Here is a 64,361-nt window from a genome sequence, read left to right as displayed (position 1 = left end):
CTACGCCAAGTACTACACGATGCACACACTGTCACCATTACACCGTGCAGGAGGAATAAACTACTTTAATAACATCACTAGAGTAGCACACAGATATATTGTGATACAAAACACATTGCAATCATAAAGAGATATAAATAAGCACTTCACTATGCCATTCATAACAGTGAATAAGTATTCCGTGAAATATAGCCTAAGAGACCCACACGGTGCACACACTGTCACCTTTACACACGTGGGACAAGGAGTCTCCGGAGATCACATAAGTAAAATCCACTTGACTAGCACAATGACATCTAGATTACAAGCATCATCATATGAATCTCAATCATGTAAGGCAACTCATGAGATTATTGTATTGAAGCACATAGGAGAGAGATTAACCACATAGCTACCGGTGCAGCCCCGAGCCTCGATGGAGAACTACTCCCTCCTCATGGGAGACAAGCAGCGTTGATGAAGATGGCGGTGGTGTCGATGGAGGAGCCTTCCGGGGGCACTTCCCCGTCCCGGCGGCGTGCCGGAACAGAGACTCCTGTCCCCAGATCTTGGCTTCGCGATGGCGGCGGCTCTGGAAGGTTTTCTCTGGTTTCGTCGAACGTGATAGGGTTTTCGCGACGGAGGCTTTTAAGTAGGCGGAAGGGCAGCCTCGGAGGGGGTCTGGGGCCACCAGACACTAGGGCGGCGCGCCCCCCTCCTGGGCCGCGCCGCCACCATGTGTGGGCCCCCTGTGGCCCCTCTCTGGCGGCTCTCGGGTGTTCTGGAAGCTCCCGGAGATTCTAAGATGCTCGGGCGTTGATTTCGTCCAATTCCGAGAATATTTCCTTACTAGGATTTACGAAACCAAAAAGAGCGGAAAACAGAACCGACACTTCGGCATCTCGTCAATAGGTTAGTTCCGGAAAACGCATAAATATGACATAAAGTATGCATAAAACATGTAGATATCATCAATAATGTGGCATGGAACATAAGAAATTATCGATACGTCGGAGACGTATCGAGCATCCCCAAGCTTAGTTCCTGCTCGTCCCGAGCAGGTGAACGATAACAATGATAATTTCCGGAGTGACATGCCATCATAACCTTGATCATACTATTGTAAGCATATGTAATGAATGCAGCGATCAAAACAATGTAAATGACATGAGTAAACAAATGAATCATATAGCAAAGACTTTTCATGAATAGTACCTCAAAACAAGCATCAATAAGTCTTGCATAAGAGTTAACTCATAAAGCAATAAATCAAAGTAAACGTATTGAAGCAACACAAAGGAAGATTGAAGTTTCAGCGGTTGCTTTCAACTTATAACATGTATATCTCATGGATATTGTCAATGTAAAGTAATATAACAAGTGCAATATGCAAGTATGTAGGAATTAATGCACAGTTCACACAAGTGTTTGCTTCTTGAGGTAGAGAGAGATAGGTGAACTGACTCAACATAAAAGTAAAAGAAAGGCCCTTCGCGAGAGGAGGCATTGATTGCTATATTTGTGCTAGAGCTTTGGTTTTGAAAACAAGAAACAATTTTGTCAACGGTAATAATAAAGCATATGTATCATGTAAATTATATCTTACAAGTTGCAAGCCTCATGCATAGTATACTAATAGTGCCCGCACCTTGTCCTAATTAGCTTGGATTACCGGGATTGTCATCGCAATACACATGTTTTAACCAAGTGTCACAAAGGGGTACCTCTATGCCGCTCGTACAAAGGTCTAAGGAGAAAGCTCGCATTGGATTTCTCGCTTTTGATTATTCTCAACTTAGACATCCATACCGGGACAACATAGACAACGGATAATGGACTCCTCTTTAATGCATAAGCATGTAGCAACAATTAATGTTCTCATATGAGATTGAGGATATATGTCCAAAACTGAAACTTCCACCATGGATCATGGCTTTAGTTAGCGGCCCAATGTTCTTCTCTAACATTATGCATGCTCTAACCATTAAATGAGTGGTAAATCTCCCTTACTTCGGACAAGACGGACATGCATAGCAACTCACATGATATTCAACAAAGAGTAGTTGATGGCGTCCCCGAGGAACATGGTTATCGCACAACAAGCAACTTAATAAGAGATAAAGTGCATAAGTACATATTCAATACCACAATAGTTTTTAAGCTATTTGTCCCATGAGCTATATATTGCAAAGGTAAAGGATAGAAATTTTAAAGGTAACACTCAAGCAATTTACTTTGGAATGGCGGAGAAATACCATGTAGTAGGTAGGTATGGTGGACACAAATGGCATAGTGGTTGGCTCAAGGATTTTGGATGCATGAGAAGTATTCCCTCTCGATACAAGGTTTAGGCTAGCAAGGTTATTTGAAACAAACACAAGGATGAACCGGTGCAGCAAAAATCACATATGAACATATTTTAAATATTACAAGACTCTACACCGTCTTCCTTGTTGTTCAAACTCTTTACTAGAAATTATCTAGACCTTAGAGAGACCAATTATGCAAACCAAATTTTAGCAAGCTCTATGTATTTCTTCATTAATAGGTGCAAAGTATATGATGCAAGAGCTTAAACATGAGCACAACAATTGCCAAGTATCACATTATCCAAGACATTTTACCAATTACTACATGTAGCACTTTCCGTTTCCAACCATATAACAATGAACGAAGCAGTTTCAACCTTCGCCATGAACATTAAAAGCTAAGAACACATGTGTTCATACGAACCAGCGGAGCGTGTCTTTCTCCCACACAAGCATTTATTCAAACAAAAACACAAACAAAAGCACACATACGCTCCAAGTAAAGTACATAAGATGTGACCGAATAAAAATATAGTTTCAAGAGAAGGAACCTGATAATTTGTCGATGAAGAAGGGGATGCCTTGGGCATCCCCAAGCTTAGATGCTTGAGTCTTCTTGAAATATGCAGGGATGAACCACGGGGGCATCCCCAAGCTTAGACTTTTCACTCTTCTTGATCATATTGTATCATCCTCCTCTCTTGACCCTTGAAAACTTCCTCCACACCAAACTCAAAACAAACTCATTAGAGGGTTAGTGCATAATCAAAAATTCACATGTTCAGAGGTGACACAATCATTCTTAACACTTCGGACATTGCCCAAAGCTACTGGAAATTAATGGAACAAAGAAATCCATCAAACACAGCAAAAGAGGCAATGCGAAATAAAAGGCAGAATCTGTCAAAACAGAACAGTCCGTAAAGAAGAATTTTGAAGAGGAACCAGACTTGCTCAGATGAAAATGCTCAAATTGAATGAAAGTTTCATACATATCTGAGGATCACTCACGTAAATTGGCATAATTTTCTGAGTTACCTACAGAGAATTAGGCCCAGATTCGTGACGACAAGAAATGCAGTTTACTGCGCAGTAATCCAAATCTAGTATGAACCTTACTATCAAAGACTTTACTTGGCACAACAATGCAACAAAATTAAGATAAGGTGAGGTTGCTACAGTAGTAACAACCTCCAAGACACAAATACAAAATAAAAGTACTGTAACAAAATAAACGCATAGGTTATCTCCCAAGAAGTTCTTTCTTTATAGCCATTAAGATGGGCTCAGCAGTTTTAATGATGCACTCGCAAGAAATAGTAGTTGAAGCAAAAGAGAGCATCAAGAGGCAAATTCAAAACAAATTTAAGTCTAACATGCTTCCTATGCATAGGAGTCTTGTAAATAAACAAGTTCATGAAGAGCAAAGTAACAAGCATTGGAAGATAGAACAAGTGTAGCTTCAAAAATTTCAGCACATAGAGAGGCATTTTTAACATGAAAATTTCTACCACCATATTTTCCTCTCTCATAATAACTTTCAGTAGCAACATGAGCAAACTCAACAATATAACTATCACATAAAGCATTCTTATCATGAGTCTCATGCATAAAATTATTACTCTCCACATAAGCATAATCAATTTTATTAGTTGTAGTGGGAGCAAATTCAACAAAGTAGCTATCATTATTATTCTCATCATCAAATATAGGAGGCATATTGTAATCATAATCAAATTTATCCTCCATAACAGGCGGTACTAAAAGACTACTATCATTATAATCATCATAAATAGAAGGCAAAGTATCATCAAAGTAAATTTTCTCCTCAATGCTTGGGGGACTAAAAAGATCATGCTCATCAAAGCCAGCTTCCCCAAGCTTAGAATTTTCCATATCATTAGCAACAATGGTGTTCAAAGCGTTCATACTAATATGTTCCATAGGTTTTTTAATTTTCGCATCAAACCATCCATGTCTTAGAAATAGAATAAGAAGCTCATTGTTGTCCATTATGCCTAACTAGTGTAAACAAGAAACAAAAAGATGCAATTGCAGGATCTAAAGGAAATAGCTTCGAACACTCACACAATGGCGCCAGAAAAGTACTTTTACCTGGGACCGGAGTATGAGAGCCTTTTACCTTTCCTCCCCGGCAACGGCGCTAGAAAAGTGCTTGATGTCTACGGGAGCTTCTATTCTTGTAGACAGTGTTGGGCCTCCAAGACCAGAGGTTTGTAGAACAGCAGCAAGTTTCCCTTAAGTGGATCATCCAAGGTTTATCGAACTCAGGGAGGAAGAGGTCAAAGATATCCCTCTCATGCAACCCTGCAACCACAAAGCAAGAAGTCTCTTGTGTCCCCAACACACCTAATATGTGCACTAGTTCGTCGAAGAGATAGTGAAATACGGGTGGTATGAATAAATGCGAGCGGTAGCAACGACACCGAGAAAAGTGCTTTGCTGTCCGGGACTGGTGTGTGGTTGATGGTGGTAATATTGCAGGAAGTATAGATGCGAGTAAAACGAGTAAACAAACAGCGATAGCGATATTTAGGAACAAGGCCTAGGGATCATACTTTCACTAGTGGACACTCTCAACATTGATCACATAACGGAATAAATAGATAGATGCTAGACTCTACACCCTCTTGTTGGATGATGAACACCACTAACCGTGTAGGATTACGCGAACCCTCAATGCCGGAGTTAACAAGCTCCACAATATTCAATGTTCATGTTTAAATAACCTTAGAGTGCATAACGGATCAACATAACCAAACCAAGTACTAACATAGCATGCACACTCGTCACCATCACACTATGAAGGAGGCATAGATCACATCAATACTATCATAGTAATAATTAACTCCATAACCTACAAGAGATTATTATCATAGACTACGCCAAGTACTACACGATGCACACACTGTCACCATTACACCGTGCAGGAGGAATAAACTACTTTAATAACATCACTAGAGTAGCACACAGATATATTGTGATACAAAACACATTGCAATCATAAAGAGATATAAATAAGCACTTCACTATGTCATTCATAACGGTGAATAAGTATTATGTGAAATATAGCCTAAGAGACCCACACGGTGCACACACTCGTCACCTTTACACACGTGGGACAAGGAGTCTCCGAGAGATCACATAAGTAAAATCCACTTGACTAGCACAATGACATCTAGATTACAAGCATCATCATATGAATCTCAATCATGTAAGGCAGCTCATGAGATTATTGTATTGAAGCACATAGGAGAGAGATTAACCACATAGCTACCGGTACAGCCCCGAGCCTCGATGGAGAACTACTCCCTCCTCATGGGAGACAGCAGCGTTGATGAAGATGGCGGTGGTGTCGATGGAGGAGCCTTCCGGGGGCACTTCCCCGTCCCGGCGGCGTGCCGGAACAGGGACTCCTGTCCCCCAGATCTTGGCTTCGCGATGGCGGCGGCTCTGGAAGGTTTTCTCTGGTTTCGTCGAACGTGATAGGGTTTTCGCGACGGAGGATTTAAGTAGGCGGAAGGGCAGCCTCGGAGAGGGTCTGGGGCCACCAAACACTAGGGCGGCGCGCCCCCCTCCTGGGCCGCGCCGCCACCATGTGTGGGCCCCCTGTGGCCCCTCTCTGGCGGCTCTCGGGTGTTCTGGAAGCTCCCGGAGATTCTAAAATGCTGGGCGTTGATTTCGTCCAATTCCGAGAATATTTCCTTACTAGGATTTCTGAAACCAAAAAGAGCAGAAAACAGGAACTGGCACTTCGGCATCTCGTCAATAGGTTAGTTCCGGAAAACGCATAAATATGACATAAAGTATGCATAAAACATGTAGATATCATCAATAATGTGGCATGGAACATAAGAAATTATCGATACGTTGGAGACGTATCAGAGGAGAACAAGAAGAGAAGGAGGGATGAAGATGGGAGGAAGAAGGGGGAAGAGAGGAGGAGGAGGAGGAGGAGGAGGAGGAGGAGGAGGAGGAGGAAGGAGAAGTGAAAGAGAGAAGGAGAAGTGCAAGGGAGGAGGAGGAGAAGTGAGCCGACTGATTTGAGCATATATAGCCTAGCTAGGTTACCGCCGGCGCATAAAATATGGTGGTGCGCCGGCGAACAATTTTCTATTTTTTTCATCAAAATCTAAAACCTGGAAAAACTCCTGTTTCCATTTTGAATTTGGCGAATCAAAAAAACTGTCTAAACGCCCAGAGGGGGTTGAAATCGGATGTAAAAGTTTCCGTAGATATATTTTGATATAAAAAAAATTCATTGGAGAATGTATGCAACCATAAAAGCTGTTTTACACCAACATGATACCATTTTGCAAAAAAAAGTCAAAATTCATGTTTGTTAATTTTCAGTAAAACTAAATGACATAACATATGAGCATCTCGAAGGATTTTTTAAATTTTCTATCTTGCAAAATAGGAGCATACCTTACAGCCGGCGCACCACCATGTTGGTGCACCGGTGGTAATTTGCCTGGCCGACCCTTATCCCCTGCTCACAAATTCTTCATTGCGTCGGCGGTATTTAGGCACCACCAGCGGTATTTGCAACATGTATATTTCGTTCCATATTATGATACTTATTCCAGATTGTATCATTCTTTTTTGAAAACTAACTTTAGTTCCTACTTGATTAATATGCCAGTATGATAGATTTTAGAAGCAAACTAGCAGTCATTTTGGTGGATTCACATTTGAATGATGATAATATAAGGAATCGAGACTTAGAAGATGATGAAGACCACACATTTGATCCCACGGATTATGTCATTATGGATGGACCCTCTAAAAACATCAAAACATCAAAACTATCATCATAAATTAGATTCATCTCGCAATCATTGCTTCTCTCAACATCTGCCAATCCAAGGATTTAATAGATGAACTTTGCCTATACATCAGCACACTTGGCGATGTTCCTTCAGTAGGGTAAGCAACATTGTGATTAGGCATGAATCACATTTGAAGTGGCTCTTTAAGAAAACTCACTGAACAATACGATTCGAAACAAAATTATTTTACTATAGATTAGAATACGTGCGTGGCATTTGATATTCTCCGGTACAGTCATAACAAATCCATCACATACACGCATCATTTTTTTTTGACATGATAAGAGGCAATTACGCAGAGGCTCAAGGTGCATGGCTGAAGAAATCATTGTTTCGAAATAAAATTTTGTTGAGAGAAAACCATACCTCCGCTTTCTCCGACAATAACATCAACATTTGCATGGTTACTGGTGGGAGCATGTTCTGCTCCTCCGTTACCCTTGCATTCGTCTCAGATGCTTCCTCCGGCAGCTCATGGACCCCAGGGCTCATCTCTGAGCCGTGTCGATCTTTCACCATGGTCATTGTCTAGCTCGGAATAGTGTGCAAAAGGGGTTAGAGTTAAGATTGTGATAGAGAGGGAGAGGGATGGTGGCTCATGCTATGAGGTGGGGCCAGACAGGGTCATTTTAAGCATATAACATCCTCTACCTATATATGGACACAGATCAGGTGACATGCACCTTTTGCATGTCACCGTGTAACATGCGGCCTAAATCCAAATTTAAACATTGCGAAAAAATCTGAAAAAAATCATGCATGTTCACATCACATATTAAGATAACCCCTAAAAAAAATTAGCGAGGCAGGCTAGATCCTCTCCACGTCTCCGGCTAGATAAACCTCCAGAATTTCTTAAGCCTCATCTTGTAAAGGACCTTCCTATTGTCTGATTAATAAAGGTTACTTTGGCTGTAAAAAGAAATCCTCCCACACTTTCTTAAGGACTCCCAGCTTAAATAAAGTCTATGAAAATATAAACTTAGTACAATACTTTTTTGAGAGAGGAGAAAACACCTTTACTTAAGTTGATCCCCTGCATGGTCTAGTAAAAATTTAGGTTGATCTCGCCTAGAAAAGCTTACTTAAATTGACATATTAAAAAAACTTTCCCTTTTATCCGTAATAAGTGGTGAGAACTTAGTATAAAAATTGTACTTACTTAGTACTAAATCTCCGACACTTATTATGAATCAGAGCAAATAGTACAAAGTACTTCAGTTGATTGAGATGCAAGAGGGGTCAGCCAAACGTCCAAAACATACTGCCCCTGAAAGAATGCTCCTGTTTTGTTTTTATAATCTCGTTATGAAAGGTTGTCCTATATATTTTTCGCGGTGTATATTAAGAACAATCGTGTTCATGAGTGTCCAGCTCTGTTGGTTTTCTATTCTTCGACTTCTTCTCAAGCTATCAAACTACGGAGTGTCAGGTTTTCCCTATTATAGCACATAGTTTGTGTAGATTTTACAAATATCTTACGGCATGCACAAATATCAACAAGATTCTCTTGAAAAACTAGACACTAGATTAACAAGCCGTAATGCTTCGTTGTACATACGAATTACTTGTTTTACGGACAAGAAAAAGGGGGAAATAGACTAGTATAACAGATGCTAATTATGAATGAGATTCCCTCATGCAGAAATGGGATTGGGGTTTGCATCGTACGGCGCTTTCAAATTATGAGCGCTACATCACCAAGCATCCATATAAAAACAACTTATGTGTTTTATTGTTTCGACTAGTATTCATAGGTAGGAGTACATGCTTTCAAATGCATTAAGAACACTGCATGCCTTCATGAAGCGGGGGTGCGAGTCTGGGCATGGTACTCCGCTGTTGCTAACCAACACGGGGAGTTCGCACAACGCAATTGGATCTACCGACTATGAGCCTAACACGTCTTGAGCAGTAGCACATGGTTAACAACTGTCTCTCTGAAACCACTTCAAAATAGATATCTGGCTTGCCTTTCCGGATGATTCGCTTGGCCTTATTCGCCTTGAGACCAACAACCCCTGGCCACGAACACCCACGGTATTTGAACATGTCATCAGGTTCTCGGACCCATGCTCTTACCTCTGCAGCGCCTTCTTGATCCTAGACATTGGCATACATTAGTTAAATAAAACAAAGGAGTGACATACACGATAATGATTTATTTTGTGACTCATAAACAAATGCTTGATATGGCATACATCTTCTTCTTCATCATGTTCTTTTTCATAATCCTCTTCCTCTTCCTCTTCCTCTTCCTCTTCCCCTTCCTCGTTTTCTTCTTCTTCTAGATGTTTCTGATACATCTTTCTTGTAACATTTGTATTCGGCTCCTTCACTGGAGGAGTTCCAGCAAGATCTGAGAAGGGACAAACGAGTTGAGCAGAGCTGCAGGGAGGATTAATCTAGAGTATTATATGTTATAGACATACGCGAAAATAGTACTCTAAAGCAAGTGCTAACCAGAAGGACCGCCGAGGACACCTGTAGGAGGATCCACTGCTCCAGTTGGTCCTGATGAAGCTCCATGAGCTGGCTCTCCCATTTTGATTTGTCACACTACCTTTATAATTTACCTACCTAGCTACAATGTATAGGAAAATTGTTCATATATGATACATATACCACAAGATAGAAACTGTATAGTACCACTAAAAATAAGCATTAATAGGTAGTTACGACAGCAAGAAGAAAATACTTCTTCTTTTATTTCAAATAATGCCCTTCGATGTTAAAAACCAAGATTAAAAAAAAAAAACCATGGCCTCATAAACATACGAGGGAGTACATAAAGTTGAAGTCTTAAACTGGACACACAACCCGGTTGTGTTTTTTTCATTAATCCGTGAATTGTGATGTCACGGCTGCCGCTTAATTGTGTTTTACTACTTTTCAGATATACTAGTTTGTCTTGTGGAAGTTCAGTTATCTTCTGGAATCATAGAACATGGCTGGTACCAGTACTCCTAGTGCTTCTTTACAACAGTTTCGGCTCAATAATAGATAGAACAGGCAATTAGGACGGAAAAGGGAAAATCGAAGAAGAGAGAAGGGAGATTAACTAGCGTATCGTCGTAGGTACCTGGATAATTAGCAGAGAAGCACGGCGGCGGCTGAGTGGAGGTGGAAACGGATGGCCGTGGGCGTGTATTTATAGTGTGGGTCACCTTCTAATACTAGTTAGGGTAGATGAATTTTGTTCGGGCTGTGATCGGATCCGATCGATCCAGCCGTTTTATCCGGGCCGCCCGGGTGACCTCCTATACTACCATCGCATACCCCGTCGGTCCCACGTGACAGACTTTTGCCATGGATGGAAAAAGCATATATCTCCACGGCCAGGTACAAGGGCTTCGGTTCATAAGAAAGCTTTTTTTGTGAAACACCGGACAAACGTCATACGTACATGTACTTACTCGTATAAACGTATGCATGTATATCCTACCTCTATGAGCACCTTCAGGAGACTAAGTATAACAAACTGATTCGGTGGATCTTGAGATTGACGAAATCACCTCGAACGCCCTCGCTCGATGAAAACGTCGCCTCCACTAAAAAATATTTCGCCTTTAATAAGACATCAAAGTATCAAACCTATGATTTAAACTCTAGTGCCCTTCTAACCATTCAATCACATGTTGATTCTCTCGATAAGAGAGCTTTGACTGAACCCACGCATAGCCCGCCCGCCCGCGTTCCAGCGTTTGTGCTCGTATTCGTGGTGTTGTGCACACAATTACCTCTATCAATAACAACGATGTTTCTTGTTTCTTTCCGGTATGGCCACTCATTTTTTATAAGAGAGCTTTGAGATTAGTGCTACAAGGTGAAATGTCGAAATCCAAAGTGGGGGCCTAGGAGGGACCTCGTGTGGCCCAGTCCCAGAGATTTTTCCCCCTCCGCCATACATTCTTCAGTTGGCGGCGGTGCATCAGTGTCGACAACCAGTGTGCTAGATACGGGAGGTGATGGCCCACGGCGTGATGCTGAGGGTGTAAGATGGTATGGTATAGTGTTGTTGGGCTAACTCCTAATTTTACCACTAGCACACTTTGCAAATCTACTAGTACTAGGATTAAATCGTTGGTTGTGTTCGTTGGTATGGTTTCAAATATGGTTTTAACGATCTATGGTCTCATCTTTGACGATGATACTACCGATTAAGCTGAAGAAACAAGAACATTTTTTGGGATCTCTCAACCACAAGTAGGATGCTGTGGAGGTGCATCTGGGTAAGTGAACTTGATTACTCCAAGCAATCCTTACTAAACGCTCTCTTGATAGTACATATTTCCTCACGCTCAACACGAGAAAAAAGCTGGAAAATACCATCTCCACGTTCTAACTATTTGAGGGGCGACAAACCGTCTTGTGCCACTATAAAATGTAACTTCGCACTTAGCACATGATCCACTAATAGCATTATCATCAACACAAAAACACTTAGGGAGGAAAATGCCTTTTGAACCCTGAACGTACACAAGTGAAATTATATTTCTTGAACCTTGGGCACATATCTAACATTCTTGTGCAGCATGTTACCACATCTTCAGTCTTGATCATAATATATCCAATGCCCTAATGCGCAAAGGCACACCGTTACATTGATAGACATATCTAAAATCACAAGACTTGCAAGTAGAGAAGAAATTATACATATTTGTTGCATGTTGAGATGCATGATGCTAATTCAAGGACAACTGCAAGCAACATTGGATTTTTTAGTTGAATCCAGAAATACATAAGACATACATAGGCATGAAAGCAATATCAACAAGTAAATACCGATGGTTCGACTACATGTCTTTCTTATATATTTCATTTGCTCTAGAGTTTTCTATTTATTATGTTGATTAGTACCCCTTCTATTTAATTAACTACAATAAAAATGGGCACTGTGTCGACATCAGAACTCGCTACTATATATTAAGCCTACTAAAATAGACATAAACTTGTGTATATAAAAAGACATAAAAAAAATATATTCTTTCCATTCATTTGGATGGCACAAGCTCCCTTTTTTAAATCCGATCTAAGATAATTTTATTACATAAAAAATTGATATGCAATGTCTCTAAACGAAAAGAACTAACACAACTTTCTTTGCAATACGTGCTTTATACTTGTGGATTTGATAATACAATAGCTGAATTTTCCATCACTAAGATCAAAATTATGCACTAACAATATATTATTCTAATAGTGTTGTATTATAATATGGTGAACTTTCATTATATAATAACTAAATTATTTTGTAAAGATTGTATATCCTGAGAGAGAGACAATTATAAACAAATAAAAAAATTCAATGTAAATATGGGAGAATCACGTTTTTGTATAAAACGCGAAGTAATTGGTAATATCTTGTTACAAATTACTTCGCGTTAATTGGTAACAAGGCTTATGTATGTCTTGTGCAATCTGAGCAGCGTACGATGACCTGTAAGGACGGTCTGGTGATAAAGATCTTCTTCGGTGCAGGTCTTGCGCATCTTCTCTTCAGATCCCACCTCAGAATCGGAGCTGCCTGTCTTTACGTGAGAAGTCACCTGTTTGGTATAGGACAGATTGAGCTCCGCGGTGCCGCTTCGGCAAGTATCCCTTGGTGGTTGTTTCTTCGGTGAAGTCAGAGTCGCCGAAGGATGATGATGATGACACTGATGGACAACCTCAACGACGACCATCTCTTTGATGGTGTGCATGCTGCTTGTGTGGGTAGCCAGGGTGGCTGTGGTTTTTTCCATATTTCCCACTAATAAAGTGGCCAATATATGTACTTCTGCTTTATTAATTATGGTTAGTCTTTTGACTTGTTTCAAAAAAAATCATCTACCAAGTTGTTTAGCAAGTACCTTGTTAGCATCTCCACCGACGCGCCCCAAATAGTCACCGACTCTTCTGTATGGAAGACGCCGGCAGTGCATCCCCTATTTGGGAACGCTGTTCCCACACCGGCGCCTCCCATATGACGGTGCTCAAAACTTTTTTACTTTTTATAATATTTTGAAACAACATATCAATCATAGTTTATTCATACTATATTCAATTATTCATATAATCACACAAATAGTACTTAAATTATTCAAACAATCAAACAAATGGAAATTAAATTATTCTTACAATCAAACAAATAGAAATTAAAAATTTCATACAATCCAACAAATAGAAATTAAATCATGCATTGTTGGCGGCTCCTCTCCTCGCCCACAATGCGCAGCTAGATTCACCTGAAGTTGAGCATGAAGACCTGCATCTCGAATTTCTTGGGGTACATGCAGCTAGATTATGCATGTGAAGAAAATCGGTAAATTCTTGGGGTACATGCTCCACCTCACTAAGAGGCCCTTGATAATCAAATGGTTGATCATCATGCACAGGTTTGTCGCAATCGCTCTCAATGATCATGTTGTGCATGATCACACAGTCGTTCATCACCTCCCGCATCTGAGACTCGGACAAAGTGAGAGCAGGGTATCTGACAACGGCGAAATGCTGCTGAATCACCCCAAAAGCACGCTCAACATCCATGTGTGCTGCTTCCTGGCATGTTGCACATAAACGTCCATCTCCGAAGATGGAGGCGTGATTGTCTTCACAAATGTAGCATACGTCGGGTAGATACCATCAGCTAGATAATACCCCTTGTTGTATGCGTGGACATTTACCTCAAAGTTCACGGCAGGAGCTTGACCCTCAGCTAGCCTGGAAAACACCGGAGAGCGTTGCAGCACGTTGATATCATTGTCTGTTTCTGCCATGCCAAAAAATGCATGTCAAATCCAAAGGTCATGGTCTGCCACCACCTCAAAAATGACGTTGCACTCACCAGTATGTTGTTTGTAGATCCCCTGCCAAGCAAAAGGGCAATTCTTCCAGCCCAATGCATATAGTCAATGGTTCCGAGCATCCGAGGAAACCCTCTTGCTGCATTTTTTTTCCAGGATCCGAGTTGTATCATCTTCCCTTGGTGCTCTCAAATAGTCTTTAGCAAACACCACTATGACGGCTCGGCAAAGCCTGTAGAGAGTCTCTGACTCTCTGTACATGTCGACTTCGCCATCTGTAGGTAGTCATTGGTGTATCTGGAGGAGCTCCGTATGCAAGACAGCGCATTGCAGCAGTGTAGTTCTGAATTGAGGTGAAGCCCCACAAACCTATGCAATCTTGATTGGCCATGAAGTAGTCGTCGTACTCCCTAACGACGTAGATAATCTTCAAGAACAGATCCTTGTTCATCCTAAACCGGGCTGAAATTCCTTCAGCAAATGAGTCGCGTCATCGTTGAAGTAGTCGGCGTCAAGCAGCATTGCGTCGGCTTGAAGATATCGGTTGATGTTCCTCCTCTTGCCTGGCTTTGAGCCGTCGTGCCGAGGAATGGCGAAGAAAGGCTGGCGAACGCGCGGGAAGCTCGTCAGAATCAGCAGCTGCTGTTGCCGCCAGACAACCTCCGCGTTCTGCTCCTCCGTGAATAGTTGCACCATCATCTTCTTGTCATTGTCCATCGCGGCAATCCAACAAACACCTTGTAGGCGGGGGTTTGTGCGGCTGTGGCGGCGAGCTCTGTTCCGGGCGAAAAAGCGGCCACCGGTCGAGGGGTGGAGGTCGTGTCGATGGACGACGATTCCTCGACAGTCGGTGGTGTCTGTTGGAAGTAGGGGCGCGACGGTGACGGTGATGGTGGCGATCTAGAGAGGTGGGAGTCGGCTCGGGCGTGGGTAGGAGGTGGAGAAAGCGGTGCGTCTGGTTGCCAGGCGGAGCCCACGCTCATTTTCTGTCGTGCCGGGAGGTGCCAGCGCGCCCGATCCACGCCCTATACGAAGGGGCCGCCATGGATTGCCGGCGATTATATTGAGCTCGAAAACTAGTCGGTATCTTTTGGACGTACCGGTGCAAGCCCAAAATCCACACCGGTCACCGGCCCCCAAAACGCTATCGCTGTGTGCCGGTGAAGATGCTCTTGGCAAGCAACTATTGTTAACAGTTAATAATACAGTAAGAAAAAAGCTACACCGCTAGGATCCGTTCTCTCACTAGATTGACAATGAAAGTCATTACCGATCTCAGAAACAAATGTCATTATTCAACAGTTACATCAGATAGGCACTCGGGACATTGGCATCAACTTGCCGTCTCAATCCGAACGCCGGCCAGCGATCCCAGGCCGCGGCCGCTGTGGCCAAACAGCCCCGTCTGCGTCACCCAGTCCTCGATCATCTCCTGCGCGGCGCGCCCGTTGTCCGCCGGCACGAGGTGCCCGGCGCCGTACACCACGGCGTGCGTGAGCACCCCCGACCGCTGCACGTACCCGGCGAGCTCCTCCACCCCGCCCTCTCCAGGAATCCGCCACACGGCGCGCTCGGCGTCCTGGAACGCGCGCAGCCCGCTCCACCGCAGCTCCTTCAGCCACGCCTCCGTCGGCACCACGCCGATCCGGAGGTCCCGGATGCCCTGGTACAGCAGCACGCGCGTCCGCCCCCGGAGCAGCACCGCCTCCACCTCCGGCTTCACGCTCTTCATCATGTCCTCGTGCATCGCCGCCCTCACCATGCCGTTGCACTCCTCCCACACCACGTCCGGCCGCGCGCCCAGCGCCGCCTTGACCACCGCGCTGTTGACGAACTTCCCGACGGCCGCCGACGCGTACGGCCTCTGCTTGGCGTAGTCGTAGAGCGTGGCGAGCCCCGTCGCGTTCTCCAGCCACGACAGCGCCCTCCCCCTCGCGTCCGACGCCTCCCGCCACCGCGCTGCCTCGGCGAGAGCGACCGCCTCCGCCTGCAGCGCCTCCAGCTCCCGCTTCTGCCGCGCGTTGATGAAGCCCGTGAAGTAGGCCGAGTCGGCGTGCGTGGCCACCTGCGCCACCGGGTGCGTGAGCCCGTTGCCGATAGCGATGCCGAGCAGGTTTATGCGCCGCCCCGCCGGAAGACCTGGGTTCACGGCGAGAATGCGCGACGCCGCCGCGGGGACGTACTTGCCGGCGTAGCTCTCGCCGGTGAGGAAGAACGGGCGCGCGCGGAAGGACGACGGCCTGGCGTCGAAGAAGGACTGCAGCGCGGCTAGGACGTGCTCCGCGATGACGGACTGGTTGGTTGGGATGTGGGCGGGGGAGGGCGCGGCGCTGAAGCCGGTGCCGAGCGGGCTGTCGAGGAAGAGGAGCCCGAAGCGGCGGTTCCAGGCGAAGGGGTTGCGGGAGAGGGAGGCGCCGTCGGGGGTGACGAGGTAGGGGCCGAGCTCGAAGAGGTCGCCCAGCAGGCCGGAGCAGCCCGGGCCGCCCTGCAGCCAGAGGAGCAGCGGCGTGGCAGGTGGTGCGGTGACGGGGTCGGTGGCCTCGTAGAAGGCGTAGAAGAGGGACGCGTTGGTGGCCGGGTCGACGGGGAGGTAGCCGGAGCTGGTCGGCAGCGCCTCCTTCGGGAACACCACCGAGGCTGCGGGCGAGACGGAGGTCGTCGCGAGGAGGAGGACGATGGCGAGCTGAAGAAGTGGCGGAGCCATGGATGGGATCGAATGCTCTGCGTTCGGGTCAGTGACAGTGAGGCTGTTAGTGCGAGCAGAGTGTAGAGGCACGTGACGTGGTTTGGGTCTGCACGCCGGACGTCGTTATGCCGAGTGGTGCCAGTGACTTCGATTAAGCGCAACCAAACTGCGCAATTCTGCTAGTAAGTAATTTTTTAAAAAAAGTGAGCAAGTATAATAAAATACAGTCAGCTGGCTATAAGAGATGAAATATAATAAGTTTGTTTAGTTGTAGGAGAGAGATTAGGAGAGAAGAGGGAAGTGAGCTCTTATCTAATAACGAGCCCTAGCACATGTTCATATGCACATGTTGCACTTAAATCGACACCTACGATCTTGTGCGTCGGTATTTCGCCATCTGCATTTTCTCCCAACCTCCACCAGTGCACAACATGTCTGTTGTTTTGATTTCGTTCGCAATTACGACCCTTTGCTTCTCATAGCCTCGTTAACTATAATGCTCTGTTTGGTTGCAAGGAATTGGGCTTAGAATTGGGGAATCTAGAATTGAGGGCCCAATTCCGCAGTTTGGATGTGCTAGATATTGATCTGTGGAATTGCTGGCCAATTCCAAGCGCAGGCCCGCGCGAGGCAAATTAAGTCGTGCCCCAATTCAGAGCTCCCGACCTCTGTATTGCCTCTGAATCGAGCGACGGGCTCGCTCTCTCCCGAAAAAGTACGAGGCGCGCGCTCCTCCCGTCGCCTTCCTCCGCGTCGCCGGCCGCCGAGTACGTCGCCGGCCCTCTCTCCCTCCGTCCCCACTCCGGCCGCCCTCCTCCGCCCTCCTCCGCCCTCCCTCCCTCTCCCCCGTGGTCCCCTTGCCCCACGGCTCGCCCGGTACGACCCAAACCCTAGGTCCGCCGGTGGTAGAGAGGCGGCGGGCGGCGGACGCGCGGCGGCCTTCTCGCGCGCGGACGAGCGCGGACGAGCTCCGGCTTCCACGGCGCGGACGCGCGGCGGCCTTCTGCGGCGCGGACGAGCGCGGACGAGCTCCGGCTTCCCTGGCGCGGACGAGCTCCGGCTTCCCTCGCGCGGACGAGCTCCGGCTTCCCCGGCGCGGACGAGCGCCGGCCTTCTACGGCGCGGACGAGCGCCGGCCTCGCCGGCGGCCTCCCTGCGTGGACGAGCCCTGCTGTGTTGTGTTGTGTTGTGCACCGCCTGTGTTGTGTTGTGCTCACGCGGATGATGTATTGACTCCAATTTTATTGACTCCAATTTTATTTCGATTTTTGCGAAGTTGAGGAGAACAAGTGCCGAGACCAATTCGTGTTGTTGCGACCAAGGTTCGAAATTCATGTTGAGATATGAACTTGGGCTATGCATATTTGTTGTTCATAATGTTAATGCTTCCATGTTAATATGAATTTGGGCTATGCATATTTAAATTTCAAACTTTGTTTGTGCATTGTAGAATCATCATGTCTCACCAAGAATTGGTTCATTACATTTGTGAAGAGAACAAACGAAGAAAAAGAAAAAGAATAATGCTCACAAAGATGTATTTTGAGGGTGTCTATGGTTGCATTAGCATATGCTAGTACTCGAGAGGTCACCGAGGGACCTAGGTGCCTTCGATGACTTTGAGAAAAAGGTGGCATATAGAAAGTATGTATTGGCAAGAACATACAATGGGACGGAGACAAGATGCTATGATGAGTTGCGTTTAACAAAAAGAAATTTCCATAATCTTTGTGCTATGCCCCAAACTGAAAAGGAGTTGTACAACTTGAGGCATTCTCGTGCTAGAAATGTAGTGGAGAGATGTTTTGGGCTATTGAAGAAAAAATGGGCCATCCTACGTTCTTGTTCTTTCTTTTCCATAGAAGACCAGGTAATACATGTCGGTATGGTTTGTAGATGGTTTGGGTTGTTCAAGAATTGCTAACTATGACATAAATATTTGCAGATTCGAATTATTAATGCTTGTTGTGTGTTACACAACTATGCAAGGGATAGACAACATGTGAGGGATGATCTATTGCTGCAGGAGATTGACGCTGAACTAGCAGCTATGGTCCCTGAACCTGCAGATGATGTCGCACTAATTAGAAGTGTGCAGCAAAGCGAGACGTGGACCACGTTTAGGCAGGATTTAGCTGATGATATGTTTGCTGAGTACCTTGTGACACATGACGAACTAGCAATGGAGTAGTGTTGGAGTAGAAATCTAGCTTATGGTGTCCTTTTTTTGCTAGCTAGATGATGATGCTTTTGCCATTTGTGTGATATTTCCTACATGGAACCTTTGGCTGAATATATATATGTTTTAACTATCTCTCCTTACTTGTATTATATATGTCACTTGTAGAAGCATGGCTGAACCAAAAAATAAGAAGGCTAGTAGGACTTACCTTGTGTGGACTAATGAGATGGACACTGCATTATTGTCCGTTCTTGTTGACCATCACAACAGAGGTGACCATGCACAAAATGGTTGGAAGCCACATGTGTACAATGCTTGCATAAAGCATGTGAAGGAGACATGTAATATTGTCATCAACAAAGACAAGATAGTAGCAAGAATTAAAACATTTGACAAGCATTATGAAGTCATCAACAAGATGCTTTCCCGAGTGGCTTTGGATGGGATTGGGATAATAACATGGTGAGTGTTGACAGTGATGAAGTGTGGGCTAGATATGTGGAGGTATGTAACATACTAATTTTTTGCAACTTGACTATGCATTCTTTTCAACTTGAACATCATCTCGAATATATGTGCATATTATGTAGGAAAACAAGGATGCAGCTCCATATAGGCACAAAGAAGTGAAGAATTGGCAAGCTATCTCTACTATATATTCAAAAGACCATGCCACGGGTGCAGGTGCAAGGACAGGAGGTGAGTGTGCTCAAGTTGGATCCTCATCCGTTCCGCAGGTGGTGCTTGAGGATGATGAAGAAACTCCTGAGCTGCCTACGAAGAAGAAGCAACGCACCTGCGATGCTATCATGAGCATGGTGGGAGAGGCTGAGAATGACGTTTGAGGAGGCTTTGAACTCAACCGCCCCACTACCACCACCACCACCACCACCGGCACCAAAGGTTACTCCTTCATCCGAAATCTTGGTTGAGCCGAAGAAAATACCGGATTTGGTGGGTAATGAGCTGTTGATAGCTTATGGGAAGGTCACCGCCAACGAGCGCACCTTCGAATCACTCATGGCACTACCCATGGAACTGAGGAAGGCATGGCTCATGACCTTGCCTTGATGATTTGTGAGACATAATGTATCCATTTTGTGATATTTGTGAGACATAATGTATCCATTTTGTGCTATTTGTGAGACATAATGTATCCACTTTCTACTATTAGTAAGACAGAATGTATCCACTTTCTACTATTTGTGAGCATAATTGTTCACTTTCTGCTATTTGTGCTATTTTCATTCATATTACATATGTTATATTGTTCGAAGTCAAAAATAGTCTCAATTCCACACATGTGACATCCAAACAGGATTTGGTATTCCATTGAAATCTGAATTACATGCACTGAATACCACGCGCATCCAAACACTCTTTGTGGTATTCCATTGAATTGGTTGATTTGGTTTTCCATTGCCAATTCAATTCAGAGCTCAATTCATTGCAACCAAACACAGCATAACTCATATCACGTGGAGTGCGGAGTCGACACCTCCTCGACGTGAAGATAAGACCTATGGACTTAGTCCATAGACCCAACAATCGCATCCGTTGTGTTCTAGTACTAGTTAACTTTCATGCTTATGTCATGATGAAATCCCGATGGATGTTTTTGGTACCCATTCATTGACTAGAGTTTGACTCGATAAGGCCTTCACGGCACGAGTCCAACTACCCCATCATATTCCAGATTTGAGTCCGTAGACTCGAGTCTTAAGTAGGTTAAGGTTGTTTTTGACCAAGAACAATTAGTTGGTCTCAATCCATCAACTATTAAACTCTTCCAAAATAGTAAGATGCCAACGTGATGCTCTTCCAGAGCGGCAGCTGCACTGAATGTATATAAACTGGCGGGTCGATGATTTAGGCTAGCAAAGTTGTCGGTTGCTACAACACCAAGATGATACAAAAATTGAAGTCTTCACCCGAGTCTACGACTCAACTAGGCACTTCGGGGCTACCGACGTGGCCATGACCCTTCTTAATTTGGGTGCACATATGTATGGTTGCATGGGTTCATCAATTTTGAGGCAAAAATTTGCTTCGTGCAACCGTTGCAACACACGGACATATTTACTAGTCTTGTCAAAAGTAATGAACGTTGTATTGTTTAAATAATCAGTTAGCTTTGATATTACAAAATAACTTTCATTCTTTAGTTTGCCACACTGTAGTGTCCTTATTTTCCAGCATATAAGTAGGATGGTATTATGTCAACTTTGTATTGAGATAATAAAGGTACCACGACACATATGAGAACACGGGTAAAATACTAGTAGTATCAGATTAATATACCAAACTACTATGTATCCAACTGCTCCGCCTTTAAAGGAAAAACTAGTGCTAGAGGAGCACGATCAATTGAAAATGGGCCGCGTTGAAGAGCCGGGCGCTCTCATTTCCTCCCTCCACCGCTCTCGGCCCTCTACAGTTTCCTGCCCCCTTTCTCCTCCTCGCCGGGCCTCTCCCTCCTCCTCTCCGCCGGAGTATCCGGCCGGAGATGGAGAGGAGATGGCGCCGGAGTAGATAGGTTTAGGGTTTGTTTAGTTTTGGGCTCTATGCCCGGTAGTTGGAGCAGAGCTCGGATCTATGGCGGCCAGATCCGGAGCTTCCTAGGGTTCCTCTCTTTGTTGCTTCCTGCTCCTGCGGTCGGAGCCGGCGGCGGAGAAGGAGACCACTGTCTCCTTCAATAAAGTTTCGGTTGTCTACCGCATCAAGGTGTTCGAGATCCTCGACGTGGAGCTCCTCCGGGCCGACCGTGGCGGCGAGGGGAGGGCGGCGCGGCGGGGCCAGCGGTTCGGTGGAGCTTCTCCTGGATGGCTGTGGAGGCGAGGGGGAGAAGCTCTACCGGGCTACGTTCTCGACATCGACGGTGTGGAGGTCAGGTGGATCTAGCGGCACCCGATGCGGTGGTGGCTCCCGCCTCTCTCGTCATCGTGGTGGTGGCGGAGGAGTGATGGAGGCGCGCGACGTTTGTGTCTGCCCGCTGCGTCCGCAGCAGGGGAGTTTGCTGGCTTCTCGTCGGAGGATTCTCACGGCGCCGACGTCGTCGTATCTGATGGACGAAGGGCGGCCCCTCCACCTTTGGAGGATTTCAACGGCGACTTTCTCGCCGTCTCTCATGGCCGTAGGGCGGCCCCTCCTTCATTTGACGGCGCTTGCTCGTCGTCTGCAGGTCTTCTTCAACCTCCAATCATCTAGCTGGAGGCTCAAAAGCATCGTCGGAGTTAGCTCCCGTCTCTATGCCCCAAGTGGTTTCGTCCCCGACAGCGTGGAGATTGGCTCCGGCGTGTTCGTCGGTGGTGGTTTTGGAGCTGTCCTCGATCTCGTTTTCTCGCGACGGTCAAAGAATTTTAGTGCAAAAAGTTTGGGTCCGTTTGTAATTTCCTTTTTCTTCACGACCCTTTGTGTAATTATAACTCCACCGTTGATAATGAAGCTCTAGGTCCTTCAGGACCTCTCCTGTTTTAAAAAAAAAAGAGGTTCACGATTGCACGAAGCGAGTACTAATTGTTAAGTAATCAACGTCATCTCTCATCTCTCCCTCCGCCTTAATTAACCATAGAGGGCGTGCGTGCGTGCGTCCGTCATTTTGTCTCGTTGCAGTCATCGCCTAGTCCCATCGGTCGATCCTCCGTCTCACGTGTCCGCCATTGTCAACCTCCGTGCTCCCACATGCAGTAAAGTAGAAAAGCTCATCGTGCCAGTTGGGCCCCACGTGGGATGCTACAGGGCACCAGCAATGGTAGCATATGCATGTAGCTGCTCCATCAATTTTTATAGACTAAAATAATCTGAAGCGACATGTTAGATCATTTCATGTTGGGAGCATCGGGTGGTCTCATTCTGACTACTTTCTTCTCTCTTTCTTACTTTTCCGTGCTTTGCACACCTCTATACTCTCTCTCGACTGTCGCCTCTCTCTCGACTGTCGCCTCTCTACTCTCCTTTTCCCTCTCTCTCCATACTTTTTCGGCTAGGGAGGCGTTCTCTTCTGCAAGCTACACTGACACATGTGGAGCAGCTACCGAACCGCCGGCCTGACACCCGAGCCTACCTGGACCTGCGGAGCAGCGACTTGGGGCATACCGTTGTACATGCCCTCATCATTGAAAGCTTCACCAACCACGAATTTCGTCAGTAGCAGTAGCACACTGAGTCACTGACGGACCTGCACGCGAGCGCAGCATCTTATCCGATGGCTCCGCCGCCGCCGCTTCTTGCTCTCCTCCTCCTCCTCCTCCTCGCCGTGTCTCCCGCAGCCTCATCAGCGGTGTTCCCGAAGGAAGCACTCCCGACCAGCTCCGGCTACCTGCCAATCGACCCGTCCACCAACGCCTCCCTCTACTACGCCTTCTACGAGGCCACCGCCCCGCACACGCCGCCGGCCGCCACCCCAATCCTCCTCTGGCTGCAGGGCGGGCCGGGCTGCTCGGGCCTGGTGGGCAACCTCTTCGAGCTCGGGCCCTACCTCGTCGCCCCGGACGGCGCCTCCCTCGCCCGCAACCCCTCCGCCTGGAACCGCCGCTTCGGGCTCCTCTTCCTCGACAACCCGCTCGGCACCGGCTTCAGCGCCGCGCCCTCCCCCGCCCTCATCCCCACCAACCAGTCCGTCGTGGCCGCGCACATCCACGCCGCGCTGCAGGCCTTCTTCGACGCCACCCCGCCCCTCCGATCCCGCCCCTTCTTCCTCTCCGGCGAGAGCTACGCCGGCAAGTACGTCCCCTCCACCGGCGCGCACATCCTCTCCGCCAACCCCACCCTGCCGTCCGGGCGGCGGATCAACCTCCGCGGCGTCGCCATCGGGAACGGGCTCACGCACCCGGTGGCGCAGGTCGCCACGCACGCCGACTCGGCCTACTTCACGGGCCTCATCAACGCCAAGCAGAAGCGGGCGCTGGAGGCGCTGCAGGCGGCGGCGGTGGCGCTGACAGAGTCCGCCCGGTGGCGGGAGGCCGCGGACGCGCGCGGGGAGGTGCTCTCGTGGCTGCGGAACGCCACCGGCCTCGCCACGCTCTACGACTACGCCAAGCAGCGGCCGTACGGCACCGACGCCGTGGGGGCGTTCGTCAACCGGGCGGAGGTCAAGGCGGCGCTGCGCGCGCGGGAGGACGTGGCGTGGGAGGAGTGCAGCGGCGCGGTCGGCGCCGCGATGCACCAGGACGTGATGAAGAGCGTCAAGACGGAGGTGGAGGCGCTGCTCCGGCGGCACACGCGCGTGCTGCTGTACCAGGGCGTCCGGGACCTCCGGGACGGCGTCGTGTCGCAGGAGGCGTGGATGAAGGACCTGAACTGGGGCGGCCTGCAAGCGTTCCTGGACGCCGACCGCGCCGTGTGGCGGGTTGCGGGGTCCGGCGACGGCGAGGAGGAGGAGCTCGCCGGGTACGTGCAGCGGGCCGGCGCGCTGACGCACGTGGTGGTGTACGGCGCCGGGCACCTCGTGCCGGCGGACAACGGCCGCGCCACGCAGGAGATGATCGAGGGCTGGGTCACGCAGACAGGCCTCTTCGGCGGCAGCCGCCTGGGCTCGCGGGGCCTCATGCCGGCCTGAAACCGCAGCTTGACTAAGCTGATGATCCCATACCATGCCAAAATTGTGCAATAATGGCATTTTTCTCTGATAAATTCAGTGATGAATTCGTGGATTGTTCTCTGACATTTGGTGATGAATACAGTCAAACATGAATGTCTCACCCAAACATTCAGGAACCCCAGTCCCCGTGATCAAAGAACCAAGTTTTGGGCTTTGTCGTATTCTGGCGAAACAATCTGAGCCCTGTTACTGTTCAGTGGAAACGTTGAACACACCACACTATGTTTTGCATTTTTCCTTGAAGCTGAAACCGGCCATTTCGGCGCTGAGAATTTACAATGAACCATCGGCGGTGAGAGCTGAACCCAGCCACCGACGCCCGAGCTCCCACCCCGTCGCCATGGACGTTGTGGGTAGAGCTCACCCTGGCCACATGCCACCAGACCCGGAGAAGAATCCACGGAGCAGCATTTCCCCTTTAAGCTGAAGCTTGAAGCTCTACGGAGCAGCACCAGCCTCCTAAGCTTTTATGTTTGTAACCAACAATTGTTGTAAACAAATTTTTAATGATTGATGTTCAGCAGAGTTCTGTTCACCATGTAACTTTGCTTTTGTCGAGACAGTTTGCAAGAAGTGTGTTGTGAACATCTCCCAGGAACACATTGTGTGATGTTGATGCAACAAATATGTTACCTGGTTAGCGTGGTTAATAATATGGTCTGCAGTTAAACAAAATTTGTTGCCAAAACATCGTACGTAAAACTATTAACTAGCCAAACAGATGTAAGTTGATTTAAGGTCTATACACCTTAGAACAACAATAGATGCATGTTGATTTAAGGTGCGGATGTTTTTCACTTCAATGAGAGGTATAAATTCTTATTTCGCTGCCATCAAACAAAATATATAGTGCTATTGACTGCTCTTTGCTAATACAACTGTCTCACTCATTCCATTATTGATTCAGTGTATATGATCTGCCATAATGTTAGGGCTGTATTGATGAAACCACAAACTACACCTGAATAAATTCATGCCATGATTCAAAAAAACAATATATGCATGTAAAAATAAATGTTCACTAATCAAATCATTAATATATGGTTAAGTATATAGACATGTCTTTGCACCATAAAAATTACGGCTACAAAATCACAACATTGTTATATCGGCAGATCTTTGACTCATAATCATAAAACTTATTTAAATTTTGTTTTATAAAAAAATTATGTTCAATCGATGTAAAAATTAGTTTGCAGATTGATACGGTTATCTCTATTTTGGCATTCTTTTTTGAAGCACACTAGCTAAGGTCTTTGATCAGAGGAGTGAGAAGCCCATTATCTATCGCCAATTCAGCAAGCTGCGGAATATAGAGGTGCCTAGGGTTCGTTGAGTCTCTTTCATAGATCGCGTGCCAATACAAACGAGTGTGTCCACCTTAGACTATCTCTCTCCTTTCCACCACACATAGTTCATTCTTGGTTCACAACTAAAATACCTCCTCGTTCAGCACTATGTGTGGGCGTGCAACATAATTGAATTGTACTAATCGACGGCTACACACTAGCAAGTTATCCAAGGAACAGTTTCTAATGGTAAAACTTTTCCTATTTTGGAATTTTCAAACTTTTCTTTATTTGGTTAGTTGTATAAAATCCAAATTTTATGAAGATTTGAACCTCCAACAGTTTTAATTTTTCGTATTGACCTTTCATAGTGCCCATCTTAAAAAGTTCTCAAATTTTAGAAGTTTCAAACTATAAAAGTATCAGTCGTTCAAAACTTTAAACTTTTAGAAAAAAGTGAGAGTGGATTTTGTACACACACATGGGTCTGGATGTGTTCTATACCGTCGATTTATTCCCCAAGATTTCCGCTAGCCATGGTAGGTGGAAAGTTAGCTCTCTCTCTCTCCACCTTTTATTTGAATCTCAAAGCAAATCGTACGGTGATGGAAACATCCATATCCATATGTGTAAGTACAAAAGTATTTTTAAAAAAAGCTTTTGAACACTTTGAAGTTTTGGAGGGCAAATGCTAGCTAGTACCTAATAGTGGTCCCCACTCCGAAATGGTGGGCAAGAATCTCGACAGGTTCTCCCATGGAGCGGAGGGGTGTGAATGGATAGAATAATTTTCACACTAAATTAATTTCCAAATCTGTTTTAAAGAATCTATATAGGTTTCTAGGAATCTAATGGATAAGGATATCCAATTCCAAAATTGATATGAGATATGGAATAGAATATGGTATGCCAAATAGCACATGTATATCCATATCCGAAAATTATTTAGCATTATCCGATGGTTTTTATCTGAATAATTCATTTTCATCCAAAACTCAAAAGCTTATATAGTGTATTTAGTTGTTAGTGACTCGTCAAGTTTTTCCGCTAAACAATAGCCTATTTACATAATCACACTATGGAATATGGAGTCCAAACTTGTTAAGATAGTGGACTACTGAAGCATGTGTTGGTGTTATCCTATCCCTAGTGTTGTGTTACTACATCCATATGAACCTACTTTGTTCATGTAGTTATGTTATACTTATTTATTCTAGCATGTTACATTATTAATTTACGAGTGTTTTGTTAAACTTATTTTATCAATTATTTTTCATTATCTAGGTTACCTACCTAATATCCAATTGATATTTGTCTCCACCCTTATGTCCCGAATCCGGACTCATATATACGCATTCGAATCCGTAACCAGTCAATATCCAGTCCGCTTAAACCCGCGACCGTGCCTAGTGCTTTGCATCCAAGAGTAGAATAATTCTTGCAAAGGTGGCATGTACATTGTGCCTGCTTTCGTATTACAAAATCCTCTCGTACCTGAATTTGCAGTTTTGCACTATCGCTGTATATAACTGTGCTTGCTGTAATTCTTACTGGAATAGCTACAAGGCATTTGGTTTCAAAATCCATAAAACAGACTCAGGCCAACAAATATTTGTACCGGTCAGCTTACGAAAAAAGAAGAAGGTGTGAAACTAATATATGATCAGAGATGTACACATGGGCCAGAGGACCGGCTTAACGATGCCCATGCTGATTACTAGGATCAAGAAGAACATCCTGCAGCTGCATGCCGTAGTACTCCGCAAATCGGTGCTCCGCCTGACGTGGAAGCAGAGTCGCTGGCGAGGTAGCGGCAGCCGCTGGCGCCATGGCGCCTGCTGCGGCGAGGAAGAGGTTGTCGGGTGATGACGGGCAGAAGCCATGCCGTTGCTGCTGGAGCGAGGCCATGGAGTAGAGGCTGTTGGCACCGGCGCTGGCCATGCCGCGGTGGGCGGCGGGGCTCGGGTGCGCGTGGTGGCCCTCGTAGGTGGTGACGACGGTGGAGGGGTCTTGCTGCGACCGCTCCACCTGCTTCTTCACGCCGCACCGCGCCGCCGTGCACCGGTAGTAGCTCCTGCACGCACGCGTTTCAGAATCTCAGTTTAGTGTGCGTTGGCCGTTGGACATTGCTACTGACAGTCGTTTAGCTAGATATGGCATAGGAATTTTCAGCATGCATGCATCAAGCTGGATTATTGGCATGGCAACGATTTTGATGAAAACGTTGGTTGATCATGTTGCCATAAAAACCACTCGAAGAATTAAAGATCCCTATCAACAAGTCAGTACCGTCTGCAGTTATGAAACGAGAAAGGCGTGCGAGAAATACAAGTGGCTCGCGTACCTTGGAAATGAGCTGTTCTTGACAGCCTTCTGGCCGTACTTGCGCCAGCGGTAGCCGTCGTCGAGGTGGTCGACCTCGCTCTTGGTTGCGAACGCCACTCGGGGCCCGCGCGCCTTCTTCTCCACCTTCCCCTTCTTCTTTGTGTCGCTCCTGCATCCCATGAATGGATTGATCAACACGATGAGGAGATCATCAAAGTCAGCTAGCTATGTTCACCTGGGCAGCGCAGCCCGTCTGCTGCAAGTCGGTCTCAGTTATAGAGGCCGATTCATATACTACTAGCTACTCGTTTGCTTATACTTATAAACTGGAGTTAATAAAATGATATTTATTTTGAATGGTAGGTGGCAATGGCAAGTAGGTGGTGAACCCTAAATCCGAAGGTTCACACTTGACGCGGTTGAAGTATCCTCGCATTCAGACCGGGAAAGCGAGAGCTGCAAGAACAGGAGCGATCGACCCAACACTTGAGATCGAGATCCAGTGATCAGAAGTTGCTTCCGTTAGCTAGTTTGTACTATATCAATCTGGCAAAAGTCGATCCATCCATCGACGGCAAGAGATCCTCAGCTAGGCGGGGATCGATTTGGGGCATAGACTAAAACCTGATTAGTTAGTTAGATTGCTAACCTGCAGTCCTGACGATCAACCGATCCCTCCTCGTCCTCGTCGACCTCGCCTTGCTCGTCTCCCTCCTGCTCCTGCTCCGGCTCAGGCCTGCCTTTCTTGCCCCGGTGCGGCTCGCTGGACGTCGACGAGTTGGGCGCCGCCGAGTCCCGATTCACGGCGTCACCTGCCGGGACGCACGGCGCCGCGTCCAAGTGCGTCGCGAGCCCCGCGGGGTCGAGGAAGCCCTGCAGGTAGTCGGTGATGCTCGCGTACGGCGGCGTGAGGCCACCATCGACGGAATTCTGGAAGAAGCAGTTGTCGTCGCCGTCGTATAAGGGGACGGAGGCAGCGGCAGGATGACGGTCCCCGTAGAGCTGGCCGCCGCCGTGGCCTCCTCCTGCTCCGGACATGGGGTGCATGCGGGATGGAGGCGCCGGGAGAGATGGAGCGTGGAATGGGAAGGTGGAAGAAAGGGAGAGGCGTTGAACGGAGGTGTAGGTGAGTCTTTGCCTCTCGGCCTCGGGAGGTGCAAGATACGACTGGCCGTCTTGGAAGACAAACCTGTGTGCACGCGCATGGTATTATCGTACTCCCAAGGTGCTACACAACTCTTGCTTTACTTACGTACCTTAAACATGGATTAGTAAAGGGTCGTCTAGAAGTCTAGAAGAGATCCTCAAGATATTTTAGAAGCATCTTGCGTGAGTATACAAACATATTTTTGTGTGCACCGCGTAAGTCTCGGGGGAAATAAGCAATATTTTGGGTCATGTCAAATGAGAATGCGTTATTTAGGGTAGCACGACGCCACCATTACGTTTTCCTTTACTTACACGTGTATGGGGGTTGGTACGGGTACGGGCCTCCTGCCAAACTCGATCCTTCTGCCAAGGACGAATCCAGTTTTCTATACGCCAAACCTGCGAGGGTATACACCTACGCCAATCAACGATGGCCCGTACAACGTTCTGACCACTGCTATATTAATTTTCTGATCTCAGTCCGGCTGCTTGCAAGCGGCCAGCCATGTGCCACGGATCCAGGCGTTCGGCGCAAGCCGCCGTGTGCTCGTGCCCGCTGGCCGTTAGGCATCTCCGGTCCTTTGGATATGATTTATGTTTGTTTTGATTCGTTTGTGTTTAGTGGTGGACATAAAAATAGCTCGTCGCCGGGTGTTGCGGCGGGGGTGCTCTCATGCGGAAGCGTGCAGTTTCGGCCTGGGCCGGCAAGGGTGGAGTGAAGTGACGGTGACTCCGCTCATGGCGTCCGATGACAGAACATGGCGGCAGGGTCCGTCGGCGGGGGAGACGCAGCTCAGTGCTGTTTTTTTCCAAGCGAATCAACAAAGGGGCCGAATTTCATTACGATTGAGATAACGAGGCCCAGGGTTGTAGGCGGATGGCAACATATACCTTGGCGCGGCAGCGCGATGGTGAAGTAGATAATGCTAAATCTGGGGCTGATCCACCCTATTGTTGCGTCCGGATGGCAATCACCACGGGTGATGGGAGCCTTGCTCCGGTGCTCCCCCCTAAACGAAGTCAAAGGGTAATAGTTGGTTCTTTTTTCTGTGTTGGGTCCGCCAAAACCCATATCCAGTCCATACATACCGTCTGTATTGATACGGTATGTGTACCTCGCGTAAGAAAAAAAAAGAGGTCACGTTGATCAGTTAACGATCTCATTCGTCTAAGTACATCCCTACGTCGTACAAAAACGAGGTACAACACAACGTCGGCCATACGAGCATGTACAAGGTTGTATGGATGGTGGACCTACACTGAAATTATGATCGTGTCCCCGCTTACGAATAGGTATGAAAAGATCTTCACTGTTGTTGTGTTTAACGCACCCAGAATTTTTCCAGGGGAGGAGCACCGGAGCAGAAGTGGGGTGATGGAGGGTGGATCCCCTCACCTGGGCTGCTGTGTGGTACGATGCATGTAGGTTGTGCGGTTGTCCTACCTCGCCTAATCTGTCGGCTTTGCGGTGTGATGTTGGTCACGCTAGGGGCTTGAATTCGAGTTTGCGGTGCTTCAACTTTGGTAGCCCCTAGATTGCGTGTTTAAGGCCTTAGTTGGGGATAGCAGGCGGCCCGTGGGCGGGAGTGGTGCAAAGGTTTCTTAGGGCAAAAGTTGAGCGCATCAGCGCCAATGGTGGCGATGCCTTGTGGGTAGGGATGAAAACGGAGATGATACAGATGGAACTAAGCGTTGACACATTTGTTTTCATATTCTTTTAGAAATAAAAAAAATACTGAAACCCCAGAAACAAAAAACAGAAGCAGAATTGCTGGGAAGAAATACAGACCGAATACGGCGGAGACACATAATGATGCAGATATTCGTCGGAACAAGAATGACCTTGAATCACGCAAAAAAAAAGAAACTCAAACATTCAAACGTATCAACAAACGTGTTCCCTAATTCCAGCGTGGTGCTTGATTTACTAGGGAATATAGAATGGTCGAACCGTTGAAGCCCCCTCGAATGCACCGTCGTGGATCTATAGATCCTCTTGGTCTCATTTCGGTGTTTTCGGGCGATAAGTTTTGGATCTTCGTGATTTCTTTTGCTTAGATTTTCGTGTTTTCTTTTGTTCATCTTGATCTGGCTTGTAAGGAGGTATTCTATCACATTGTATCTGTTCCTCTGCGCCGGCGAGATGAGCTAGCGGCGTCGGTGGTCAAATAATTAAACCTCCCGATCGACCGTATATCGCCGTTGGTCCTTCGCTTTCGATCGCTGGTAGAGGCTGGCCGGAATACGAGCGCACGTGCGCGCGCGGCTACAGTCGATGGCACACACCGACGCCGCTCGACGTCGTCGTCGTCTACGTACTCCGGAAAAGAGGGAGGCGCCTAGACGGACGGACGTATATGCAGCCAAGCCAACGGCTTAATTCGGTGACCGGCGTGCCTATGTACGTGGCGTGCTGTGCCTGATAATTTCGGCACGTGATCGATCGAGCGCGGTGCACGTCGGTGCGTGCGTGTGTGTATCGAACACGGCCGGCGCGGCGCGTGTAGGCCTTCCACGCAGAAGGCACACGATCCGATGGAGGAAAGATCTCGCACGTGCGTTCCCCGGTGTGAACGGGAGCCCAGGGATTGCGGGCGCCGACGAGATCGATACGACGACGATGGCGACCGCCGGGGCGAGGGGCCGACGCCGACCGACGGCTCGTATCCGCGCTTTTGGTAACTGGGGCGGCGAATGGATAGATTCTGGATGTGCGTACATATTAGTATTCCTTGGCCCCTCGTACGTCCTCGTGGTGGGCGCGGAGCTCGTGTTTTCCATGCGCTCACGTTGGGTGGTCTTGGACACCTTGTCTAGCTACATGCTGGCCACCAATGTACTCCCTCCTGCCCAAAAATATATTGTATATAAACTGGTTAAAATTAAACTTCGTAAAGTTTAATCATCTATATTGATTAAAATACATATATATACAACAAAATAATAATTTTTTTAGAATTGGTATGATATATATTTTCATAGTATATGCATTTGACATGGTAGTGCTTTGTATTATTATCTATATTCTTGGTCAAACCTTGCACGGAAAATTAGAATGCAACATACATAGTACTCCCTCCTCCGTCTATAAATAGACGTCTGAAGTTTGTCTAAATCTAGATGTATCTAAATTTAGATAAATCTTAGACATATATTTATATACACATGTAGTACTATGTGTTGATCCTTTAGAAGCTGAAGTTCGGGCCTGCCCGGAAATATTGGAGTTATCTCTCCAGTACACCCATGTGCCAATGGTCATCGAGTCGGACTGCCCTCAGCTTATATCGACTGTTCGATCAGGAACTTCAACCAGATAGGTCGCTTCTTTTGCATTTATTCTTGGAGATTAAAAGGCTTTCTAATCTAGATCGCGTGTGTAAGTTCGTAAAAGCGGTCCGCTCACAGGTTAGGGTTAGCCACCGTCTCACGAATTTCGCAAAAGCAGAGTGCCAATCTAATGCATGGGTCGGTTCCGTCATGAAAGCATGATCCGGGAACTAGATTTGGAGTGTCTTGTTACCCTCTTCGAGTAATGAAACCCTCTTTTACCCGCCCAAGAAAAACATAGTTTTCATTTGATTTATGTATAGCGCGTGACAGGATTCGAGCAAAGATACGCCGGAACTCGCACTTCCAAACTTCAGTGCACAATGGAAAAAAACAGACCCACTTGAAATGCATTCAACAAGTTCTTAGCGGAGTCTTGGATTTCAATCAAGAATGTAAATGCATTCAACAAGTTCTTCCGACCACACTTGACCTGGTGGGTCTCCCTGTCTGGCGTTGGCCTTCTCCTCCAGCCCGACCTCGCCAAACCGGCATCGAGTAAAGTGGAATACAAAACTTTGCTTCGTCAAAACAAATGCCGGAAAGGACCCCGCCAAAACAACAAGACACACACCAATTGAAGGGTTTTCTTTCCGGTTTGTGGTATCTATTTCGTGCATGTTTTTCTGACTAAAACTGCAACAATTAGCAGTTATTATCCAATTTTCAGAAGGGACTGATAGAGTTGCTCTTATACACAAAATCTCCTTCTCCTGCTATATGGAGCAGGTGCTGAATCAAACTAGGCTTAGGTACCCATTTCCTTGTGGTAGGGATGACGACAAATTCCTCTTGCCATACTTGTAAAATTTATTCTAATCAATGGTGTTTTCAAAAAGATTGAACATGTTGTTAATAGTATGATACATGCCCCCTTACATATGTATGGCGATAAATAATGTGCACATGATTTTCATGGTTTGTCGTCGACCAAGAATTAATCCATGCACATAAAGAATGTTCCATGTACAATTCATATATTGCCGAGATATTGTTGCTCAAATCTATTGGTCAAAATTAGTTTTGAAATATGTGTGCGTTTTATTTATAACAATGGAGATAGTACCATGGGAGTGGCTAAAACATGACAGATAAGAAGCAAAAAAAATCAGATAATTAGCAATACATCAAAGTCGACTAAAACTGGAGGTCGACTGAGTGTGGCGTTTAGGCTCCATGGAGCCTTTCAATTAATAATTACATCACCAGTGACATTTTAAGTTTTAGAAAGGTGGGAAAAAATCATGGCACGTGATTATAACCAATTTGCAAAATATCAATTTGAAAGACTCTGGATTTTAGCTTTGCAGATTTGAAAAAGTTATAGATCTCAAGTAGTGAACACTGCAGATTTTCAAACCTCTAACATTACAGCCCAACAAGGACGCCCTGCGACACCCATTAGCCCATTCCAACTTCACGGCCCAGACTAGCAGCACGGCCCGCGCCACCGCTCATCAAAACCCCCAGCCCCTCACCCGCCGCCGGGACGCGTGAGCTCCGGTAGGGTTTTAAACTTCACCTCTGCACGGCGGCGAGCGCACCGACACAAGGCCTGCGAACCACCACCAAACGACCATGGCGCCTCCGAGCCGCTCGTCCCCGAAGCCCAAGCCCAAGCCGAGGGGCCTCGGGAGGAAGGGGGGAGCCGTCGTCCCGCCGGTATCGCGGGCGGAGGCGGCGGCGGCGCGGCGCTCGGCGAGGGAGTGGGAGCTGTGGAGCGCGTGGGCGCTCAACGCGGCGAAGGTGGTCGCGCACTACGGCTTCGTCCCGCTCGTCGTCGCCGTCGGCGTCCTCAAGTCCGACCCCCGGCCCTCCCTCTTCCAGCTGCTCACCCCGTTCTGATCCCCGTCGTCGCGCTTCTTTGATCAGGGTAGGGCGGACCGATGGTTGTTGCACATGTAGGTTTGGCCGGCTAGCGTGTGTTTTGGAGGTGGAATGATGGTGTCCGTGGTAGATTAATTCAGTAACTTGTTATTATCATCGTCATCTGTTATGCTGGTACTTCTGCACTGATATTTCGCTGGGATCAGAACCTGGATCGGAGGTTAATTTCGATGGTGAATGAATGGGTGTTGTGATTGATATCTATATCTGGGTGTGATTCTGGATTTTGCCATGCTTGCCTGTACAATTTGGGATGTGGAATTTTTGGTGCCTGTCTTACATGTGGTTGAAAGATGTCCCCTTTTGCCTACTCGTGAGATGCTGCTGTGGATATACAGTAGGAAGTTGTGTTACTTTATCCGTTCTCCGGGGAAATTACTTGTGGGTTGCGGTCGTGCTCTGGATGGATGGATGGATGCTGGTAATAGAGTAGAATTGGAAACATCTGTGATTAAAAACTTGTGTTTTCATCAGTGTTCTGCAAGTTTCACATATGCATGCTTCTACTGCTCTTGCATTTGTTCGTTCAACAATTAGTGGGTAAATAAATATCAAGGTTGGATCAGTTGGGTAATTGCAGTGTTTTAATTAGGCCGTGAGCATACATCTAACATGTTATCTCTGTATATCCTGAGCTTGTGGTTATATATGTCCTTGTTTTTTACCTGATACTTATTACCGCTGACCCTGATATCTGCTATTGCCACGGGTATCTCTGCAATGCTGTTAAACTGGGAATCAGTAACATATTTTTTATGATGAAGGAATGTGAGATGCGATTGTTTTCTTTCTGTTTGAGTTCTTGATTTTCCCATTGTGCCTGTCCACGTGGGTTGTGGAATTTGGTGTATGCCTTTTACCTCCTCGTGCAACATGCGGCAGGAATTTGTGTTGATGTGTCCATTCTCTGGTCAAATTGTTAGTGGCTTGAGGTTATGATCTGGACGGATGCCTGTTGGTAATCGAGCTAGAATTAGAAATATCGATAACAAATCTTGTGTTTTGCCAGTTGGGTAATTGCAGTGTTTTAATTAGGCCGTGAGCATACATATCTGACATGTTGCCTGTGTATATCCTGAGCTTGTGGTTATACGTCCTTGTTTTTATCTGATCCTTATATCGCTGACCTTGATTTCTACCATTGCCACACGGGTATCTCGGCAATGCAGTTAATCAGTAACATAATTTTGATGGTAGATGAATGGGAGATGTGATTGATATCTTTCTGTGTGAATTCTAGAATTTCACATGTGTGCCTGTCCATGTGGGATGTGGAATTTGATGTATGCCTTTTGCCTCCTCGTGCAACATGTGGTACAAATTTTTGTTGATGTGTCCAGTCTTTGGGCAAATTGTTAGTGTGTTGAGGTTATGATCTGGATGGGTCGAGCTAGAATTGGAAGTATCGATGGCAAATCTTGTGTTTTCCATCAATGTTTTGTGAGTCTCAATGGGCATGCTTCTACTGTTCTTGCCTATGCTTAACAATGAATGGGTGCCCAGGGTAGGATCACTTTTGGTTTTCCATAATTGTAGAGTTTTAATTAGTCTGTGAGCATACATATCTTACGCCGTTCATCCAAGTGATACCCGGAAATCTTGAGCTTCTGCTTACATGGCTATATGTCGACCCTCTCTTCTATGTGATCTTTATAATCCCCGACCCTCTCTTAGAAATTTCTACTACTGCCGCTGGTATTTCTGCATTGTTGCTTTACTGGGAATCAATAACTGTTGGTATCTCATATCTTTGTTTTCGATGTCGAGGCTGTGAACTAGGGATCAGCCGGTTTGATGTGTGTGCCTTACAGGTGTTATCTTTGCAACTTCCTGAGTTCTGCCCATCCTAAGCAGAAGAGTGTTGTCTCATGCCCCTTTTGTTTTGGCCAGTTGATCAATCACGCGGGTTGTGATCATTTTGGGGATGCCTGCTGGTAAGGTTTTTGAAATATCAGGAAAAAATATCACATGTTTTGAGTGTGTTTTGGAAGCTGTGCTTTGCATGCATACATTGTGCTTCATTTGATCCATACTGGGCTCAGGCTTCTACTTGTCTTGCAGTTTGTCTGATTTCAATTTCTTCTTTTCTTTTTTGAAAGGAAGGTGATTTTAGTGTGTTATGGAATCGTAGAGTATTTTCCTTGCCAGATGTTGAGCGGCGTCATTCGTTCCACAATTGGAGCGTTTCAGGTTGCTAGTGTACACATCTGACCTTGTTCATTCAAGGTAGGTGTCCTCTCAAGAAAATATCACTTTGTTCAGTTCTACTATCGCCTATCGGTAATCTTCTCTTGAAATTTGCCCATTCATGGAACCTCGGTTGTGATTGGAATGTCAGTTTTGTTTATAGCCTTTGGTTGAAAGATCAGTCCATCCATCTTTTACAAAATCTATCTTTTACTGCACAGCTTATGATACTTTGGCAAAGATTACCATTGACCAGCTTTCATTTTGCTGAATGAATGGGACCTGGATGTTGATATCTAGTATACCAATTACTGATGGCACTCATATAACATGTGTAATCTGGAACATATCACCTAATCCCCAAAGCAACATCGGATGAACCTTCGCAGCTTGCAAACCAAACATCGAGCAGCTCAAGGATATCAGCCAGTGAGATATTTACAATGGAATGCTCAGTACATAGACAAACAAATTTTAGTACACAAGGAATAAAAACATGACGCCAAGCACGAATGAAACAAAGCCATTTCTGCACTGCATGATTGAAGGAACAGGAACGGATGCAAGGAAAGCTAGCTTTGTCCTGCAATAGCAGGTTTTTCTGTCGTGGGTGAGTTTCACGGAAACCGCTCGAGCAATAGCTCGTTAAAAAAAAATGAAAACAACATTTTGAAGTTTCAAAAAATTCTGAAATTAAATCTACATGTAGATAATACTGTGATCTACAAACGTGGAGAATTTCAACTGAAAATACCTTATATTCGGAGCTGTGAAATAATGACAAATCCTAATATCAATATTAGTGACAGTGTCAGATTTCAAAATCTTAAAATCTGTCCGAGTTTATCATTTTTCTGCAGCCAGAATATGAGGTATCTCGAGTTCAAATTTTACAGATTGGTAAATCCAATCATTGTCTACATCTAGATTTTTTGTCAGATTTTTTTGAAACTTTAAAATCCTATTTTTAAATTTTACAAAAAAAAGAGCTACATGTAGCTCGGGCTAAAAAAAAAGTTCACTCGTGAGTTTCAGGGTAAACAAAGATAGCATTCATCATCATGGAATCCGACACCTGAACATGAACAGAACTGTACAAAAACAGCTGATTTACCTGAAGTTTTTAGTATTCCTATGAACATTGATCAATAAAGCTCGTGGTTAACGCTAAAGACTCTCAATAAACACCTGTGTACCTGTTTGATACAGAGAAGATGGTATAGCTGTTCATTAGGTGGTCCTTCAGTCCATCAATCCAATTGCACTAAACACCATCACTGAATTGTTCCTTCTGCCTGTAAAGGATATGCTGCTCACAAAAATAATAATCTTTCTTAATGATCATACAAGCAAGAACACAACAAATTTAACACAATTAAAAGAACCTTGCGTAGATAGGGCTTCTCATCGCCATCAAACCCGTTACGCAGAACCCATTTCTCGATCCGGCAAATATCACGTCTTATCTCAACAAGTTATTAGTAAGAAGACAAATATAAGAAAGTGATAAGGGTAGTTACAGTGGATGAAATAAAGATAGAGTGAGATTAGCGGTTGCAGGAAACTACATACCATCCTACATTCATGAGCCATGTCCATCTGCATCATTGGGGATTTGAACTTTGGTGGCTGGGTTTTACATCTTTTGTCAAGGAATGGGACACGAGCAACAAGACCCAGGCAGATGTTGATTTGTTCGCACTCAAGCAATCATATTTATAACTGAATTCTAGTTGAATATATAGTTGATGTTGGCAAGTTCTGATACCACCCAATTTAATGAGAGAGAGCTGAATGCAATTGATGGTCAGCTTCTTTCACATCTTTTCGGTGTCCCCGGAACCATCAACTCTTGCTTTTTGAGCAGGTTTTTATCAATGTGGTATCCAACTGCTAATCCATATTCTAAGATACCCGCTTTCTTTACGACAGTATGATGTATGCTGACAAGATCCATGAAGTAAAAAGGAGGGATATGGACTCCATCCTATAAGCTAAATATATTGAGGCTACTCCAGAAACAAAAGAAACCACACTCATCATACCACGTTGACTTGTCTTAGACATGCTTTTATAAAGACTCAATTATGTACTATTATCAAGGTTCAAAAAAGCGGTAAGCGCTAAGCGAGCGGTAGGCCAACGCCTAGAGCAATCACCGCTTAAGCGGCGCTTAGGCGCGCTTAAGCGTTTTGTACGGACACACAAGGAGAGCCAGCCGGTTGCATTTTTCAGCGCATATAAAGTCTAATATTCCTTTAATATTAGCCCAGTAAGGCAATGTTGGCCCAGTAAAGCCCATATGAAACCCTAGCCTGCCCAGCTCAATTTGAACCATCCATATTCTCTAATCTTCATTGTCTATCTACTCTCTTCTATCTCCTTTTCTCTCACCTGCTCCCTTCAGGCACTCACCGACAGCTGCAATGGCATTGTTGCTGCCTCCTCTTCCATGGATTTCCTGCCTCCACCCCTCCTTCCCTGCCCTCATCCCCTCCTTCCCTGCAACCACCCTCCTTTCCTACTCCGTTTCCTCTACAAGATTCCAACAATAGCACGACCAGATTCCCAGGCTCGCTTAATTGAACGCTCAGGCCCAAAGCGAAGCGGAAGGCCATCGCTCAGTGCTTAAGCGCGCCTAGGCGTACGCTTTTTTGAACCATGACTATTATGTACTTTAGTTGCTAGGAATTGGATGAAACTATTAATGCATCCCACTAGTTTCTAGCGTTATGATGTCGTTTTGGAGTGCTTCGTCAGGGCTTTGGGGCCAAGTCCGGCAACGTTTGGCGGTGGCTCTCTTCCTCGCGGTACTCCTATGAAAGGAGACGATGATGGAGTGGGGCTAGCGCCACCAACATCTCCGTCAACAATAAGGCCTAGGTTCGTGCGTGCCGTTGGTGTATCGGCTCTCTCTGCTTGTGGTGTTCGTCTTCTTCCTTTGGGCTTCCATGGTGGCGGGACATGGCGGTGGCTAGGCGTCATTAGTGGCGAGGCTGAGGACCAGCTTGTAAGCACCAGTATTTCCTGGAGATCAACCTCGGTGGCGCTGATTTTGCCGCCGACTCAAAAAGACGTAGGGTGGCTACTCCTGCTCGACGTAGTGGAGTGAGGCCTTCAACCTCCATCGGAGGCATCTTCAAGGATTGATGGTGATGCGCCGCTTCTTGCTGAAACCAAGTGGTGTAGTCCATGGTTCCGGCGTGGAAGGTGATGTTCGAGTCCTAAGTGTGTCGGCAGTCGCGGAGGAACTAATCACACTTTCCTCTTTTGATTTGGGGTGGTGAGGCAATTGCCCCATCCCAACCAGCAAAATCTCGCACGTGCAAAGACGGAAAAACCGAAGGGTTTGGTGCTTGTTGATTTAAACCGCAAAAGGTTAACCATATATAAGGACCGGATGGAAGTGGAAAAGGCCAGAATCCAACAAAAACGACGCCACACTGAATAAGGAAAATCCCATGTAGGCCCTCTCCTCTCCCTAGCCAGCACAGCCACGACGTTTTGCCATGGAAACTTACCCATGAACGGAAGGTTTACAGGTTGACCATGAAAACCAACAAGTAATACAATTTCGCTCTATGGCATGAGATTCCTAAAATGCACGAGCTGCGTGCGTCTCCTTTGGTAAGCATGTTGCACCTTCCAGTTACAAGGTCTTTTTCTTCTTCTTCTATGACACCACGCGGCATCTCCATATATGTTCGACTGAATCCACTCCAATACTCCAATCAGATTGTTGAATTGTTGTGCTTCATCAAGTACGTACGCGCTATAGCCGATAGAGACACGGGTTCCGTCGCTCAGATACGCGACGACGAACGATGGCCCAGCCGATGGAAGTAGTCCTAGACTTTCTTCTTCCGTGGTTCGTAATGGGTCCGCTCATCGTCATTGCCGTATGCGTCTGCATAGTCGGGTGCATATCCTGCTGCTGCCGAGAACCACGCTCAGAAACGGAAGATTGGGACGCGGCCGTGGTACTGGCGGCGCAGAGGGCGTTGGCAGCGGCGCCTGTCGTGGCGGTGGAGCAGCTCGGGTACTTCCCGTATGCAGGCGGCGTGGAGGCGGCGGGGCAGAGGCTGGTGTGCGGGATATGCCTGGAGGAGTTGGTGCGCGGGGCGGCGTGCAGCGAGGTGCCGGCGTGCCGGCACGTTTTCCACCGGGACTGCATTTGGGCGTGGATGAAGAACGGCCAGAGCACCTGCCCGCTGTGTAGGGCTCTCATCGTGCCGGGATCGGAACGGTTGTCGGACGCGGAAGACATGGTTTAACTTCATTAGCTGTGAAAGTGAGAAGTAGATTATGTCGTTTTGACCCGTGAGTCAACTAAGAAAATACCTGCGGTTTAGCTTTATTGATGCGCCGCTGATAAGGGTTTTCCCATTAGTGAGATCCAGAAAACCATAACCCGAAACTTCTTAGGAACACACATTTTTCACCAGGCGAATCATGTTTAATTTATATGAGTAGAAAGTATAGTAGTTTTTCATGAGCGCTAGCTTGCATGCAATTAATTCGATGGAAAAGTTTCCCTTAGGTCTAACTTTGTCGACTCAAAAAAAACTTTCAAAATAGTACTTCCTCCTTCAAATAAAAGATGATTCCACTTTGTCTAAATGTAGATATATCTATACACTAAACCATAACCATATCTAGATACATTCAAATTCGGATAAAATGGAGACACCCTTTAATAGAGGTAGGAAGTATGTCAATTGTTGGTGCCGCCATGGTAAAACTATATCATCTTAATGGGGTGATAATGCGGTCAGAGAAAGTAAGAAGGACCTTTCAAATAACTAGAAATCTCTAAAGCCTCCAATTTTGCAAGTATGAATAATGAATTAGTCAAGCTTATTTTGTATGTAGTAAGGTCTAGTCAATGATAAATCTTTGTAATACAAGCAAAGTTATTCACAGTGAAAATTCTTAAAAAAAAATTATTCACATTGAAGTTAGAATATAAGTCTGAGGTAAATAGTCTATCTTTTCGGTTAATAATCGTTTTGCACTGAATCAACCATATAACTTTCTCGTACGTAGTGAATCATTATAATTTTTCAAAAAGAAAAAGACAGGCGCATCTATGTATAATTGTATATTCACCAAGCTACTCTACCTTGCACTAGTGGCCGGAAGCTTGGCCCATGGCAGCGACACAAGCTAGCTAGTCATCACACCCAACTAATAAAGCTAAACCATGTCTTCCGCAGCTAGGGAGGACAGCCGTTCTGATCCCTGCACGATGAGAGCCCTACACAGCGGGCAGGTGCGCCTGCCCTTCTTCATCCACGCTCCAATGCAGTCCCGGTGGAAAACGTGCCGGCACGCCGGAACCTCGCTGCACGCCACCCCGCGCACGAACGCCTCTAGGCATATCGGGCACACCAGCACTCTCTGCTCCGACGCCTCCACGGCGCCTGCGTACGGGAAGTTCCCCAGCTCCTTCTCCACGACCGGCGCCGCCGCCGCCGCAGACAACGTCGTAGCGGCCACCCTCTGTGCGGCCGCGTTCCGTTCTTCTGGTTCTCGGCGTAATTCTCCGCAGTGGGATATGCACCGTATGCAGCAGCATACTATCCAGCCGGCGATAAACAGACCCCCAACTGCGAACAACGGAAGAAAGAAAACGTAAAATAGGAAGGCTATCTCCTGGTCCATCGTCGTCGTCGTCGTCGTTTGTTGAGACGCGCGCGGTCGATGAGCTAGGGGAGATTTTGTTCTCGCGAGAACATAAATAGGGAGTATATGTCAGCAGCTAGCAAACCGCCGGCCGGCCAGTGCTAGCTCTGTTCTGTATTCGGCTATGGCGCGTCGTACTTTATGAAACACAGCAATGGGATTGGACTAGCTAGATTCAGTCGGATACTCGGATATATATGGAGATGCGAGTACGCGGTGTCATAGAAGAAGAAGGGCCTTGTAAATGGAAGGCGTAATATGCTTGCCGAAGGCGACGCAAACAGCCGGTGTATTTTAGGAATCTCATACCATACTCACAAACTGTACTACTTCTGGGGTTCCTCGGTCAACCTGCAAACCTTCCGATAAAAGGTCAAGCTTCCGTGGCAACGATGTCGTGGAATCGTGGACGCCCACATGGTTAACCTGATCAACTTTTGTTTTGCCTGGCTCTTAGATATGATTGCTTGAGAGCGAGCAAATCAGCATCTGCCTGGGTCTTGAGGCTCGTGTTCCATTCCTTGACAAAAACTCCATCAATGTAGCAATTATTGGACATGCATGGATCCTGAATGTAAGATGGTACTGTAGTATGTAGTTTCTTGCAACCGCCTATCTCACTCTCTTTATTTCATCCACTGTAACTACCCTTATCACCTTCTTATATTTGTCTTCTTGCTAATAACCTGTTGAGATAAGACGTGACCTTTGCTAGATCGAGAAATGGGTTCTGCGTAACGCGTTTGATGATGATGAGAAGCCCTATTTTTTAAAACATAAGGTCTAAACTCAGCATTAAATTAGTAAAGCCATGAAACCGGTAGATATAGGGTGCATACAGAGCAAACACAGCTTACAGGACATAGAGAAACAAGCAAACACAAGATAAAACTAGAAGCTTCGCTTGACACGCCGTGGCCATCGTCTTCTCGAACGCCGACACTGGTTGCATCTCTTTCACAAGAGCAAAAGGAGCAAAAGGAAATCAGCTCACGGTCTCTGACTCCGAAGAAGGATCCCATCTCTCTCGCCTTGGATCGTAGGGTGCCACACCATCGGAAGGTTCTCCCAATAACGCACTACCCAGGGTTCTTTTAATTGTTTTGAATTTGCTCTGATACTTTCACATACTTGCTTCTATTATCATTGAAATATTATTTTTGTGTGAACATCATATCCTTCACAGGCAAAAGGAAGAATTCAGTGACGGCGTTTGATGCATTTGGATTGATGGACTGAAGTACCATGCTAATGCACATCTATACCATCTTATCCGTGTCAAAACTGTTCATAAGTCTATAGCTGTTTATTTACTTGACTTACAATGGTTTTGTATCACTTTACCTAGTGGCAGAGCCAGAACTTGACGTTAGGGTTGTCCCTTCAAATCTGGGATGTCAAATACATGTGCCAGAACTTGTATGTACAGAGCATCCCATTGTAAATATCTCACTGTGTGATATCCTTGAGTTGCTCGCTGTTAGTTTGCAAGCTGGGAAGGTTCATTTATTTGATTCCCATGTTGGTTTTCAGGATTAGGTGATATGTTCCAGATTACTCATGTTATATAAGTGTTATCACTAATTGGTTTACTAGGTAGGAGTAGTAGATATCAACATCCTGGTCTCATTCATTCAGCAACATGAAAACTGGTCAATGAATATTCATTGCCAGAGTTATGAGATTGGACCTATCCTAAAGTAGGACATATGGATAGTGCAAAAAAATTCCGAAACAGAAATGAATCAACATTTTGTAAATATTCATACATCACGCCGGCACAAGTAACAACTTTAAATGCAAATATTCATGCACCACACAAGCTTTATGTATAAAGATCGTCTTGTCATCCCACATACACACCGCCCTCGCACGACAAGCGTTTCACCTGCAACAAGCATCCATACACACCGACAGCTACACAAGACATGCATATGCATGTCCCCTCTAACTACTAACCTAGTAGATTCGATACCGAGACGAGATCACGATCGATGAGAGTGTGGTGTTGGATAAAAAGAGATGTGGGAGAGGATGAGAGAATATGGAGAGGCTTCCCCTCACCAACAATTATATATCAACCAAATTAGGTTCAACAAGTACCAAAAAGGGAAAAAAAAGTATGGCCAAAATGGGATGCGAGAGAAGGGGAGACGAGCTGGGTGGAGGAGGAAGAAGAATAAAATGGGTGGTGTGGTATGTAGGGGGTGGACACTATGTAGATCTGGTTCGCAATTTCTGTGGTGCACCTGAACAAATCTGCCACTAAATATAGCATTTCCGTGGCGCACCTACGATAGTGCGCCACTAAACATGGTATTTCTGTGGTCCATCCAGAAACATGCGCCACGGAAAGGTGTAATTCTGTGGCACACGTGGATCCATGCACCACAGAAATAGTAAAACCAATGATTGAGCGTGAGATCCACCATTTTTCCATGGAGCATGCGGCTTCGGTGTGCCATATAAATGCTCTGTTTTAGTGGAGCATGTGAGCTGGTGCGCCACAGAAAAAAATTTCTGTGACCCATGGGAATTTGGTGCGCTACAGAAAGGCATATCACCTATAGCTAGTTTCCTACTAGTGTCTTCATTGTTTCAATATTTCTATGCTTGCTAAGCAGTGTTGGAGATTGCTGATAAACCCGAAATATTTGTGTGCTCGAGTTCTTTGTGTGCTAAGTATTATCCTGATGATGATTTATTAAATGCGGGCTCAAAGAATGGCTCCTCTTTCACATGGCAAAGCATTATCGATGGGAGACAAACTTTTAGGTGTGGACATAGACAGTTGTAGTTGCCTACAATGGACAAGCTTATTGACCCGCATACAAATAAATGGGATGAGACTCTTATTCGCGACAACTTTCATCACATTGATGCGTTAAGAATTCTTCAAATTCCATTGAGTAATCATCTATCAGACTATTTCATTTCATGGCATAGAACAAAGACTTAAACCTTTACTGTTCGATCAGCCTACTACGCTGAATGGGAACAGTAGTTTGTGAAGGAGATATGCCCTAGAGGCAATAATAAAAGTGGTTATTATTTATATCTCTATGTTTATGATAAATGTTTATATGTCATGCTATAATTGTATTAACCGAAACATTAGTACATGTGTGATATGTAGACAACAAGAAGTCCCTAGTATGCCTCTTAAACTAGCTTGTTGATTAATGGATGATTAGTTTCATAATCATGAACATTGGATGTTATTAATAACAAGGTTTTATCATTATATGAATGATGTAATGGACACACCCAATTAAGCGTAGCATAAGATCTCGTCATTAAGTTATTTGCTATAAGCTTTCGATACATAGTTGCCTAAGTCCTTATGACCATGAGATCATGTAAATCACTTATACCGGAAAGGTACTTTGATTACACCAAACACCACCGCGTAAATGGGTGGCTATAAAGGTGGGATTAAGTATCCGGAAAGTATGAGTTGAGGCATATGGATCAACGATGGGATTTGTCCATCCCGATGACTGGATAGATATACTCGGGCCCTCTCGGTGGAATGTCGTCTAATGTCTTGCAAGCATATGAATGAGTTCATAAGAGACCACATACCACGGTACGAGTAAAGAGTACTTGTCGGAGACGAGGTTGAACAAGGTATAGAGTGATACCGAAGATCAAACCCTCGGACAAGTAAAATATCGCGAGACAAAGGGAATTGGTAATATATGTGAATGGTTCATTCGATCACTAAAGTCATCGTTGAATATGCGGGAGCCATTATGGATCTCCGGATCCCGCTATTGGTTATTGGTCGGAGTGAGTACTCAACCATGTCCGCATAGTTCACGAACCGTAGGGTGACACACTTAAAGTTGGATGTTGAAATGGTAGTTCTTGAATATGGAATGGAGTTGGAATATTTGTTCGAAGTCCCGGATGTGATCCAGGACATCACGAGGAGTTCCGAATGGTCCGGAGAATAAGATTCATATATAGGATGTCATTTTATGTGAATAAAATGTCGCGGAAGGTTCTATGGAAGGTTCTAGAAGGTTCTAGAAAAGTCCGGAAGAAACCACCAAGGAAGGTGGAGTCCACATGGGACTCCACCTCCATGGCCGGCCAACCCTAGTGGGGTGAAGTCCCAAGTGGACTCCCCCAGGGGCCGGCCACCCCCCCACATGGGAGGTGGAACTCCCACCTTGGTGGGAGTCCTAGCTTGGCTAGTTTTCCCCCCTCCTATGGAAGGTTTTTGGTTCGGGTCTTATTCGAAGACTTGGACACCACCTCTTGGGGTTCCACCTATATAATGAGGGCCAAGGGGAGGGGGCCGGCCACCTCAAACACCACCAAGGTGGCCGCACCCCTATAGTGGCCGGCGCCCCCTCTCCCCAAACCCTAGCCGCCCCGCTCCTCCACTTCCCGCACGCTTAGCGAAGCTCTGCCGGACTTCTCCACCACCACCGACACCACGCCGTCGTGCCGTCGGATTCAAGAGGAGCTACTACTTCCGCTGCCCGCTGGAACGGGGAGGTGGACGTCGTCTTCATCAACAACCGAACGTGTGACCGAGTACGGAGGTGCTGCCCGTTCGTGGCGCCGGAACCGATCGTGATCAAGATCTTCTACGCGCTTTTGCAAGCGGCAAGTGAACGTCTACCGCAGCAACAAGAGCCTCATCTTGTAGGCTTTGGAATCTCTTCAAAGGTGAGACTCGATACCCCCTCGTTGCTACCGTCTTCTAGATTGCATCTTGGCTTGGATTGCGTGTTCGCGGTAGGAAAATTTTTGTTTTCTATGCAACGTTATCCTACGAAGTGGTATCGAGCCGTGTCTATGCATAGATGGTTGCACGAGTAGAACACAATGGTTTGTGGGCGTTGATGCTCTTGTTATCTTTAGTTGAGTACTTTGCATCTTTATGGCATAGTGGGATGAAGCGGCTCGGACTAACTTTACATGACCGCGTTCATGAGACTTGTTCCTCGTTCGACATGCAACTTGTATTGCATAAGAGGCTTTGCGGGTGTCCTGTCTCTCCTACTATAGTAAAGATTCAATTTACTCTTCTATTGACAACATTAGTATCAACGTTGTGGTTCATGTTCGTAGGTAGATTAGATCTATATCGAAAACCCTAAACCACGTAAAATATGCAAACCAAATTAGAGAGCGTCTAACTTGTTTTTGCAGGGTTTGGTGATGTGATATGGCCATAATGTGATGATGAATATGTATGAGATGATCATTATTGTATTGTGGCAACCGGCAGGAGCCTTATGGTTGTCTTTAAATTTTCATGTTGAGTAGTATTTCAAAGTAGTTGTAATAGTTGCTACATGGAGGACAATCATGAAGACGGCGCCATTGACCTTGGTGCTTCGCCGACAATGATGGAGATCATGCCCGAAGATGATGGAGATCATGTCCGTGCTTTGGAGATGAAGATCAAAGGCGCAAAGACAAAAGGGCCATATCATATCACATATGAACTGCATGTGATGTTAATCCTTTTATGCATCTTATTTTGCTTAGATCGCGACGGTAGCATTATAAGATGATCCCTCACTAAAATCTCAAGATAATAAAGTGTTCATCCTTAGTAGCACCGTTGCCAAGACTTGTCGTTTCGAAGCATCTCGTGATGATCGGGTGTGATAGAATCAACAAGTGCATACAACGGGTGCAAGCCGCTTTGCACATGCGGATACTAAGGTGGCCTTGACGAGCCTAGCATGTACGGACATGGTCTCGGAACACGTGATACCGAAAGGTAGAGCATGAATCATATGATTGATATGATGAACACTTTGAGTGTTCGCCATTGAAATTACACCTTGTCTCGTGATGATCGGACTATGGTGTGGTGGATTTGGTTCGTGTGATCACTAAGACAATGCGAGGGATATTGTTTTGAGTGGGAGTTCACCTAGATTTTTTAATTATATTGAATTAAAATTTGAACTCAATTTGTCATAAACTTAGTCTAAACTATTGCAAATATATGTTGTAGAGATGGCGTCCCCAATCAATTTTAACCGGTTCCTAGAGAAAGAAAAGCTTAAGAGCAACGGTAGCAACTTCACCGACTGGTTCCGTCATGTGAGGATCTTCCTCTCTGGCGGAAATCTGCAATATGTGCTTGATGCACCGCTAGGTGACCCTCCCGCAGAAACTGAAACCGATGAAGTAAAAGCTGTTTACGAGACTCGGAAAACTCGGTACTCTCAAGTTCAGTGTGCCATCCTGTGCGATCCTGGAATCCGATCTTCAAAAACGTTTTGAGCACCACGATCCTCATGAGTTGATGAAAGAGTTAAAGACTATTTTCGAGACTCATGCGGCCGTGGAATGCTATGAAGCATCGAAACATTTCTTCAGCTGTATGATGGAAGAAGGCAGCTCCATTAGTGAGCACATGCTCGCCATGACCGGGCATGCGAAGAAACTCATTGACTTGGGAATAGTGATTCCTAACGGACCGGGGATTAATCGTGTCCTTCAATCACCGCCACCAAGTTACAAGAACTTTGTGATGAACTACAATATGCAGTAACATGAACAAGGAGTTACTCGAACTTTTTGGCATGCTAAAAGCTCGCTGAGATTGAGATCAAGAAAGAGCACCAAGTGTTGATGGTCAACAAGACCACTAGTTTCAAGAAACAGTGGCAAGTCTAAGGGAAAATTCAAGAAGGGTGGCAAGAAAGCTGCCACGCCTCCTATGAAACCTAAGAACGGCCCTAAGCCCGATGCTTGAGTGCTATTACCGCAAGGAGAAGGGACACCGGAAGCGTAATTGCTCCAAGTATCCGGCTGATCCGAAGAGCGGCCTTGTCAAGAAGAAGAAAGAAGGTATATCTCGATATACATGTTATAGATGTTTATCTCACTCGGTTCTCGTTCTAGTACCTGGGTATTTGATACTCGGTTCGGTTGCTCATATTTGTAACTCGAAACAGGAACTAAAGAATAAACGAAGACTACCGAAAAATGAAGTGACAATGCGCGTTGGAAATGGATCCAAAGTCGATGTGATCGCTGTCGGCACACTTCCTCTACATCTACCTTCGGGATTAGTTTTAAGCCTAAATAATTGTTATTTTGTACCGCGTTGAGCATGAACATTATATCCGGATCTTGTTTAATGCAAGACGGTTATTCATTCAAGTCTGAGAATAATGGTTGTTCTATTTTTATGAATAATATCTTTTATGGTCGAGCACCACAAAAGAATGGCTTATTTCTGTTAGATCTCGATAGTAGTGATACGCATATACATAACATTGATGCTAAGCGAATTAAATTGAATGATAATTCTACTTATATGTGGCACTCGTCGTCTTGGTCATATTGGAGTGAAGCGCATGAAGAAACTCCATACCGATGGATTACTTGAATCACTTGACTTTGAGTCACTTGATAGATGTGAAGCATGTCTAATGGGAAAAATGACTAAGACTCCATTTTCTCAGTATGATGGAGCGAGCTACTCGACTTATTGGAAATCATACATACCGATGTGTGCGGACCAATGAGTGTAGCATCGCGCGGTGGTTATCGTTATGTTCTAACCTTCACGAGATGATCCGAGTAGATATGGGTATATCTATTTCATGAAACATAAATCCGAAACTTTCGAGAAGTTTAAGGAATTTCAAAGTGAAGTAGAAAATCAACGTAACAAGAAGATAAAATTTCTACGATCCGATCGTGGAGGTGAATATCTGAGTTATGAGTTTGGCATGCATTTAAAGAAATGCGGAATACTTTCACAATTGACACCGCCGGGAACACCACAACGAAACGGTGTATCCGAACGTCGTAATCGAACTCTCTTAGATATGGTTCGTTCTATGATGTCTCTTACTGATTTGCCATTATCATTTTGGAGTTATGCATTAGAGACAGACCGCATTCACTTTAAATAGAGCACCATCAAAATCCGTAGAAACGACACCGTATGAATTATGGTTTAATAAGAAACCTAAGTCATCGTTCTCGAAAGTTTGGGGTTGCGAAGCCTATGTAAAGAAGTTACAACCGGACAAGCTAGAACCCAAAGCGGAGAAATGCGTCTTCATAGGATACCCTAAGGAAACTATAGGGTATACTTTCTATCACAAATCCGAAGGCAAAATATTTGTTGCAAAGAACGGAACCTTTCTTGAGAAAGAATTTCTCACTAAAGAAGTGACTGGAAGAAAAGTAGAACTCGATGAGATTGATGAATCTATACTCGTTGATCGAGTAGCGCAAGATCGGAAGTTGTACCTGTACCGCCTACACCGGCAACAGAGGAAGCTAATGATAATGATCATGAAACTTCGAACGAGGAAACTATTGAACCTCGCAGATCGACAAGGGAACGTGCCACTCCTGATTGGTATGATCCTTGTCTAAATGTCATGATTGTGGATAACAATGATGAGGACCCCGCGACGTATGAAGAAGCGATGATGAGCCCGGATTCCAACAAATGGCAAGAAGCCATGAAATCCGAAATGGGATCCATGTATGATAACAAAGTATGGACTTTGGTAGACTTACCCGATAGCCGAAAGGCTGTCGAGAATAAATGGATCTTCAAGAGAAAAACAGATGCCGATGGTAATATTACTGTCTATAAAGCTCGACTTGTCGCAAAGGGTTTCCGACAAATTCAAGGAGTTGACTACGATGAGACTTTCTCACTCGTAGCGAAGCTAAAATCTGTGAGGATTTTGTTAGCAATAGCTGCATTTTTCGATTATGAGATTTGGCGGATGGATGTCAAAACGGCGTTCCTTAATGGAGACATTGAGGAAGAGTTGTATATGGTACAACCCAAAGGTTTTGTCGATCCTAAAAATGCCGACAAAGTATGCAAACTTCAGCGTTCAATCTATGGACTGAAGCAAGCATCAAGAAGTTGGAACCGACGCTTTGATAAGGTGATCAAAGACTTTGGGTTTATACGAGTGTCATGGAGAGGCCTGTATTTACAAGAAAGTGAGTGGGAGCTCTGTAGCATTCCTAATATTATATGTAGATGACATATTATTAATTGGGAATGATATAGAACTATTAAGCAGTGTAAAAGGTTATTTGAATAATAGTTTTTTCAATGAAAGACCTTGGTGAAGCATCGTATATATTAGGCATCAAGATTTATAGAGATAGATCAAGACGCCTAATAGGGCTATCGCAGAGTACATATCTGGACAAGATTCTAAAGAAATTTAGAATGGACGAAAGTAAGAAAGGGTTCTTACCTATGTTACCGAGGCAAGGTCTTGAGTAAGACTCAAGGACCGGCTACGGCAGAAGAAAGAGAAAGGATGAGTAATATCCCCTATGCCTCGGCAATAGGATCTATCATGTATGCCATGCTATGTACTAGACCGGATATAGCACATGTTGTTAGTTTGACTAGCGGATATCAAAGTGATCCGAGAATGGAACACTGGACAGCGGTCAAGAATATCCTAAAGTACTTGAAAAGAACTAAGGATATGTTTCTTTGTTATGGAGGTAACCAAGAGCTCGTTGTAAATGGTTACACCGATGCAAGTTGGAACACTGATCCTGATGACTCTAAGTCACAGTCTGGGTACGTGTTTATATTGAATGGTGCTCGCGATGAAGCTGGGCAAGCTCGAAGCGAGTGCACGGTGGCGAAGTCTTCAACAGAATCGAGTACATAGCGGCTTCGGAGGCTTCATCGAAGCGGTATGGATGAAGAGGTTCATTATAGAGCTCGGTGTGGTTCCTAGTGCATTGGACCCATTAATCATTTATCGTGATAACATGGGTGCCATCGCCAATGCACAAGAGCCAAGGTCACACAAGAGGCTGAAGCATATCAAGCTGCGTTACCACTCGATTCGCGAGTACATCGAAGATGGAGAAGTAAAGATTTGCAAAGTACACACCTGATCTGAATATAGCAGATCCGTTGACTAAAGCTCTCCCTAGGGCAAAGCATGACCAACACCGAATGCCATGGGTGTTAGGTATATTACAATGTAATCTAGATTATTGACTCTAGTGCAAGTGGGAGATCGAAGGAGATATGCCCTAGAGGCAATAATAAAAGTGGTTATTATTTATATCTCTATGTTTATGATAAATGTTTATATGTCATGCTATAATTGTATTAACCGAAACATTAGTACATGTGTGATATGTAGACAACAAGAAGTCCCTAGTATGCCTCTTAAACTAGCTTGTTGATTAATGGATGATTAGTTTCATAATCATGAACATTGGATGTTATTAATAACAAGGTTTTATCATTATATGAATGATGTAATGGACACACCCAATTAAGCGTAGCATAAGATCTCGTCATTAAGTTATTTGCTATAAGCTTTCGATACATAGTTGCCTAAGTCCTTATGACCATGAGATCATGTAAATCACTTATACCGGAAAGGTACTTTGATTACACCAAACACCACTGCGTAAATGGGTGGCTATAAAGGTGGGATTAAGTATCCGGAAAGTATGAGTTGAGGCATATGGATCAACAAGTGGGATTTGTCCATCCCGATGACGGATAGATATACTCGGGCCCTCTCGGTGGAATGTCGTCTAATGTCTTGCAAGCATATGAATGAGTTCATAAGAGACCACATACCACGGTACGAGTAAAGAGTACTTGTCGGAGACGAGGTTGAACAAGGTATAGAGTGATACCGAAGATCAAACCTCGGACAAGTAAAATATCGCGAGACAAAGGGAATTGGTAATATATGTGAATGGTTCATTCGATCACTAAAGTCATCGTTGAATATGCGGGAGCCATTATGGATCTCCGGATCCCGCTATTGGTTATTGGTCGGAGTGAGTACTCAACCATGTCCGCATAGTTCACGAACCGTAGGGTGACACACTTAAAGTTGGATGTTGAAATGGTAGTTCTTGAATATGGAATGGAGTTGGAATATTTGTTCGAAGTCCCGGATGTGATCCAGGACATCACGAGGAGTTCGGAATGGTCCGGAGAATAAGATTCATATATAGGATGTCATTTTATGTGAATAAAATGTCGCGGAAGGTTCTATGGAAGGTTCTAGAAGGTTCTAGAAAAGTCCGGAAGAAACCACCAAGGAAGGTGGAGTCCACATGGGACTCCACCTCCATGGCCGGCCAACCCTAGTGGGGGTGAAGTCCCAAGTGGACTCCCCCTTAGGGGGCCGGCCACCCCCCCCACATGGGAGGTGGAACTCCCACCTTGGTGGGAGTCCTAGCTTGGCTAGTTTTCCCCCCTCCTATGGAAGGTTTTTGGTTCGGGTCTTATTCGAAGACTTGGACACCACCTCTTGGGGTTCCACCTATATAATGAGGGCCAAGGGGAGGGGCCGGCCACCTCAAACACCACCAAGGTGGCCGCACCCCTATAGTGGCCGGCGCCCCCTCTCCCCAAACCCTAGCCGCCCCGCTCCTCCACTTCCCGCACGCTTAGCGAAGCTCGCCGGACTTCTCCACCACCACCGACACCACGCCGTCGTGCTGTCGGATTCAAGAGGAGCTACTACTTCCGCTGCCCGCCGGAACGGGAGGTGGACGTCGTCTTCATCAACAACCGAACGTGTGACCGAGTACGGAGGTGCTGCCCGTTCGTGGCGCCGGAACCGATCGTGATCAAGATCTTCTACGCGCTTTTGCAAGCGGCAAGTGAACGTCTACCGCAGCAACAAGAGCCTCATCTTGTAGGCTTTGGAATCTCTTCAAAGGTGAGACTCGATACCCCCTCGTTGCTACCGTCTTCTAGATTGCATCTTGGCTTGGATTGCGTGTTCGCGGTAGGAAAATTTTTGTTTTCTATGCAACGTTATCCTACAGTTTGGTGGTAGATCTAATAGAAGAGATAGCCAGGTTCTTCTGAAGTTAACTCTGTATGAGATAAGCGGTGGGTACTGCAAGTTTCAGGAAAAGTTAAAATTTTCCTTTGGAGAGCTTTGTATGGAGTAGTGCCAGGGATGGCGATTTTAGCTGCGAGACACATGCATCAAGGTACCCGCTCAATGTCCAGTGTGTCAACAATGTCCGGAAGACATTAATTATTTGTTGTTACATGCGCTATAGCAAGAGATGTTTGAAAAGAATTGGGGTGAGTTCCAATATTGAACATGCTTGGAAGGTTGACAGGTCTGGATCAGTGGTGTTGGAGTATATTCTATATAGTCCTAAGAGCAAGTCTCTGAATCTTGAACAAGTGGGTTTGCAAGAACTCATCGCAGTAAGTTGCTGGTATATCTGGTGGCAGAGAAAGGAATAGGTTAAAGGAGAAAATGTGGCATCCCCGTGTGTAGATCAGCCTTCTCAATCCAGGCACTTGCAACAAATTTTAATATGGCGAAGTCGAAGTCCAAATAGAAAGAGGTTACATGGGAAAACCACCACATAGAAGAAGCAATCGATGGCATGGCATGCGTCCTTGATAATATTCTTAGTGTTGCGACTGCCAAAGCCCTGGCTCTTCTACTAGGTGTATGTAAACCGAATAGGTGTATATTGATTTTGGGAAGACAATCTCAATCGCCCTAGGCATCGATTGCTGATATATATATTTATCATATATGTATAAACATAGAGTTACAAGGTAATACAATACACGGTTGGTTAGGATCTACCTATTCCATATTTAACCGAAACTACCTAATACATGAGAGCCACGTATTGTATCAACCTCCCTCAATATCAACTATGGAAGACATCAGCAAGTTGATCCCTAGATGACATAAACCGAACTAGGAGCAACTTCTGAGAAACAAGTTCACGAAAAAAATAAAAATCAACCTCAATATGCCCCGTTCGTGCATGAAATACTGGATTTGACGATAAATAAGTAGCATCAATATTGTCACACCATAGAACTGGGGGAGAATCATGTCGATTGTAGCTTGTTTGCGAGCACTTCAGGCGATCAAGTTGGCACCATAAAAGAAGGCATATCCCCCCCCCCCCGGTAGATGGTTTGCCCACCAGCCCAATAAACATCAGAGAATGCCAACAACAGACATGAGGAGGAAGGACGAATACACAAACCATGCCGACGTGTGTGTTGGACACACCGAAGGATCCGCTTAACTGCATCACAATGATCCTCAGTGGGAGAATGGAAGAAACTGGCACACATGATTAACAACAAAAGACACATCAAAGGTACTGCAAGCCACCAACAATACTCCAGTAAGTAGTGGCATCATCCTCGCCAAGAAGGGCACTATCAGCATTGTAGAATCAATAGGAATATGAGCAGGTTTACACTTCAACATCCCAGCACGATGAAGAAGACCAAAGACATACTTGTGTTGTGTAATAGTCAGTCCCTGCGAATTACGGTCAACCTCGAGCCCGATGAAATAATGAAGAGGTCCTAAATCCTTAAGTGCAACCTCCTGTCGTAGGCCATTAACAAGACGGTCAATAGCCTGAGAGGATGAACTGAGAACCACTATATCATCAACATAAACAAGGAGATATATAAACGGTAATATCGGGACGCTAAAGGATGAAATATAAAGTGTCAGCTGAGGAAGCCAGAAAACCATGCTGTTGCAATACAACAGCAAGCCAAGCATGCTAAGCTCGAGGTACCTGCCTAAGACCATAGATAACCTTGATCAAATGACACAAAAGACGAGGACGGGTCTTATCCTCAAAAACAGCTTGCACATAAATACCACTTCCTCCAAAACCCTATTGAGAAAAGCATTTTGGATGTCAGGCTGACGAAGAAACCAGCCACGAGTAACAACCATAGATAGTAGAAGACGTATCGAGACCGATTTTTTGGAGCTGATCCAAGCATATAATGGTGAGATCGAGGTTCAGATCCCATATTCCGTGATCATGGAAGAATGTTATACAAAAGTTAGCAGAATATGGTTTGGGCATTGTCCGGGGAATGCAAATCGCGCAGCACATCAATTAGCTAGGAATGCTTATATGTCACAACAATATTTAGCTTGGGATGATGGTCCTCCTAGATTTATCAAACAGTTTGTATTGAATGATGTAACTATACTCTCTGTTCAATAAAACGCCATCAGGCATTACCTAAAAAGACAAGCTCTAGGATTTTTTTTCTTAAGGAATAGAATCCTCCAGAATTTCTATGGAATATGTGCACTATGTTTTCAAAATCACACGACTGATCATCCATAACAAGAGAGAGAGAGAGAGAGAGAGAGAGAGAGAGAGAGAACATACGGGTTTTTGGTGCTAGATGTAGACCGCAGAAAGGAAAATGCATAACCAGTCAACCATGACGTCGATCGTTGCCATGGAAACTTGAGCCTTGTTCGGAAGGTTAAATTACAGGTTGGCCTATAGAAACCCGAGAAGTATCGCAGTATGGTATGAGATTCCAAAATTAGCAGAACTGTCTACGGCCCCCTTTGGCAAGGATACTATACCTTCCATTTTTTAAATAAGGTCGTGTTCTTGTATCAGAGGACGTACTAGGCTACTAGCAGCAGCATATATACCGACTGAATCTGCTTCATCGATCCCATCGTGTTTCATAACGAACGTACGCGCTAGAAGAAGCGGAGCAATGGCCGGCTGCAAGAGCTGATATCTTGTCGGGGGAAGGAAATCTCCCCGCTCGACCGCGCGTGTCTCAACGGACGACGACGACGACGATGTATAATTTCATATCCCAGTGCATATCGTGATGCCGCACAGAAGCACGCTGAGAAAGAGAAGAAAGGGACGCGGCCCTTTTGGAACGGCTGAACATGCATTTGGAGGAGCTCAGGAGGCTCGTGAAGGGGGAGCTGGAGTACTTTCCGTACTCCGGCGCCGTGGAGAGGCAGCTGGAGTGCCCGATATGTCTGGAGGCGTTTGTGCACGGGGAGGCGTGCGGCGAGGTTCCGGCGTGCCGGCACCTGTTCCATCAAGAGTGCATTGACCCATGGATGAATATCAAGAGCACCTGCCCGGTGTGCAGGGTTCTATTATGACTGTCAGGGGTCGGAACCACCTGTCAGCTGCCGAAGACACGAATAGGCGCGGCGGTGGCTAGGACGGCGGGCATCTGTGGCAGCCTGGTTTTATATTCTTTTTATAATCGCATGGTCTTCAATATTGTTTCTGCATACTAGCCATACGGTAGTGTATAGGATACGAATGAGTATGCTTTTTTTTGCGAAAGAAAATATAGAGGTAAAGGTTTTGCGTATACACACATAACTCTATGGACACTTCCAAGATACAAGAGCTGTCGCGTTTCCCAAACCGTCCTTCAAAGGAATTTGTGACGCGCCGGATAGAAAAACGTTCCCAGAAGCTTTTTTTTGTCCGGCGCGGCCCGATACGGTGTCCGGCGCCCCGAGCCCATCCCCGCTATAGGGGATGCTCCGGGGACGTCGGACACACCGAAAAGTGAGGCGAAGTGACACGGGCCCGACGCGTCAGCGGCACGAAAAAATTCATCCACCGCTCCCGCCTAATCGAGCCTCTCCCGCCACATTGCTTCTCTCCAACCGCGCATTTCTGCCATCCACTACTACACCTGCGTCGGCCTCTCCCTCGACGTCGGTGACGGAGTATGTACACCGGGCAGATCACGACGAGTTCATCGTGATCGATGGGCCTACGTCGACTCAGGATGCGCCGTTGGCGTCGGCATCGCCCTACAACAACCACTTCTTTTAATTCTATCGTCGGCATGTAATATGATCGCGCGTCCAGTACTTTGATCGCCGCTACTCTGATCGCGACGACTTCGGCGGGAACTATCTCTTTTGAATGCAAACTGTTTGAATTCCTCATTGGGGACGGCCTTTGGGGGACGCGACTGGGGAGAGATGTCCCCCAAACGCGGCACGAACAAAACTCGTCCCCCAAACGCTCGATCGGTGTCGTTTGGGGGACGCGACTGGAGATGCTCTAAAGTCCAAGAAAATGATAATCTAACATGTCTTAGATTGACGAAGTCACCACATATATTTTGCTATCGATGGAAACATGGTCTCTCGCTGAAAAATATTCTATCCTTACTAGACATCAATTGTGTTAAGAAAATATTATGACATGACATTGTTACTTTTTGGCGATTGTCGAAACACGCCGCTTGATTGTATCTTTACGAGGTACCATTACACCACACGGTCTGAGTTTGTTACATTGACAACTGCTAGGCCCTAAGGAGCACTCTAGACCTTGAATCCGTAACATGATGCCAACTGACATTGGCAACACTGGTCGGAGGATAAAGGTTGGAAGCTACTTGGATGATCTACCATATAGATCTAGCGAACTGACATTGGAAGAATAAGTGTTTGATAGTTTCGTTTTGAAGACGGAAAACACATCGAGGATTTCTATGCCATTTGCGCTTAACAAGATTATCTTTTGTAAAAATGACCCCACGATGAAGATACCATCCAATTTTTTTTATTTTTAACCGTATTTTGATCTTCCAAATTTTATTGTTATTATTGACTGGTACTGCAGAATGGCAATTGTAGAGAAAAGTTTATACCTTTGGGAATCACGGTTAAGATGCGGATTTGGGGTAATACTAGCAAAAGTGCCCGTGCGTTGCACCGGAACGCACCGCAAGACATAACTACTCAAACACTCCAACAGACCATCAATCAAACTCTCCAGCAAAGCATTATTCAACTCTCCAGCAAACCATCATGTTGACCGCCTCTTTATTGCTATCGTTGACCGTGGTCAGGTTGTTTCTTATTCACGACGAACATAATCTATATGTATACTATTACTCCGATCAAATTTAAGCTAAAGCCCAACGAATATTATGGATCGGAGAGAGTACTTAAATAGTAAAAAGTGGATTGTTTCTTCTCGGCCATTTACCCAATATGCTAACGGTTAATGAAAGTAATGTTTTGTATTAGAGGACAACCCTCTCCTTCCTTTACTCTTAGGCACTACCCTGCACTTCCCTTCCCGTCCAAGCGAAGGTACCTTTGCATATATGATAACATTTTTTATCATGACATTTTTCATAATTTTCATGCCCAAAGACACATTAAGATCCGTTTCCTGAAAACTTGGCATAAATTGAGATAATCAAACTAAAGTGGAAAACAATTAATTCAGAAACCTATCTAAACAAGCTTGCTAGCTGGTATTTTGAGTAGGTTGTGATGATTCTCACATTCTGGTGGAACTCGGTTGCTATCAACTATGGAGTATATCTTACCGCTTGAAATTCGGATTATTAACTTTTGTGTCGCTATAACTTTAAGATATGCATTACTCATCTATCAAAAAAAGTAAATTGCAGCAATATGTCATCAGTTTCACACATCCAGCTTTTAACATGAAGAAAATGAGGAAGAACTATATTGTTTATAAGTGGCAATCTTGCATATTATCGAACCAAACTGACAGTGAGACAGTGATGTTAAATTCAGACAACGTGTACACATGTTTCAGTATATATCAAACGTATGCACATTTAAAGATAACTCGTACTGAGTCTGTGACTTAATTTGTGATAGCAATCTTTAGCCAGCGGCAAAAACTGAATGGAACTGTGATTCAGATTTGCAGAGCACAGGACGAGTTTCTAACATAGCCGTCTTACTCTTTTCTTCTTACCCGTGTAAGAAAATACAAAACAGCGCATAGCATCTCTGGTCCTGGAAATCAAATCCACCCATGGGTGAAAACGGTGAGGTGCTCACCGGGCATGATCTGGCGGCGGTCGAGGCCGTCGCGCTCAAACCTGCCGATAACCTTGTAGGCCGGACTGATTCGTTGCGACCAGGGCCTCCTCTCTGCATCAATTCCCGGCAAATACCGTCTGTACTCTGTATTCGTGCCAAGGACGGCCGCAGGCTGACGCCCTGCTACTTGGCCATGGCGGACGAGGATCTCCACCGCGTTTACACATCCATCACCGCGCGGCCGTCCTGGAGAAACGCCGCCAAGGGGAAGGCCACTCGCCACAGTCCCACACCATCCTGATCCCGTCCCAAGCCTTGATGGCTCGCAATCGAGAAGGTCTCCTCTGTATGTGTGTTTGTCTCGTACAGCGCGAGCAGAGGTAGAGAGGAGGGGATCTCTGGATGGATTGGGCGGCCTTGTTTCAACAGCCGATCTGGTTCTTTCTTATCCCACACACTCTCTAAATATCTCCATTCTCCTTTCTCCATGTATTCCTTACTCTGTACTATTCGTTTCTTCCACAAAATCCCGAGTTCCTCTTTCTCCCTCAAAATTTCTTCCAAATCCGACTTAAAAATCGGCAGCAAATCTTCAAATTCGAAGCCTAAATTCACCAATCCATCCACTTCATCAGCAATTTTTGCTTATATCTTTGCACTGCTTGGATTTTGAGACCCAGCGCACCAGCCACCTCTAGATATTCGTCCCAGTCATGTTGCCACTCGCTCACAACCTGCCGTCCTCTCCTCCAACTGAGCCCATCGAAGGACCTCTTCCGCTAGCGCCCCGCAGGTCCTAGATGCACTACTGCTGTGTGATGTTGTCCTCTCCACCCGTGCTTCTCCTCCCGGCCAGAGGGCACGAGCAGCACCGGTAGAGTGGGGAGGAACAGCAGGTGGAGCAGAGAGTGTCTGTGGCCGGCGACCAAAGCCAACGTCGTGTCGCTCATTGGCGAAAGAGGCATAGCCGCAACTGATGAGGAATTTGGCGCTACGACAGCCCGTACGCATCCACTTTCCTGGTAGCCGGTGGTACCGCAGCAGGTCCAGGAAGGGGCGGGCCAAGAAGTCGGGGCGGAAGATGGAAGGGGCCGATCCGGTGCAGCAAGGCGCACAGGAGATAGAGGATAAGGAATCCCGAACGAACGTGGGGTGCGGTCGTGCGGAGAAGGAAGAAAAGACCACGAACCGGTACCATGGCATTTTACTGTATTATGCGATTTAGTGGGAGGGCAAAACGGTTCAATGAAAAGTTGGACGAAAATTTTGGCAAAAACCTTAGCTCCTTTATTATTAGGTATAGACTAGGAAAATACCCGCGCGTTGCTGCGGATTTTAAATACTTAGTTGTCTCTTTAAAAAGTAGTATTTTCTGCATTTTTCTTAATTTTGAACATCACGTAACCTCTGAATCTCTCTCATATCAATTTGCTTCTAGTACACATGAAGTTCACCTTGAAACTGGCAGATGTGTAATATAGGCAGGAAGAAGTCAGCCATTTCCCTGTCATTCTTCGTCTTCGATCGTAAACATGTAGGTGGTGATATACATAACTGGAACCGGCGCTGGACTTGATCTCTTGTTTCACTGAGGAATTATGCTAAAATTACAAAAAAACTCGTTTGAGTGAAAGGAAGTGAAAGTTATAGCTTGATTAGCCTAATGCTATAAAACTGCATGCGCATGTTGGCGTAAATATCATCTACATCAGGAATCCAGTTTAAATCACTATATCCTTCAAACATAATTGAATGAATAAATTATATAATTTTGTTGTTTCTTAATAAGATTGTTATTAAATGGTCTCGGTTCAATAATATTAGTACCGTTGTCCCCAAATATAGTATGTTTGTCTATTATCCCTTTGTCGAATTTCAGTCATTGTCACCCATTTACCTCTGATGTTATTACATGAGCATAAATTAAGGAAAGCGCTAGCAATCCTCCGGAGGCACCAAACATTCCAGCCTCCTGCTTCACATGTTGACACGTGTCTACTTTTAGGAAAAATTCTGACTTTGGTTTGTCGTAGCAAAATAGTCCCGCTTTTGCTTCATTGAAGCAAAAAACGGTTCGTTTATAAAAAACCCAACTTGCTTCGTCGCAGCAAAAAAGTGGGTTCGTCTATAAAATAAAACAAAAAAATTCGTCAAACACATACCTTGTCGGAGACCTCGCCGGAGACCTCACCAGGGACTCACTGGAGACCTTGCTAGACACCTCACCGGAGACTCGCCGGAGACCTTGCCGGAGACATTGTAGCACAAGAATTATACTAAAGTAGCAGAACCACATAATATTTGTAGCATAAAAATATACAATTGTAGTATCGTGAACTACTCCTCGTCACCGCCGACAGCATTCCAACACCGTCTGGCAGCACCGTCACTTCCCGTTTGCAGCACCACCACAGACTGGTGGTAGCACCGTCGGTGACCATTTGCAGCATCGTACTTTGTCAAAGCATGGTACTTGGTCGGAGACCTCCTTGTAGCAATGTTGCCCGCCAATGATAGCACCACCACTTGCTCCTTGCAGCACCGACAATAGCCATCTGTAGCACCGCCGATCGCCGTTGGTAGCACAAGAAACGACCATTTGCAGCACCGCGCATCGGCGTGGTAGCACATGTGGCCGGTGTTGGCAGCATATTCAACCACCCTTTGCAGCACCATCGGCCGCCGTTGGTAGCACCAGCAGGAAACATTTGCAGCCCTTGGCTACAGTTGGTAGCACACAAAGCACTCAGGCTGAAATCTGATGAGCGGGTCGGATTGTTGCCGGCACGGGATGAAGGAGAGGGGAGACGGTGGCGCCGACATTAGGTAGAAGAGCGCGCCTTCTACCACAGCACAGCACAGGTCTGAGACCTCACCGGCAACTCCGTTACAAAAGGCCACGGCGGCCAAGCTGCTCGAATCCACGCACGCCATGGGGCAGAATCCACGGTGTGGCAGGGGATGGTTTTGGGCCCCGACGACGCTCGGGATGGAGGTGGCGACGCGCGGGACGGAGGCGGCGGCCGTCGCGGTGGACGGAAGGACCACCGCGTTCCCGCGGACGCGGAGGAGGACGAACGGCGCGGGGAAATCGGCGGAAGGAACACGGCGTGGCGGTGTTGTCCACCAGCGAGGCTGCTCTGGTGAGAGGGGCGGCCGGCGAGGCTACGGGAATCGGGGACGGCGGCTGGCTGAAGGTTGAACACGGCCGAGCGGAGGTGTGGAGCAGGACGAACGGAGGGAACAGATAAGTGTGCTGGTCTCGTGAGAACGATGGGTCAGGAGGTTGGAGAACATGGGCGGGCCCCACTTTGACACGCGTGTTGGTTCGTTGGATGAAGCGCATCTAACGCTGGCCGAGCCGGAGGTTGCTCGCCCCGCAGCCTCCGAAGGAAGTTAAGCATTTTCCATAAATTAATCTGTGGCGATCACAACAGCTAGCAATCAGCAGTAGATCATCCACGCAAGCAAAGCACGCACATAATCACAGAATCATCATGTGCCAGAACCAAGCACGCATGCAAAGCAGAACAGCTAGAAAAGGCACGAAATCAGCGCGCGGTCTACTCTTTATTTCCCAATCTCTACCTCTTAGAGCATCTCCACTCGTCCCCCCGACGAGGCCCCCGAGCGACGTTTTTTCCATCCGGACGGCGAAATTCGGCCCAGTCGCGCCCCCCGGTTCCTCGTTTTCGTCCGGTTTGGCCTTAATCCATCCGGCGAGCCCACGCCAACCCGGCCCCCGGGCGCGCTCGGGACTCGGACGAACGAAGCGCGCGAAACGGCGTGTGGACCCGCGTAGTCGGCGGTCGGAAAACCAAATCCTGTGATTTTCCCTCCAATTTGCTTGCAATTCCCCATTCCCTCCAATTTGCTTGCATATCCCGATTCTCTCCCGTCGAAATCCCCCAATCTCCTCGTCTTCCGGCTCCGGTTCTGGCGGCGTCTTCTCGTCCACCGCCACTCTCCTCCTCGTCTTCTCGTCCACCACAATGCCGCCGAAGGCGCCGGCGAGAAGATGCGGAAGAAGAAGACGAAGCCGCCGGGCATGTCGAACGCCGAGTGGGCGGCGGACGAGAACGGCGCGGCGATGGAAACAAGCGCCGTGGCGGAGAGGGTGAAAAGAGCCGCCGCCAAGAGGTCGGCGGAGGCGGCCCAAGACGAACACTTGAGGTTAATCAGCATGGCCTATAGCGGCGGCGTGTTCCCCGGCCAATGGTCGACGCAAGGTACAACAAGTTCCCCGTCCTCCTTCTCGCCTTCGCTGTACTCGCCGTCGCCGACTGCCGTGTTCCAAGAGGGCGCCTACGTCCAACCGTCCAAGCCCACACCGTCGCCGACCGAGCTTGACGTCGGCGTCGATTAACTTGTCAATGCCTATGGATTATAGGCTAGGGTTTAGTTAGAAGTAGAGGGCAAGTAGATCTCGAAGGTTTCAGCCGAAAAGTACTCGACGAATATGAAAACTAGGGTTTGCAGACAATGATTCGATGATCTTCTC

At 46.0% G+C, this 64,361-nt stretch overlaps 3 protein-coding genes, 1 long non-coding RNA gene and 1 pseudogene across 4 annotated transcripts; 2 read left to right on the top strand and 3 right to left on the bottom strand.

The window, feature by feature from the left end:
• Positions 1–9,391: 9,391 nt before the first annotated feature.
• LOC124705453 lies at positions 9,392–10,290 on the bottom strand. The gene is made up of 3 exons (XR_007004018.1): positions 10,224–10,290; positions 9,605–9,721; positions 9,392–9,500 (listed from the first exon to the last, which is right to left on the bottom strand). It is a non-coding gene; the product is annotated as an uncharacterized LOC124705453 (long non-coding RNA).
• A 4,969-nt stretch (positions 10,291–15,259) lies between these two features.
• Positions 15,260–16,630, bottom strand: LOC124648200 (serine carboxypeptidase-like 50). Its single transcript, XM_047187996.1, has one exon. The coding sequence runs from the start codon at positions 16,628–16,630 to the stop codon at positions 15,260–15,262; it is 1,371 nt and encodes a 456-aa protein (XP_047043952.1).
• Positions 16,631–18,963: 2,333 nt separating this feature from the next.
• On the top strand, positions 18,964–19,865 carry LOC124648198 (annotated as a pseudogene).
• Positions 19,866–22,989: 3,124 nt separating this feature from the next.
• LOC124649544 (serine carboxypeptidase-like 50) lies at positions 22,990–24,547 on the top strand. Its single transcript, XM_047189154.1, has one exon. The coding sequence runs from the start codon at positions 22,999–23,001 to the stop codon at positions 24,349–24,351; it is 1,353 nt and encodes a 450-aa protein (XP_047045110.1). The 5' UTR covers positions 22,990–22,998; the 3' UTR covers positions 24,352–24,547.
• A 2,830-nt stretch (positions 24,548–27,377) lies between these two features.
• LOC124648197 (WRKY transcription factor 68-like) lies at positions 27,378–29,148 on the bottom strand. Its single transcript, XM_047187995.1, has 3 exons — positions 28,657–29,148; positions 28,027–28,173; positions 27,378–27,756 (listed from the first exon to the last, which is right to left on the bottom strand). The coding sequence occupies exons 1-3, from the start codon at positions 29,052–29,054 to the stop codon at positions 27,378–27,380; spliced, it is 924 nt and encodes a 307-aa protein (XP_047043951.1). The 5' UTR covers positions 29,055–29,148.
• Positions 29,149–64,361: the final 35,213 nt, after the last annotated feature.

Source organism: Lolium rigidum, chromosome 4, assembly GCF_022539505.1.
Source record: "Lolium rigidum isolate FL_2022 chromosome 4, APGP_CSIRO_Lrig_0.1, whole genome shotgun sequence".
Classification (NCBI taxonomy): Eukaryota; Viridiplantae; Streptophyta; class Magnoliopsida; order Poales; family Poaceae; genus Lolium; species Lolium rigidum.
The sequence above is the reverse complement of the archived record's forward strand: the minus strand, read 5'-3'. Positions and strand labels throughout refer to the sequence as shown.

Coding starts and splice junctions, on each gene's coding strand:
- LOC124649544 (XM_047189154.1), top strand. CDS start 22,999: ATGGCTCCGCCGCCGCCGCTTCTTGCTCTCCTCCTCCTCCTCCTCCTC.
- LOC124648197 (XM_047187995.1), bottom strand. CDS start 29,054: ATGCACCCCATGTCCGGAGCAGGAGGAGGCCACGGCGGCGGCCAGCTC. Junction 28,174..28,656: donor GTTGATCGTCAGGACTGCAG/GTTAGCAATCTA, acceptor GGGATGCAGGAG/CGACACAAAGAAGAAGGGGA. Junction 27,757..28,026: donor AAGAACAGCTCATTTCCAAG/GTACGCGAGCCA, acceptor GCGTGCGTGCAG/GAGCTACTACCGGTGCACGG.
- LOC124648200 (XM_047187996.1), bottom strand. CDS start 16,630: ATGGCTCCGCCACTTCTTCAGCTCGCCATCGTCCTCCTCCTCGCGACG.